At 33.7% G+C, this 52,388-nt stretch overlaps 5 protein-coding genes and 1 long non-coding RNA gene across 11 annotated transcripts; 5 read left to right on the forward strand and 1 right to left on the reverse strand.

The window, feature by feature from the left end:
* Window positions 1-227: 227 nt before the first annotated feature.
* LOC108216580 (uncharacterized) lies at window positions 228-3,777 on the reverse strand. 2 transcript variants are annotated; one of them, XM_017389373.2, is made up of 2 exons: window positions 3,653-3,777; window positions 228-1,389 (listed from the first exon to the last, which is right to left on the reverse strand). In XM_017389373.2, exon 2 carries the CDS (start codon window positions 1,380-1,382, stop codon window positions 423-425), a length of 960 nt encoding a protein of 319 aa, XP_017244862.1. In that variant the 5' UTR covers window positions 1,383-1,389; window positions 3,653-3,777; the 3' UTR covers window positions 228-422. The 2 variants fall into 2 exon arrangements, with proteins under 2 accessions (XP_017244862.1, XP_017244863.1); XM_017389374.2 differs by having other exon boundaries at window positions 228-1,384; window positions 3,653-3,768.
* A 4,722-nt stretch (window positions 3,778-8,499) lies between these two features.
* Window positions 8,500-11,297, forward strand: LOC108216604 (F-box protein At3g07870). Of its 4 annotated transcripts, XR_010291557.1 has the most exons (5): window positions 8,507-8,576; window positions 8,607-8,677; window positions 8,979-10,258; window positions 10,813-10,908; window positions 11,096-11,293. XR_010291557.1 is itself a non-coding variant. In XM_064092709.1 (3 exons), the coding sequence occupies exon 3, from the start codon at window positions 9,003-9,005 to the stop codon at window positions 10,206-10,208; it is 1,206 nt and encodes a 401-aa protein (XP_063948779.1). In that variant the 5' UTR covers window positions 8,507-8,576; window positions 8,607-8,677; window positions 8,979-9,002; the 3' UTR covers window positions 10,209-10,597. The 4 variants fall into 4 exon arrangements, 2 of the variants coding, with proteins under 2 accessions (XP_017244898.1, XP_063948779.1); XR_010291556.1 differs by having other exon boundaries at window positions 10,813-11,297; XM_064092709.1 differs by lacking the exons at window positions 10,813-10,908; window positions 11,096-11,293 and having other exon boundaries at window positions 8,979-10,597.
* Window positions 11,298-16,204: 4,907 nt separating this feature from the next.
* On the forward strand, window positions 16,205-18,960 carry LOC108217620 (UPF0481 protein At3g47200). Of its 2 annotated transcripts, XM_064091324.1 has the most exons (3): window positions 16,212-16,471; window positions 17,362-17,801; window positions 17,889-18,936. In XM_064091324.1, the coding sequence occupies exons 2-3, from the start codon at window positions 17,362-17,364 to the stop codon at window positions 18,886-18,888; spliced, it is 1,440 nt and encodes a 479-aa protein (XP_063947394.1). In that variant the 5' UTR covers window positions 16,212-16,471; the 3' UTR covers window positions 18,889-18,936. The 2 variants fall into 2 exon arrangements, with proteins under 2 accessions (XP_017245948.1, XP_063947394.1); XM_017390459.2 differs by having other exon boundaries at window positions 16,205-16,471; window positions 17,362-18,960.
* A 5,179-nt stretch (window positions 18,961-24,139) lies between these two features.
* On the forward strand, window positions 24,140-26,855 carry LOC108217123 (UPF0481 protein At3g47200). The gene has a single exon (XM_064091253.1). The coding sequence runs from the start codon at window positions 25,318-25,320 to the stop codon at window positions 26,581-26,583; it is 1,266 nt and encodes a 421-aa protein (XP_063947323.1). The 5' UTR covers window positions 24,140-25,317; the 3' UTR covers window positions 26,584-26,855.
* A 7,703-nt stretch (window positions 26,856-34,558) lies between these two features.
* On the forward strand, window positions 34,559-36,883 carry LOC135152149 (uncharacterized). Its single transcript, XR_010291318.1, has 2 exons — window positions 34,559-34,704; window positions 36,483-36,883. It is a non-coding gene; the product is annotated as an uncharacterized LOC135152149 (long non-coding RNA).
* Window positions 36,884-37,911: 1,028 nt separating this feature from the next.
* LOC108215834 (uncharacterized) lies at window positions 37,912-48,094 on the forward strand. Its single transcript, XM_017388423.2, has 5 exons — window positions 37,912-38,527; window positions 39,178-40,630; window positions 43,370-43,435; window positions 44,125-44,921; window positions 47,411-48,094. Exons 2-5 carry the CDS (start codon window positions 39,184-39,186, stop codon window positions 48,077-48,079), a joined length of 2,979 nt encoding a protein of 992 aa, XP_017243912.2. The 5' UTR covers window positions 37,912-38,527; window positions 39,178-39,183; the 3' UTR covers window positions 48,080-48,094.
* The last annotated feature ends 4,294 nt before the right edge of the window (window positions 48,095-52,388 follow it).

Consider the following 52,388-nt stretch of genomic DNA (forward strand, 5'->3'; position numbering starts at 1 on the left):
CTTCGGATCAAGAACTTATCTTATCAGGCCAGTAAATAACCCCCCCCCCCCCCCCCCAACACCAAACCCAAAAAAAAAAAAACACCTAGAGCAAAGCAACAGAAGATAATGTAAAAACCTAACATAAATCATGGAGGATGTGAGAAGCCAGGTAAGTTGACCCGGAGATATAGAATTCAATTGTCAATCACCAATTATGTACCCCAAACATGCACATAGTCATAAACTGATAATTTAAAAGCCACACACAATAAACTCTCTGGTTGCATAATATACTGGTTGTGCAAGAAGTCAGAAACACTAATTGCTCTTACATGTTTTAACACACCTGTTTGCTAATTGTTCTAAGATGTCTTCTATTAGACAATCAAACACCCACTGATCTTTTTCTACTCTGTTGACTTTTTTCTGAGGATAATACATCAGAGTTTCCTTTGAACTTTTAGTTCAGAAAGCTCCTCCGGGAGGTTCAGCACAATTTCTGCATATGCTTCAGGCAAACTCATAGTCCGCAGCGCATCTTCCGCATAGATTAGCCGCATCGGTACATCAGGATTTTCTGAGATTCCATTTCCTTTCCGCATTATTTCAGCACTTGAAGATTTTTTCACAGGCCATGCAAATACGCTTGCTCTAGTTGGTAAAATAGACAACAGATTCTCATATCTCAGACCAACAGTTATCTTACAATCACAATCGTCTAGCATGAATTCCACCATGTCATAGGGAAGACTGTGATAAAGTTCTCTTAGTTGATTACCATATAATTCCTGAATAAGGCGGACCTGCTCTCGTCGGTCAACATAAGCTTGCAACAATTCGCCAACATGATCTATAAATTTTATCGCATTTGAAGAGAGCAAATCATTTTCTGCTTTCTGTATCGGCAGGAAAAACGGAACTGTATGTTCGAGGACAGTCATCTTCTGAAGAAATGATTTGCTTTCAAGCACACAATGGTAATACTCACGAACATATCCACCAAACAATGCCTCATACCGGATGCCGATCCTTGCTCCACCAAGACAGCAAAGCATCTTTGTTCCGACTTTGTAGGTGATCTTTTCAGCAAGAGGAGATCTTGGTGATGACCTTGGATCCCCAGGCAATTGTACTGCCCTACTCTCAACCTCCATGTGAACCCTTTCCCTTATGGTGGCTAATAATCCATCATTCCATTCCTCACCATCTAAACAAATTTCTCGAGTTCTGGAGTAACAAGCAGCTTCGAATTCCCTCTGCAAACGCTCAAAAACAGTCCTGTCAGAGTCCCTGGAGAGACGCTCAGCTAGCTCCCCATGTCTTTTGAGGACACTGTTGAATCTTGCCCTCGTAGTCTCCAAGCTTGTATCATCTTTCTGCATAAATTTTGCGTCTCCCATTTCTGCACTGCAAATGGCCACAATTCAATTAATTAAAGGGTGACTTTTTTTGGTTCCATTATAAGCTCAATAGTCATCCACTTAAGTTAGATGAGATAATTTTAATATTTAGTGACTTTTCAATCCAGTAAAGATTCATCCAAATATATTATAATAAGAAAAAACATCCACATAGTGCTTATTCATTATAGGAACCTCTAAATTGCAGGAAAACTAAATCAATATATCCTCCCTGGTTCCATAATTATATATACACATTTCAAACTGACTGCGACTAACAACATTTAATAATTAACCTGTTTCGAAATTATATATACATTTCAACTGACTGCAACTAATATAACCATAAAACATTTCAAGAAATGCTGAAAAATATAGATACAAAGTTGCACGTCCCTCCATACAGGCCAAAAAAGCCAAAGCCAAAACCCCACCAATAACTATGAACAAGTAGCAAAAACAAGTGCCGCCCCAAAATAATTAATATTTGCTTGTTTGAATTTTAATACATAGGAATGGAGACTCCAAAATTTTATAATACAATTAGCCCAATTAGGTAATAATGGATGTAAGCTCCGTTAAATAGGTATTTAATTTTGAGAAAGAATGGGAAATTGTCAAGTATAGAGTACCCAGTTTGTTTGAGGATAAAAGAGAATCAGTTATTCGAATGGATCAACATGAATTGGCTCAAGTAACAAATGAATGAACCAATAACTTTTATCTTTTAAGCTCGATGCAAAATTAAAAAGATTATTCCCCACGAATAAGAAAGAAGTAAAAAGAATTCACTCCCTCCCGTACCCTGTCACCACGAATAAAAAGAAGTGAAAAAATTTACTCCCCTCCTTCCCTGTTATTACTTGCTTTCAACTTTTGCATTAAATAAATCACCAATGGACCTCCGACAAGTATCCCCAAGTAATTGCTTTCAACTTCTGCATTCATTAAATCACCGACGTACTTCAGACAAGTACCCCAAGCAAGTGCCCTCTCTCACTCTCTAAATATTACACACTCTTTCTATCTCTCTCTCTCAATACCGACAATTTCAAATTATAAGTTTATCCCAAAAATGTTAACATTATTCAAGATGCCAGAACCTAAATACGAAATGATGGTAGTGTGCATATAGAATGACCAATAGGCTATTAACAGAATCAATTCGATTAAAACACAAATACAACAAAAAAGCCATAATAAATGCATAAAAATATGAAAAAAGCTTTTATTTGAAGATTTAATAGACATGAAACAAAATTATATGCCTATGGTTTACTCAAGCCACATATTTTCTTGTTTATCCCTCCACATCTTCCGAGCATTTGAAGCCCGTTGCTTAAATTTAAAATAATGACTTGTGGCTTACAGTGTCTTAAAGTGTTAAGTCCTCCCCTTAAATTTAAATTGTTTGTTCGGGTAATTCTATATCATAGCTGACTTATGAGTTAAAAAAAAATAATAACCAAAAAAATTGATTGGTTATTTATTTTAGTGTTGAAATTAACTTTTACTAAAAAATAATAGATATAAAATAAGTTGATCAAGAAAGTACATCCTACCAACTTCTCAGTTTCCGGCTTATCTTTAATTTTAAGCCAACTTCTAACTTATTACAGAAACAACATAACAATTTTCAGCTTAAAGTCAAAAATAGTTTTTAAGTAAGCTCTATTTAGTGAAATCAAGGCATACACTTGTAAGATAATTACAAAGTAATCAAACTAGAACTAACTAATTAGTTGGCCATCAACAGAAAAAATACATATCTTAAAAACATTTAGGATTTAAGAGCTCCAGATATTGTGTTACATTAACACGCATAACGCTAACACACCAAGGGGCCCTTCGGATCATGGGATTCCAACCCCGTCAATAGGAATGGAAATGAGGTTTCAATACAAATACGCATTAGAATCTCATTCCCAGTCCCGTTATCCATGTTGATATCCCATCATCCAAACGGCACCTAGATAATGCATAATCTAAATAGCATCGGAGCAGGACAATTCGATCATTACTTGGTTTCAATTTCAGGGGTTTTATTACACTTCACAATTAAATTCAAACCCTAGTTCAATAATTGATATCATTTCACACTACAACAGTTAAAAAGGATTGATCAACAATTGCAAATTGGAATTAAACAAGAAATCCGACCCATTCAATAAACCCTACTCGGATCCTAGTAGTCTAGTACCCGACCGCAACGCAACTAATCAAAACAAAAAAAATTGGGTAGAAGAAAAGGGCGTGTTTAATGAACATACCTGGGAGTCGCCGGAAGTTCGCCGTCGGTGATCGTAAAAGCCGGTTACAGTGCAATTCACTTGAGAAGCTTCTAGAGAAATATGCACTGTATATACAAGTTATAACAGCTGGGCTCCACCATCTGTTTTTAATGTACTAGTATATCATTTTTATTTTTTTTTTGAGTAAATAGTATATCATTTAAACGATATTACTAATATTAAAAATGTATTGATATTTTATTTGGAGAACAATTACAATTTTGATTACATTTAAAGAATTTAGTATAATTAGTGATTCTGCAGTTTAAATGAATTTGTAAATTTTTAATCATTAATTGGTGATTATGTATTAGTTATTTAGTGTAGTTAAAATTATCAAGATTTGATAATATTTTATTCTCAAAGAAAAAAAGATGATAATTTTCAGTATCAATTATTTTATAATATACTCATTTTGTAAATGTATTTTAAGAAAGGTAAATTCTGTAAATTAACATACTTGTCATGTTGTCAATATATATTTTTAAAAAATTTAGATGTGAAATTACATTATCAGATAAAAAATTTTGTTTGTTGAATATATAAATAACTAAATAAGATATATTTAATAGTTATCACGTAGAATAACATAGTTATCATGTAGAGATATAAATCATCTTCATCATAATTATATTTTTACTTATAGATTTTTTAAACAAGATAATCGAATCTAAGATATATTTAATTATTTTTATTAAGATAAAAAATAAAAATTAAGTGATATTAATTTCTAATTATTTATATGTAAGGCTAGCTCATAAATAAACAAAGAACTCTATAGTATTGGTTATGATGTTTTGCAACATAATGTTTATGTTCATAGTAGGATTTTGAATCTTGCTAAACACCAACTATTAACAGATTTTATATTAGTTCAACTCTGCTATTGAAAATAAATATTTCATGTCAAGGTGATATTTTCTTCACTTAGTGCTATTAGATAACAATTGAACATCATGATAAAAAATATTAGAACGTTAATTTTGTACACTAACAATTCTAGTACAAAATAATAAATTTGTAGCTCATGCCCAATATTCTAGCCGTTGTTTTACTCTACTTTAATATAATTTTATTGTTCTCTCATTTTTATAACAACCTAAACACAGACACTCCGCTTTAAAACAAGTAATGAACTCGTTGTTCTATTTCATAACATAAGAAAATGTAGTATAGAATATGTTTATAAAGACAAGTTTTGTTCATTGAGATGTATATATGTGTGTGTTTACGCGCACGCCACACACACATATATATTTGTGTGTGTGCAAGCGCGTGTGTAACAGTGGATCCAGGATTTGTATCCATGAAAACTAACTTGTACGAAAAGAATCATAGGCAAGAAATAAAATTTTCAATATACTAACCTCTAGTGGTGGACGCTCTATAAGAATCTTGCCATCTAGCAAGAGAAAAAAAAAAGCGCTAGACATTACACGTCTTCCGCGTTTTAACCACTAGACGACAAAATATTTTTCCCTAATCTCAGCCATTCGCGACATCCAACGGCCGAGAGATCGATTTCTATATAAAAGTTCCCCACCAATCGATAGCTGGGGACCAGGATCCAAGCTGTTGGTTGTTGTATCTAACGGCCGAGAAATTGATTTCTGTTTAAAAGGTCCCACCAATCAATAGCTGGGGATCAGGATCTAGTAGATTAATATTATATTTTGTTAGAGCATCTCCAATAGTCTCCTAGTTGACTTCAAAATATAATATATAATATTATGCTCCTAGCGAGTTAGTACACTATTAGGAGTGTGAGCTCCAACAATGCTCTTTATACTCACTCCTCACATTATATTTTATTTTTATGTGAACTCCACCGTGATGGGCAAGGGTGCATATTTTATTATAAAAATTAAGTTAAGAGTCATGTAGTGGCTCCTAAAATAGAGGAGAGAGAAGAGGCTCCCAGTATTTTTAGAAGCCACTAAGAACAAATTCAACAATGTCCTAGCTCAAGGCTTAAAAATAATATAAAAAATCACGTCCGAGTGATCTGTGACATATTTACTTAAATTCTACTCCAACAATGTGTCTTTTTATCCTAACTATATATTTAATATTTTATTGTTAAGGGTGCTCTTCCATCATTAAAGAAGAGAATGTGTGTCTTATAAAATATAGGATAGAGCAAGGAGAGAGGTGCCTGATTTGTCCTAGTGATATGGGAGCATCTCCCAGAGACTTTTAAATAGACTCCTAACTCAAGACATAAAGAGAATGATCAAAAATTAAGCTTCAAGAGGCTTTTAGTGTTTTTTAAAAAACTTAAGAGCTCTTATCTCCCCTCAATTAAGAGCTCTTAACTTGTTTTAATAATAAAAAAAGCATTCCCTCAACTACATGAATTTGAATCGTTGACATATTGGGTTTAAATATGACTTAAATATACAATAGTGAGAGAATATAGAGAGCATTATTGGAGTTAGGGCTGAGCATTCGGTCGGTTCGGTTCACCGAAACGAACCGAAAGAACCGAAAACCGCATTAGCATTTTTTCCCGGACCAAACCGGACTAAAATTATGTTATGGACCGAATTGGAACCGAACCGAAATAATACGGTTCGGTTCGGTTCTTCATGTAAGAACCGAATTTTTCTACAAAAAGAATGAAACAACAAGTCTTACAAATTTAAAATCCAGTTCACACACCAAACCAACTGCAGGCTACAGTTTGAAATAAGCGTGGAATGATGCCAGTTTGTTGATGTGCAGGCTGCAGACATTTATTCTCCGAGCATCAGTCTCCAAGCATCAGTGAGCATCAGTCTCCGATGGTTGATTACAGATATTTGGATAGATATTATAAATCGTGTATGCTGAATCACTGATTACTCCTTGTGCTTTGTTAATGGTTACTGACTTACTGGGTAGATGTAGGGGTGAGCAAAAATTCGAATAAATCCGAAACCGCTAAAAACTATAAAACCGAACCGAACCCGAAACCGTAAATTTAAAAACCGAACCCGAAACCAATTATGCGGTTCCAGTTATAGCTAGGAACCGATCCGAAAAAACCCGAACCGATCCGATTTTTAAAATATTATATATATAATATTTTATATTTATAATATTTATAGTAAGATTTAAATTTTAACAATACAAAGTTACATATACATTTACTAAAAATATAGAATTACTGGGATATTTTGGACTTGGGCTTGTGCTTAGTCTGATTACTGTTTTCGATTAAGCCAATAGTTTTAGTTCGTGTTACACATTGTCGCATTCTTCAAACTTGCTGATTGCAAAATTTAAGTTTAGACATTTGTTCTGCAAGATTACAGAATACTGATAAAATGTAACCAATCCTAAGTTGAGGTTTAACTAGAAAAACTGCACTGTTTGAATTCACTCATGCACTATACACCTGAGGTTGTCTCTGCAGAGCAGAACTCAGAAATTAGGTTGTCTTGCACTTTAGTATCAGTAGTATTAATATTCATGTAAACTTCGGATGGATGCATAATTTTTACTTAAATTTTAATTATTCATGTATAATTATTCTTTCTTTTTTTTTTCATGCGGTTTTATAACCGAAATCGAACCGATAAAAACCGAATCCGAGGATTTGGAACCGAAACCGAATCCGCGGATGAGGTTGCGGTTGAGGTTTTCGATTTCTAAAACCGAGGGCATGCAGTTCCGGTTGCGGTTTTATCCAAAAACCGCACCGAACCAGGATCCGCTCTACCCTAGGTTGATGTTAGGGTTTAGGCGGGGGCGGCTGAAATGGGTTTGGATGTTTGGCTGTCTGCTAGGCAAAACGTATCCGTATAAGTTATATATATTTTATTAATATAAATTGTTCGGTTCTTTCGGTTCGAAATCGAATTTTTTTCAAAAGGACAGGACCGAACCGTAATTTAATTCGGTCCGGACCGAAAAACCGAGAAAAACCGAATTTCTGGAAAAAAAAAACCGAACCGGACCGAATTTTCACAGTTCGGTTCGGTTCTTCGGTTCTGGTTCCGTTTTGCTCAGCCCTAGTTGGAGTTGACACTCTTAAAATTACACTATATTACTAAGAGCCATATTTTTTATATTATACTCAAGAGCCTATTACGAAACTCTTGGAGATGCTATGAGGCCTCACTAGGACACTATTGAGTTAATCTTTTTTTTTCCTTTTTTATCAAATGTCTTAAATTTTACTCCCTCCGTCCCTATTTATCTGTCCACTTTGGAAGTAAAAATTTGTCCCTATTTATCTGTCCATTTATACTTTCAAAACTAATTTAATGATAATTTTTCAAATATATCTCCATAATTTCAATTTTCAAGACTTGACTTATTTAAAACTTGGTTGAATTCATGTTTTCAAGACATAAAGTAGAGGTATTCCACCATTTTCAAGATATTAATTAGAGGTATTTAATAAAAAAGTTTATACAATCAATTATTCCTTGGTATGTGTTTTTTTTTTCCAAAATGGACAGATAAAAAGGGACGGAGGGAGTAACTTGTTTTTGTTAGGATCTAAACTTTAACTTAAGACGTCATATAAAACATTTCTTGAACTTGCTCTAAAAGCCTCTTAGAGCTCTATTTTTTCTCATACTCCTTATTTTTGGATTTAAGTACCTATTCAGAAGTCCCTAAGAAATGGTCTTATGAAGCAACATATAAAACGATATAAAATGTTTTGTAAGTATCATATTGGATACAAGAGAGGGGATAGATATAGGAGGAAATTATTATATTTTTTTATAATTACAAAACTAACATTTTTAGATAAAATATAGAACAAATCGTTGGAACGGATATGCTATTTTAGAAATAAAAACCATTTATTTTATTCTAAGTCGTGGAGATAGCCACGCTTATGTTATGCTATTATTATATAGCCGCTCTTATGTAATGTTAATTTCGGGCCGGGGACATGTTTCTTTAACTATTTTTGAGCATGGTTTTGAAAAAAATCCTATCTTTGAGCAAAAATCTCACCTCAATATATCTGTATTGTGATCTCTGCAAGTCTCACAGGGCCCTGTGGTAGGTGTTAATTTCTTTTTCACTATATTCTTATTGTTATTTTTGTTATTTTCTCACTTCAAATTAAAAAATCCCCAGTATATGTTTGCTCTTATGTCTAACTGAAGTTCTTTTATCTTATCACTAATCAGATAGTGTTGTTATACAATTGTTGCTGCAGATCTTGAAAACCCATATGGGTTTTTTAATTTGTTGTTTCTTTTGAATTCATTGAATAATTTTTAGGAGTCACAAGTGTTTGTAATCTACCATGTGAGCTTAAAGAGTTGGGCTTTACTAAAATTGGCTATCTTTTTGTTAGTTGATTGCTGAATTCCATATTGAAATGAAGTCGGAGACGTCGATAAATGATTTGCAGAGGGATACTTTAAGTGATATCTTATCAAGACTACCTGCAAGAACCCTTTTGAGTTGTCAATGTGTGTGCAAAAGATTTAATCAACTGATTAGAAACCCCGATTTCATTACTAGCCATCTTAATCGTGCCACTTCCACGACTGATGCTGATATTTGTTCTATATCGGTTCTTAGTTTTGATGAGGAAGATAGGGATAGAAGCTTCACTGATCATATGCTTGTTGAGAGCTCAAAAGATAATGAGTTTGAGCTTTCGTTTTCGTATGTGAAGCATCTTAATCCGATTACGAGTCAGTTTGTTGTGATTGGTAGCTGCAATGGTTTGTTTTGTGTTGACCTGAGAGCCCCTGATGAGAGATGTGCATCTTATATTTTGTTGTGGAATCCTGTTACGAAACAAAATAGGTATCTTCCCAAACCCCAGATCGATGCTTTGGGCAAAGGGGTCAACATTGTTCAAGCTTTTGGTTTCGAACCTGAAACTAATGATTACAAGGTTGTAAGGATTGTATATTACCATAGTGCTGAAAATTCTGGTGCCATGTCAGATGAAGATGACATGTTCGTGATGCAAATGGAGGTGTTTAAAATGAGTGAGGATTGTTGGACCACTTTTCAAGCAAGTACCTTGCTCTGTTCTGCGGACAGCAATATGTCACTGGAGGAAGAGCCCGTGTTGCCACTTGAAATTCGGAAATCTTCTCCTGTGTTTTTGAAAGGAGCATTTCATTGGCTTGCTATAGATCCGAGAAATCACGAAGACAGTCAAAGTGCTATAGTGTCATTTGACCTTAAAGATGAGCAGTTAAGACTAATAACTGTGTTGGATTCTTGCAGACAAGGGGGTAAACTTGTTCTGATAAATGATTTGCTTTCCCATATTGTTTCTCATCAACCAAGGGATGGGGTGGCATATGATATATGGGTAATGAATAGCTATGGGGTCAAGGATTCCTGGACTAAGCAGTTTTCTGTTAAAGAGTCTCTTGGAACTCTATGGCCATTGGGATATTGGAGAAGTGATCTTTTGCTAATGATTGAGATTCTACGTGGGAAGAGGAATGTGTTTTCTTATAATCTTAGCACTGGGGCAAGAAAGAACCTGCCATATCTCGAAAATTTTAGTTTTCTTGGCTTTTGTACATATGTTGAAACTCTGGTTCCTCTGAGCTAGAGATGCTGACATGCTCTCAGCCTGGAAACACTTAACAGAGGATCGATGAGGTACAACTTGAACCCATCTTTCTTGTGACACGTTTATAATGGCGTAGCTATTACCCAAGAGACAGTTTGCTACTTGTCACCAATTCACTGTGAAGTACAAAAGGAGATAGATAAATGAACAAAAGAAGACTGTTTGTTCAAATGTTTTTTTGTTTAAATTATGTATTATGACTTGAGATACCACATCCCATGATCATATTTTTGCTTTAGAATTTGGAAAAAATGATGACATTGGTAAAATAGGGAATCTTAAAAAATGAATCATACATTTCATACTTGTGGGTTTTGTAATGAATTCTGGCGATATTTTAATATTTGTAATGATATAAAGATTGTTTATATAGTTGTCTTGCTCTGATTTAGAAAAAACATGAATGCCTGTTGAACAAAGATTCTTATCTACTTTTTCAATTTTAAGAACATTGGACTTGTAGATTAATCTGATAAAAAATGAATTCTGAGTTTGTGAGCAGTATAGTTTGAGATGAGAAGGAGAGTTTATAATATTTACAATATCAAGCAGTGGAAGCTGATAAACTTGGTGGTTTCTGTAGTGACAGTAAATATGCCAATGATGTTGGACAACTAGGATATCAAAGTAAATTGTGGATCATTCTTTCCATGGTACGACTCTTCGGTTAGATAAACTGGTAAAGTTCAAGCTTAAGACTTTCAATTTGGACAAATATCTATTAGAAGTTCTCTTTCAATCCCTTACCTACCATCAGACTCTGAGTTGTTTCATTGTTGATTAAAAATCCGTTCCATATCTATACACTATGTTAGCAATATGATTTTCTTATCTTAAACAACTTTGTACATTTTCATGCCACTTAGTTGTACAGGTCATATCATGACAAGGAGCAGTATAACAGTGACCGGACAATGGTAAACACTTGTTTTGGAGCTGCTAGGTTAGTCAAAATTAAAATCTTGAATGATTGCAAGTTCTTGCAAATTTGGAGCCCAGCCATCATATGATACCCATCACTCCGCTAATATATAATTATGTATTAGTACAATATCGTAGCTTGGAATTAACTATTTTCTCTAATTTCAATTTTAGTAAATTTATACTGGCTGACTTGTAGATTTTGCTGCTAGCCATATATATGCTAACTAATCCTTCCTTATTTGTGTACATAGGAGATTGGTGTGCAATTCAATCTTGTTCAATTGGACTAGATACTAAATTCTCATGACAAGTTTATAGCCCTTTCATATACAAATCTGTTATGATATCCTTGTTAGAATAGTGAACTCCCGTTTAAGATAATAACCAGCAGCGTGCAATGGTTGGTGGGGTTGGAGTTTGCTAAAATTAACTATCTATGTTAAGTATGAACATTAGTCGAAATGTATTCCTTTGACTGGTAGATGCAAGTATTTAAAGTAATGCCTGCAATCAATTATTTGAAAACAGTAGATTACCAGCTCTCCACATTCTTAAAAGACTTTACAATCTTCTCTTGCTTTGCGCACCCATTGCCTCGAGTTATATATGTATCCTCGTTTCTGGTTTCTTTTCCTCATCAACCATCCTCAGCACTCTAACAAGGGCCTGCAACCTTGAGTGGGAATACCACATTCCGTAATAGAATGTCTCTGGTTATGATAGAATCCTGCAACCTTGAGTGGGAATACCACATTCCGTAATAGAATGTCTCTGGTTATGATAGAGGCCATGTTTGAGAATTAGCGGTTAGCGGTTAGCGGTTAGCTGTTAGCGGATTGAATTAGATGTTTTGACTAGCTGATTAGAGTAGATGTTTTGACTAGCAGATTGAATTAGCTCTTTCTCGTAAAACTGTTTGGTAAATAGCTGATTTATTAGCTTTTTCTGACACAAACCAAAACCTCTAACCCAAAAAGCTCCTCAAAGTAGCTTTTTCAAAATTAGCTCTTTGAGTCCAAACATCTATTCCAATCCGCTAATTACCAAACATTAATATTAGCGGATTCTAGTGGTCAAATCTCTAAAACACTCCAAACCTCTAATTTTGTCTCAAATTAACTTCCAAACAGGATCAGAATATTTATGTTGTTACTGGCTTTCTACCCTGAATTAGTTCAATTTTCTTAGGCGTCGGGGTCCATGACAATCGACTGATCCAACAATTTTTCTACGATTTTTTTATAGCTGAAAAACATAACACTTGAATTTTTATGTGAATGCAGGGATTCACATCGTTTATCCATGCTTTACACCCATTACAGGGTTTCTATATTCTGTGTATCAGGCATCATTAGACTCTAAGATTGCGTTCACTTGGATGGAATGGGACACGGATAAAATGGAATGGAAAAATATAAAGAAATTTTATAGAGAAAGAAGAAATTATAAGAAAATAGTGACTAAATTGAGTGAGTCTAAATTTTTATGATGAAGATTACAGGGAAACACAACGAATGAGCATTCCTTCCGAAACATAACGAATGAGCATTCCTTCCGAAACATGTGGGTTAGATTCTATTTCAAATAGTTGGAATGGAATGATCGAAGTAATAAAAATTATAGTCATTTTCTCTAATCACACCTTCTCTGGAGTACAAATTTCACTTCGTTCTCATTTCATTCTATTACATCCAAATGAACACAGTCTAAGGTTGTTAAGGTGGGATTCATTGGAGGCAGATGACATAGGTGTTCTTTTATACTCCCTCCGTTTCTTTTTACTTTACTCGTTTGAAATATCGGGACTGTTCATAACATGAGACAAATAATTAATTTGCGCGAAATCTATAAGACTAAATATAGTCATGAGTGATCTTATTGGATTCGTATTTATGAGTATTTTAATATGACAAAGTTTTTATATTCAATACTAATATGAAACTAAAGATATTAACGATAGAAAGTGTGCGTTGGCAAACGTGTCTAAGGCAGACATGAAAAGTAATCAGAGACAGAGAGCAACTTGAGTTTGCCTTTACCTTTACCTAAGGCAGACATGAAAAGTAATCACAGTCTAAGGTTGTTAAGGTGGGATTCATTGGAGGCAGATGACATAGTTGTTTTCTTGCAACTCCGAGCGTCTGGCTGCATGGGTTGTCTGGATGAATTTTCTCTTGTGTTATTGTGATCAGTGTTATAAACATGATTGTATTTTATGAAAGCTGGTTAAAGTGAAATACATCAGGATTCAACAAGTTGGCTAGTAATTTTTGTTTGGGGAAAATTCTCTGTTTACAGTACTCCTCTGTTTATTTAAGCTTCTCCTCTTTGATATGTCGGGACTATTCATAACATGACACAAATTACTAATTTACGTCTAATTTATAAGACTAAATATAATCATGAGTGATCTTGTTGGATTCGTATTTATGAGTACTTTAATACAGTGAAGTTTTTATATTTAATACTAATACAAAATTAAAGATATTAATAATCAAAAGTGTATGTTAGCAAACGTGATAAAAGCAAACAGAAAAAGTATTAAGAGACGGAGAGAGTACCATTTAATAGTTGACTTTTTCTACTGGTATCAAAGTAAATTGAAACGGATGGATCTATGCATACTGCTCCTCCGCGGCAACTGTGCTAGATAATAAATGAGCAGTACCTAACAAGTTGTCTAGAAAATAGTACTCCTTCCGTTTCAATTTAAATATCCACTTTCAAGAAAAATTTTTGTTTCAAATTATTTGTCCACTTCAACTTTCAATGCAGAATCATATTTCCAAAATCAATTCTACTCCACATATCTTTTATTTATATTTCCTAGATCAATATCACTCGACATATTTTGATCATTTAATGCAATTAATTTGTGAATATTCACTTTTCTTAAATTGTGTGATTTTTTTATAGTGGATATCTAATTTGAAACAGAGAGAGTACTACAGTAGTAGTAAATGGTGAATGTACCTAAAACAATTTTGTCTTGTATAGCCCTGAAGATACGAAGATTCGGTTCGGTTAATCAACTATCAAAGCGAAACAATCTAAGTAATTGGAAGGGATAAAATTATTATAAATATTTGTATCATATATATACAAAAATCTTAATTTGGTTTATTTTAATAAATTGTGAGTAGTGAATGATGGCCTATTTTATTTAATTTCATATTGCATGTAGTAATTTTTTTATGATTTTTCATATAATTATCTTTTGATCAATGTGATTGGTGTGTATTAATCTAATTGTTAGTGACTTGCATTATGATTTTTTATTTGATCATTAGTATCTTGGTTTGAAATTAGTAACATATATTTTTCAAGTACAGATTTGTCTGATCCAAGCGTATCTTCTCTTTTTTACAATATTATATTCCTACAATATTATTTTTCTGCCCTAACGGTTAGAGGCTCAGAGCCGTAAACGAGCCGAGAAACTTGACTTGACTCAATAAAAAACTCAACTCGGTTCGGTTCATTAATAAGTTCAAGTTTGATCAACCAAACATTTTCAATAAATTTAATGTGTCGACCCAAGCTTGTTAAATGTCCGACTCGACTCAATCTAATTCGACTCGAACTTGAATTCGGCTCGATACATATGAATTCAATTTGATAAACTATATACACAAAATCACTTAATTTAAAAGTTGAAATTAGACGATCACAAAAAATTAAGAAGTTTTTTCATATATACCCATATTAAAAAGATTTTTTTGCAAAAATACTGTTATTTTTTAAACAAATTGCAAATATATTATTTTCCAAAAAAATGCAAAAATACGGTGGTTGCATCTGCAACCATATCCGCAACTCGTAGCAACTTTATATGCAACCACAAATGCAATTTTTAAAAAATCTGCTAAAAATTATTTTTAATTGCAAAATAGGTTGCAAGTATTTGAAAATAGAGTGCCCCTGCGGGGTCATATTAATATAACAAAAGCAACTCTAAAATCAACTCAAAACAAACATTATCTCTAATTTTACATACTTGTATAACATCTTCCTTATGTTTGAAATGCCCAGAGACTAAAGTCAGGGCTAATCAAAACAAATCCTCCATACTTAGTCGCCTCCGGTTTATACTCCCATTTTCGTCAGGGGTTAAAAGTCGGTGGTGATTTTGCCGCTAGGAGAAGAAGTCGCCTTCATGGTGCGTTGTTCGATTGATGACAAGATTAGGGTTGGGTGTTGAAAAAAAGCGAAGAAGAGAGCGGCAATGATTGATGGATTGTGACATGAGAAAATAGAGGTAAGAATGATAGGAGGTGGAGGAAAGGACACTAGAGAGGTGAAGCAGCGATTGGTGATGGTGTATGTACTGAGAAGAGAAGATAGATGACGACTGATCGTGTTCGTATTTATGCAAATATTTTGTGCAAATGTATTAATATAACGTATTTGTGCAATAATTTGAGGCAGCCGACGGTTTTGCAAATTTTATGGCCACATGTGGGCATTTTTGTGAAATTCCCTAAAATTAATTCATAATATACTGAGGAGTGTGATGATTGATTTAACACTACTCCATCAAATAGTTCATAAGTAAAATCCAATATTAGTACTGTGCAACTCGAGGTTACTTGGCTCACAAATTCATAATACAAAATCCAAATTTTAATACCATGTTACTAGCATTTTTTTGAATATGTATAAAATATAATTCCAAATAAGTTTGAACGGGTATATGTGGTAATGACTCGTGGGTACCCTTCATCGAACCGAATGCCATATTATAATCAATCACTAATAAGTTATAATTTCATATTTTTGGTTCTATTCTTTTTATTTTGAAAATTTTAATTATTATTATTATTATTTAAGTGTGTGATGAAGTAAAAGTCTCAAAACGAAAAAATGATAAAATATTTGTAGATCGACTCGATATCGATTCTACTCGAGTCATTAAGAATTAGAACTCGACTCAGTCGGTGAAGAACTCGAGTTGGAAAAAAAAAAGATCGATAAAAAAATCGAGTTTGACTTGATTCGATAAAAAAACGACTCGAACTCAATAAAACTCAATCTGACTCTGTTAATTTATGGCCTTAGTCAAATTGATGGTAATTTTACATGCTATTCGCGGCTCCATACCTGTCCTGCACCGGGATTCGAGATGAGCTGATTTTTCTTCCCCTTGTGATTTCTTGGGGAAAGGACTTTGAGTTGACTTCGAAAACATTAAACATATGCAATTCATAAAGCTCTGCATATGTATTCGCTTTAGTTGACCATCAGGAAGTTTTGGTCAAGATATCGATATATATCAGCTAACCACATATCTTCACTCTCAGTCTTCACTAAGTTATCAGGTACCACTTCGTTCTCGTTCTCAATCTCTGACTCTGAAGCTTCCGAATTGTTGGTACATATATACATTTACCTGCTTTCACTGTTGATCTTCATTATAATGCGGTAATATTATCTTTGTGCACATGTGGCTCTAAATGTTTCTACTCCATTTCTTTTGCTAATTTGTGGCTTGTTGGATAGATATATAAATTATTTGTGTGGTTTGCGTTTTCGTGCCCTGAAATCCCTTACCCTCTTATGATATCTTCAAACTAGCCGACGGTATTGACTAAAATGGTTGGCTAAATTAGTATTGAATATGCAGGACATTGGTGTTATCGTGTTTTGATAAGACTTTATTTATTGGCCAGATGTAGATGCACGTAGTTTTCATTAATTCCTCCATTCCAAATCAAACTAGAGTTTGTTTTTATTATTACTCCCTCCGTCCTTTTACATGTCCTTTTAAAAAAAATTACGCATCTTAAGAAAAAATTAATTAAGTATTTGGTTTTCTTGTTTACCCATGATAAGTACACTAAATTAAATTGATTTATATGTATATGTGTGATAGTCAAACATTAAAACTTGTATTCAAAAGGTATTATTTGGGAAAACATTCAAAAAAATGTTTTGAAAATAGAAATGAGACAAGTATTTTGAGACAAAGTTTTTTCTCAAAAGGAACATGTAAAAGGGGATGGAGGGAGTATTACGGAATACGGATTCAAACTAGAGCTTAATCTTATAAATTTGTAATGAATGCTGATTTTCTTGGCCAGCCTCCGGAAGCCACAAAAGAGGATTTATAAGCTTTTATTAGCAGAGATTTGATCATGAATTTTCATTTCTTTCCTTAGTCTCCAACCAAACAGGATTTTCTTTTAATATGTTCACATCAATGAATTAGATGCAGAAAACAATAGAAATGCAGACAAGAACCAGCAGTTTCAAAGGAAGGATAACAAAGAATTACTCTGAGCATAATGCACAGAAGTATTCTGAATGGGTCCGAGCTGTTAATGGCACACTAGGTCTGCTGCGGAGCAGACCACACGACTCGAGTACTTACAGAGTTCCCACAAAACTCCGAGCAACACAACCTGGAGTATACACTCCTCAAGTGGTATGCATTGGTCCTTTTCATCTAACCACGCCTGCATTACGAGCTACAGAGGAGCTGAAATGGAGATATATGTTAGCTTATATCGATAGAGTAGTAGAAACAGACACAAAAAACATTCGAAACAATGAGTTAGGGGGTGTGCACGATGAAAAATCCGCTCAAATATCGGCCTTGAATAAATGTTGTGAAGTTGTATCAGGACTGGAACAAGATGCTCGAGCATGGTATGCTGAAGATATCAATTTAGACAAGCATCAGTTTGTTGAGATGTTGCTCGTTGATGCTTGTTTTATACTCGAACTCTTTTACAGGTGCAATGTGATGACCATTAAAAAGTTCAAAGAACATCATATCCCATCAACCCATGAGGATCAGGTCCAATTTGAGTCATTAGCAGGTAATTACACGATGGTGACTTCACTGACATTTGATTTAATGCGACTAGAGAACCAAATCCCGTACTTCATTCTGCAGAAGCTTTTTGACATAATGCCAAGTTCCAAGAGATTAATATTCAGTGGAACACAGGAACTATCTCTTCGACAGCACATCCTCTGTTTTTTCCACCATATTCCAATATTGCGTATAAATGTTTTTGAACTTGACAGTAACATCCAGGATGCCACCTACAGTCATATACTCGACGTGTTGTGCAAAGTTTGCAACCTCACCTCATGGGCATTACCCTTACATTTAACCTACGGAACATGGGGATTCAAAAGATGTTCAACAGAATTGATCAAGGCCGGCTTTCAGATTGCTCGTCGTCAGAGATCAGACAGTATGAGCATAGTCGACATACAATTCGACAAGGGATTGATTTTAATCCCGTCAATCATCATAGACAAATCAACTGTCTCATTATTGAGGAATCTCATTGCTTTAGAGCAGACCAGAAGTGGCGGACAAATTATTACCTCATACGTCATACTCATGAGCACGTTGATTCGTACCCGAGAAGATGCAGATATATTTGAACGGTTAGGCATCCTACAGAATCCAACAAAACATCCGGATCTTACAGGCTTCTTTACAAGTTTCTGTCGCGAAGTTCTTTCTGAGCGCTTCTATTTTAGAGATTTGTGCAATGAGGTTGAAAACTATGAAATCCCTTTATGGAGGTGGTACAGAATGAAAGGATACATGAGTATTACATGGTTGAGATGGAAAAAATCTTTGAAGGACTTGAAGCGTGATTACTTCGGAAATACATGGAGTTTTATAGCATTCTTAACTGCTTTTTTTGTCATACTTCTGACTCTCTTGCAGACTTTCTACACTGTGCGAGCTTATTATCCTCCATACCATTAAACGTTGCAAATTCCATGTGATCTGTATTTATAATGATATTCTTTTAGTGATAATTTTAATTATATAAGTTTTTCTCGATTGATTATTTTATCCATTTTCAAGATACCCAAAATTTATAATAGTATATATATATGAGGTATATATATGTATAAATAAATTAATTAATTTTATGGTATTAATAGAAAAATGACTATTGTTATGAGACATGTATTTACATTTTCTTTAAGAATCACGTTGTTTCAGGGTGTTGCACAACACTTTATTACATGTAAATTGTTGTGTTGCTCAATCTCACACAACGGTCCGCACCGTTGTCTGATGTGTGTATCAGACGGCGCCTCGATAGACCACGGTTTTGCAGGGGTTCAGACAACAGGCGAAAACTATCATATGATGCTGTTTTTTTTGTAGTGTAGGTCTTATAAGTGATTAAACTGTTTAGGAAATAAGTAGAAGTCCTAAAACAAAACTAGCATTCTCAGCTTCTTATAAGTACTTCTGGCTTTTTACACAAAAGAGTGTACAAGTTGGCTTAATGGCGGAAAAAGCCAGAAGCCTCGTGATAAGTCCAAATATGTATGACTCCGGTCATGGAAGGAGGGGGGAGTCTAGAGGGGGCCGTGGCCCCTCTGAGATTTTTGGTAATTTTTGCTTATATAGTATTACAAAAATATTTCAATCACAAAATTAGGGACAAAAACAATGATATGTGTTAAGTTTTGATTGTAATGAATGTATATATTATTAATAGCACCAATTTAAATTTTCCACTTTAATTATCATATCATTTTGTACAAAATCTTGTATCCAATTTTGCGAATATAACATTACATATAATATTATATTATATTTATTTATTTAGTTTATAAAATAAAATTATATTATTTGTTATAAATTTTAATAATATAAACTCTGATGTTGGACAATATCTTTTTACTTTGTCTGTCGTGTCTATGAGTCTCCATGTCTGCAACTCGTTCTTTCAAGTCTCCGTCCTCAGCGGCTTGCTAATTAAATAATTAAGTTTCTTAAATGAAACGACTGAGCTTTCTCATGGAAACCTAAAATAAATGTGTTACATAGGAAGATTCATTCATGCATCAGGACATCATCACAATGAAGCGACAAGGAACAATATTGCAGTTGACAGAAACTGATGGCTGCATTAGAAACTGATGAAACCTCGTAGGTATGCGGATATTTGGTCAGTATCAGGTATAATCAGTATATAGAGATCGAGTTTGACAAGGAAAGAAAGAAGATTGACACTAAAAGAGATTATTTCTAGAGAGATATTTTATCACGTATGAATACATAGAAAAGATTGTTTTTGATAGAATATATCTTGTTAGTAATTGTAGTAGCTGTATACTATATAAACACAGAGATTAGGTTTTGCTAAACGCAAGATACACAACACGAGTAATATCAGTGTAACCTAGAAGCTCTTAACAACGGCTGAGTTTCTTGAGAGGTTTTGTAACAGTTCTTATATAATCAATAAGAGCTGAGTTGATTTGAATCTTGTTGCTTGTTTATCCTTATAAATTCGACATTTGATTTAAGAATAGATAAATTTCGCTTAATTCTATTTATTAAATCGTGACCTAACAAAATGGACTTCTATCGCTAATGCTACTATAAAATTTGATATCAATATTTTTAAGTTTAAGTAGCGTTAATATTCCGGCCCCTCTAAAAAATCTTCCTGGCTCCGTCATTGACTCCCGTTCACATCTGCCTGCCTCATCTCCGAGGTTTGACACCATTGTTAGGTGGGGAGCCTGCAAAACAATGCTCGACCGGGGTAGCACCTCCGGTCTAAGAATGAGAATCCGAACAATGCTCGACCGGGGTAGCACCTCCGATCTAAGAATGAAAATCCGTTTATAAAGAAAATGAGAAAAGAGTACATGAGTGTGAGAGTATGTCTCCAGCCCGTGTCCGTTAACAAGCCTCTTAGAGCATCTCTAAGAGTTTCTTCATTTAGGCCCTTAACTTGAGATTTGAGGAGGATGAGGAAAAAAATTGCTCCAAGAGAGCTTAGTGGAATCACTAAGAGTCTCTTATTTCTCTCTCCTCTCTTCTCAAAGTTAAGAGGCACCACATAGCTCTTAACTTCATTTTGCACAATAAAAAATCCATCACTCCAATTTACATCCACCTTTCCCTCTCTTTTTGTTTTATAGTGGAGCCCAATATGAATAAAATATGAAATAAAGAAGAGATATAGAGAGTATTGTTAGAGTTTACACTCTTAAATTTGTATTAAATTGCTAAGAGCCACATTGTTTATATTATATTTAGATGCCAACTAAGAGGCTCTTGGAGATGCTCTTATGTCTATATATATAAGTAGTGTCGATACCTGTCACCTCGTGACACGCACCCCTGATCAAGTTGTAGCTGCCTTTTCCTTCATCGCATGTCCCCGTTATGTGCTGCTACAGTAATAGTTAGCGGGAGTTTGGAGCGGGCCCTATCACCTCGATTGCCAAAGCACATTATCTAGTTTTCTGATTAGTTTGTGAGATTTGATAATGCTCCCTCCGTTCCAAATTAACTGTCTTATTTGACATTTTCAAGGTCAATTTGACTGAAAAATATATATATTAAATAATTGAATAAATTATGAAAAATATATTACTGAAAAGATTATCAAATCTATTTTAAAATCTATTTTTCAGTTTTATAAAATTGTAAAAGAATAATTTTTAATATTTAATCAAAATTGGATCAAATTGACCACCAAACAAAACGGTTAATTTGGGACAGGAGTAACTTTCTGTCAAGACTCACCTTTCCGTTATACTCTACGTTCTTCTGTAGAGCTCACGTGACTATGCTATATTGTAAACGAACGTGAATCTCTATGATTAATCTTTAAACTTACTCTGTGTGAACAAACTCAATCCCATGTTTTGAAACATTTTAATTTGTCATTTTTCATCCTCAGATCCGACGAAGCCGCTGTAAGATATGAGTTTTATTTTCTCTCTTTAAGATAAAATATTACGGCCAAACGAAAGCATATAATTTCAAATTGACTATATTGTGTATTCATATTTAAGGGTGAGCATATATCTTAAACTATCAAAATTTATAAAAATAAATAATTTTAAGAGGCCATATAGTAAAATAACAAATTGGGTGAGTTAGTTTCTCAAAAAAAAAAAAAACAAATTGGGTGAGTTAGAGAGTGTGTTTCTAAAATAGAATGATAAAAGTGACGTGTAAGTAAATAACTCATTGTACCTACAACAACTTTGTCTGTATTTCCCGTAATTTAATACAGCTTCATAAGAGGTGCTTACTAAAACAATTTTGTTTGTGTTTCCCATATTTTACGGCGAATTAAGCTTGATTTATTTGTTGTTTAGGGGAGAGGCACTTTTAAATTGACGTTAGAAAACTAGATGTACACTGCTCAGCTCATGCGCTCGTTTGTTTAAGATAAGCAGAAGCTTTTTCTAATTTCTGTTTTTCTTGACTCATGTAAATAATTAAAAATATTTTTAAAAAGTTGAGAATGATAGTTTTTTTCTCAGAAGTTCTACTTTTTTTTCAAACACTTTATTAATTTATTTACATCACACTTCTAATTTACTTTTTTACTTTAAACAAAAAATCATTTTTTTAAATTTGTCCAAACAGCCTATATATGTGCAGTGTAATCTGCAGCTCTTATATCTGTAGCTCTATACCCAACAGAAGCTAAACCTTCAAGTCGTGTTAGTATAATCAACTGAAAGGTACACTTCTCAAACTTTGACGCTTGTTTGGTAATTGGTTAGTTTCCAGGTTTTTGGTGATTGTGTATGAGCTTTGTTAGGCTACGGAGTTTGGTTAACAAAATTATTCTCGCTGTAGTATAAATTTTATGTACTGTGTTTGTTTCTGTTAATGTTTTTTATGCGGCTTGTAAATCTTAACACTGCGTAGATTCTAAAACTGCCTTCAAGTCACTTGAATGAGAGGTAATTTAACAAAATTTGTATTCCAAGTTGGAGGTAATTGAAGAACATGTATGTAATTTTCATTTTTCTTGAACCAGAAATCTAACAATATATTTTGTAAGGAATACTCATTCTACTTTTTCATCACATTTTCCTTACATACTTTATCTCAAAAAATTAAAATCACTCATATTTAATAAATAATTTCAATATCTCTCTTTCTTCATGATTTTTTTAAAATAATTTTTCATTTAATTCTCAGCTCATTCCATTCTATATAAATCGTTCTATACAAGTGAACAAAACCTAAATGTTATATTAAACATTGCAGAGTAGTAATTTAATTTGAATGACAAGTTTTTCTTTGCAGTGGTACTATCAGGTTCCTCTGTCAATATTTTCCAGTTTTTCTAAAAAATTATTTGAATTACTATATGAGAAAATGCAATGAAACTCTAATGGAAAAAATTTCTTTAAATTAAACATTTCGACTTGAAATTTTTTTATACTTCCCCTTTTGCTCAAAAACTTAAAACTCCTTTTTTTGGTTGGTCGAAAACATAATTTAGACCATATCCGGTTGAAATTAATGTCGGTCGGCGAATTTCAATATATTATCATAGTATGGGCATGTTTGTTTACGAGAAGCAGAAACTGCTTCTCGCTTCTGCTTTTCTTGATCCGTTTGTGTAAAGAAGCAGAAGCACTTTAAAGAAGCTGAGAATCCTAACTTCTCTCTCACAGCTTCTTCTTCTTTTCCAAATACTTTATTCACTTATTTACTTCTCACTTCTGCTCCACTTCTCTGGTTTAAGCAAGAAGTCACTTTTTTAAGCTTGCCCAAACGGCCCCTATATTTGTGACCCTTATTATTATAAAATAAAATTTATAAATTCTTCCTTTTATTCATAAAAACATTTTAATATTTAAATTTTTATTCAAGAACAATTTTTTTAAACATAAATTATAGAACAATAATCATTTTATAAGGTGCCCGAGACAGATGAAATGTGTTTTATTCATGTTTACTGATGCTCATCCAACTTGGATATTACCAAATTCAGAACTTGAATAAAAATTCATGAGTTTTATGCAGTGAGAAATCGAGCCAACACCAATAAACGCCAATCTCCAAACTTTTCACAATTAAAAATTATCAAAAGCCGGACCTCCCATTTCTCGATGTGCGTGAGATGATGGTTAGGCTAGTACTGCCTCCGTCCCCATTTACATGTCCCCATTTGACTTTTAACCAGTCAAATTGACCAAATTTTATCAATTTGACTGGTACTCAAACAGGGACATATAAAAGGGGACGGAGGGAGTATCTCAAACATTCAGATCAATCAAACCCCACACCACCACCACCCCACATTCTGATCATTCAATACCTATTTTCACTGTTCTTTTCTACACTTAAATAGATCCTTGTATCCTTGTGTGTGTATTTCGGAGTGCTGTGATGTGAGTGTTGGCTTGAATTGGGGCTGGGTTTAATTAAGGGTTTGTGAGGATGGATGTTGGGTTTGTTTAAGGCCGTGAAATCGAAGAGAGGGAGCGGAGTTGAGTAGAAGAGGTGAGGTCGGTGTAAGGCTGTGTGGTGGAGGGACTGCCGCCATGAGAGACAGCAAGGGGATGCCTCGTGGAGGGTCGTGGGTAAAGAAAGAGGGAGTGAAGGGGTTGGACGTTTGACGAGAAAAAGAGCGATGGTGGTCTGGTGGTTGTAGCACGGCAACAGCCGCGTCTGTGCGGCCAAGAGGTGACTGTCGCCCAAGGTTGGCTGTGAAGGTGACTCGCGACGGAAGAATAAGGGAAGGGTTGAGGTCGGCTGGTTGAAGTTCGAGCGGGGTTGTCGGATGTTGCAGTGGGTTGGGGTTTCTTGGTGGCTGATGGTGTAAAACAGGTGGTCATCGTACTCTTCGCGGTAGTGGCTGAGGGCTCCGGCGTCGACAGTTCCATGATCAGTATATGATCGGTTTCAAAATAGAAGGCGTAAATTGTGCCTCTTGATTGAGGGCGTTAATTGTGCCTCATGATTGAGGGCGTAAATTGTGCCTCCTCATTGAGGATTTTAATTGTGCCTTGTCTTAATTTAGGGCGTTAATATTTTCTGATTATACTCTAATTAAGAGTTTAATTGTCTCAATTATGAATTATCATAATTTTGTGAATATTTGATTAACACATGCATATACACGTGATTTTATTATTGGATATATTTTTTATATAATATATATAATCTGTTATATATATCAATTAATATTATTCTTGTTTCCTTTGTTTTATTTTCAGGATTCTTAGAAGAAGACGGGTTTTTCTTTTCGGATATTAAAGTTTTATTGTCTAAATTTCCCCGGTCATCTTGCATGTCCGACGGTTAGATAATAAGCTTTTTTGAATGATAGAATTATCACGGTGAATTGCCGATTCTTATTTGTGAGATTTATTCTTATTTTCAAAAAAAAAAAAAATTATGGAGCCAACACCCAATTTACAAGTGAGGATTACAAGCTCATCAAATGATGAAGAGTGGATTCATTTAATTGATAGTAAGCTAAGTCTAGTAAGGAGGAACCAACAGGATTTGGGTATTTGTAGAGTTCCTGATGTACTCAGAGCAGAAGAACCACGAGCCTACACCCCTAAGATGGTATCCATTGGTCCTTATCATCGAAACAAACCTGAGTTGCGAGCTATGGAGGAGTTTAAATGGAGATACACGTCAGATTTTATTGATCAACTAGCAGAAACAGATACGGGGAACATTCAAATCAATGAGTCACATGGTGAGTCTATTGAAAACTCACCTCAAACATTGGCTTTGAAAAAGTGTTGCAAAGTTATATCAGAACTGGAAGTGGAGGCTCGCGCATTCTATGCTGAAGATATCAATCTAGACACGTATCAGCTAGTGCAGATGTTCCTACTTGATGCTTGTTTTATACTTGAATACATGAGAAGAATTCAACTTACAAGAGAAATAAAACGTTCAAGGGCAGTTCCCTGGGTACCAGAATCATCGGAATTGCTAGTTAGTCAGTTGACAAATATTATTGCTTTGACACAAGATTTAATGCTACTGGAGAACCAAATTCCATATAATATTCTGCAACAGCTTTTCGACTTAATACCAATTGCAAGGAGAATAACAGATGCAAGTGGTCAAGTTTTGTCCCTTCAAGAGCTAGCCTTTGCCTTTTTTCATGCGTTTACGGATCATTTGTGTTATAATATTTCACCGCTTAAGATACCCATTCAGGATGCCACCTTTACTCATTTACTAGATATGTTGTACCAAATTTGTAGCTCCGCTTCTGAGATATCATCACCCTTGGAAGAGGAAGATTGGACAAGGCTGAAGTGGGGATCGAAAAGCTGTGCGGCAGAACTTATAAAATCTGGTTTTCGAATTTCTTTACATCCCTCTAGGGCGAGCATGGTGGACATAAAATTTAAGGAAGGGGAAATTTTTCTTCCAAGTTTCGTTAATGATGACTTTACTAGCCCGTTATTTAGAAATCTCATTGCTTTGGAGCAGAGCAGAAATGGCAGACAAGTTATTATTTCATATATATTTTTTATGACAAGTTTGCTCCGTTCTGAAGAAGACCTAAATATACTTGACGGGGCAGGTACAATACTGAATTTTCATAAAGGTACGTTTATCCCAACTTATATCCAAGGATTGCTCATAGGAAATTCACCCGAGGACTTCGTATTTAGAGATTTATGCATGTGAGGAGCTTAATAATTATAAAGTATCTTGGTGGAGGTGGCGCAGAGTGAAGGGATATACCACTGTGACTTGGTTTAGATGGAAAGCGTCTGTCAAGGATTTGAAACGAGATTATTTCAAAAATAGGTGGAGTTATTTAACATTCTTAGCTGCATCTTTTGTCATTCTCCTCACGGTTGCTCAGACTTTTTATACTATTCGTGCTTATTATCCTCCCTACCACTAAAAGTGTTTTAACCTTTTATCTGGGCTATTTTCTTTAGTTAAGTACTTCACTACAAGAAAAGCGGCTAATTTCGACTGGATAATTTCGACCGGGAGCTATTTTCGACCGTATACGGTCGAAAATAGTCATTTTCGACCAGAAATGGACGGTCGAAAATGACCGCTTTTCCTGTAGTGCTTGTACTTTATACTTTTGGTTTCATAAATAATCATTTAAAAGATAAATCTTCTGGTTGTTTCTATCTATTTTAGGTGATACAGTGTTCATGCAAGTTTTGTGATAGTAAGTATACGATGATGAAGTCTTTGAACTTGGACATTTTAAAAACAGAACTTGAGCACTCAAATTTACTTAACTGGAAAAAGTGTTTTTAAGTTAACATAGAAATGATGCAGCACTAACTCTTCCAGGCAGATAAATTTTATTGATTATTGATGTGGAATTTATAAACATAACCATGTTGCCAGAGAGCAACACTACATACACTGAGAAAGAAACTAATCAGATCATGTGTGTTCAGCCAATTAAAACTTTCTATAGAATTAAGATGTTACATCAAGAGGTATGACATAGTTTTTCAAATCAGTTGTTACTTGGTTTTTTCAGTGAGTAAAGTGTTTTCTTTAGTTTCCGATTTTTTCCTTTCTTCCATTAAATCTTAAACCTTTATTTTATCGTTAGAGCATCTCCAATGGGAGGTGTCAAGAGGGGTGCCAATGCCATGTGGCATGACATGGACGGGCACTCTCGTTAGCACCCCCATTGGAGATGTTGGAGTGCTAACAGGGTGCCAACTTCATTTGTCATCCCAATAATACATAAAATATAGATTTGTGGTCCCAATAATACATAAAATATTATTTTCTATTAAGAAAATTGGCATCTTGGAGAGTGTATTTTGAAAGAAGGGTGCTAAAAATAATTTGAAAGAGTGTGAATATAAAAAATAATATTTTGACTTATGTGTCAAAATTGACACCCCTTGAAGGGTGCCAACCATTGGAGATGCTCTTATAACTAATAAGATATACACCTAAATTATATAATATTTAACATTTATCAAATTCATTCATTCATTATTACTATTTTTCATTCCCTCCGCTTTTCACATTTTTTACATTGTCTGGCTCACATTTTAAGACTTTTATTAAATATAGTTTCATAATTTATTATATTTTTTTAATTAATATTTAAACATTAATTTTTTATTCAGAATAAAAAAATTTAAATTTTATTTTGAAACTACATTCTATATAAGTATTATATAAAATGCTTTTGAATAAAAAATATGAGATATATTACACTAATCAGAAGCTTAAGTTAATATACCTAAAAACCTCTGTAGTTGCTTTTTGTCTTCAATTATATCCGGGAACTTATGAATATGTTCAAGAATGTGTGTTTGAGGACAATGCGTTCCTTGTCCTTATTTTCACTTAATTGACAAAGAAACTTGATCAGCTGGCTTGTAAAATTTCTTTGTCATAATTAGCAAAATAAATACTAGTCACCTAACTTACCTGAGCTGGTATTTGGAAATTTTCGTTTCAGCAATGTAAATTCTGTTTGTTTCTTATGGCCCGGTCAGCAGCTGTTCGCTTCACTTCTCTCTGTGATACTTTTGATTCGCCAAACACCGACACATTTGCCTAAATGATTGACCCGACTCGACCCGAGACGCAGAATGGTGGCGACGGTAGCGCGTGTGTACCCGCACACGAGGCTCACGCTAACACCATGCACACCCACATATCTTGTGCACTACTCTTGCACATGGTACTATAAGCTTGTCCAATGTTTGCACTGTTTCATTATATCAATATACTTTTGGAAGCAGTGGCGGAACCAGAGGGGGCTAGAGGATGCTAGAGCCCCCCAACTCGAAAAAACAGTGTTTATTTTTTTCGGCCCGGCGGAATTATTAATGTCAATATAAATTTTTTCCAGCCCCGCTGAATTATTAATTTCAATATAATTTTTTTCTGCCCCCGCTGCATTATAAATATCATAGAGAATGACTCGTTTTCCAAATTTCAAGGTATGATATTTTGATTGATTCTTGGATAAATTGTTATTCTTTATTCTTTTTGTAGCTACTATGATTTTGTATAAAGAGATTATTAATTGGGAGTTCCGGATTTCTCAAGAATTAGAATTTGAACTTTGAACAATTGAGTGGTATATAATTTGATGAACCACAGTTTTATGAACATAATGTGGGGATTCCGTTGTTTGGTGAACATAATTTGATGTTAATGTTTGTGATGGTTAAGCGTAGCACATTGGTTCATTATTTTAGAAGAAAACGAATGATGTATTGCAGTTTAAAATTTTACATTTGTTTTTGTGAATTGTAATGATCACTTGTTTTCAAAAAACTTTGCACATAATTACATTACTCTTCTGATATATTAAAATGTATATGTATCCTCTTGAAGCAACTTGTATAATCTTAAGAAATATTCTTGCAATCTAGATAAAAAGAATCAATCTAAAATGTTCCGAAACACGATTCCTCCTCGACCTGGATCACCAGGGATCACGTTCGAGTTCGCTAATTTTGGCAATCCCCTTTTAACTTAAGCGATATATATAAGAAAGGAAGATAACTTGACACTATAGATTATTTAGTGAAAAATCACTAAAAGAGATCAAGATATCGAACCACGAACCGGATTTACGGATCATCGTACCCGATTCATAAGAACAAACGTTTTATGTACCCAATCCCGTACCTCGTACCCCACGACCCTGAAGAACACTTTTCGAGCCCCCTAAATCTAAATCCTGGTTCCGCCACTATTTGGAAGCAGTGGCGGAACCAGGACTAAGATTTAGAAGAGGCTCAAACAGGTTATATGGTTCACAGGTCCAGGTACGAGTTACGAGATCGGGTAGATAAAACACTAGTTCTTGTGAATCGAGTACGATGACCCGCGAATTCGGTTTGCGGTTGGATATCTTGATCCCTTCTAGTGATTTATTACTAAACAATATATAGTCTACTTATGATTTTCATGATTAAAATATCTATTTTACCCGAAAAAAGAGAAGTAAATTAATCTGAAAATGAATTTTAAGGTTATTTAATATATGGTAATAACCTTCAATACGTATTTATAAGGGGATCTAAATCTATTTTGTAAAAAGGCATGTCTTGTGTGTCTTTTTCTTCATCTGTTTCATCTTCCCAACTCCTTTCTTTTCCTCAGATTGATACTTTTTATCTAGAGTGCAGGAGCATTTCTTAATATTATAAAAGCTGCTAGAAGAGGATACATGCACATTTTAATATATCAGAAGAATAATGTAATAATGTGCAAAGGTTTTTGAAAACAAGTAAGTGACCATCACAATTCACAAAAACAAATATAAAAGTTTAAACAATAATACAAAATTATGTCATCAAACAGCGAAACCCCCCATATTAGGTTCATCAAACAGCGGTTCATCAAATTATTTATTGCTCAATTGTTCAAAGTTCAAACTCTAATTATTTAGAAATCCAAAATCCTCAACTAACAATCTCTTTATACAAAATCACAGCAGATACAAAAAGATTAAAGAATAACAATTTATCCAAGAATCAATCAAAATATCATACCTTGGAATTTGGAAAGTAAGTCCATCTCTATGATATTTATAATTCAGCGGGGGCTAAAAAAATTTAAATTGACATCAATAATTCAGCGGGGACTAAAAAAAATTTATACAATGTTTTTTCGAGTTCAGGAGGGACTCTAGCATCCCCTATAGCTCCCTCTACTTTCGACACTGTTTGGAAGTAGCTCAACTAAAGTCATCTCCAAGTTACCTATAGTTTTAAAAGTAAAGATTCGTAATACTTTTTTTTCAATATTGAAAAAACATGTAGCTCCTTTTATTTCCCTTGAAGAATACATGAGAATTGAGATTCATTACTAAAAGTATATATTCATCAAAAGAGTTTGAAGCAGGATACACTATAAAGGATCCGGTAACCACATTTAAAGCGCGACTAAAAAGTTACTCCCCTGATGGAGTAGAGTATTCCAAAATGATCCCCATAATACCAGATTCCCTGTACTCAAGTATAAGATATATTATTTTTAAGTTGTCCAGATTTGGATCCCGGATTATTCTATTCCATCGGATACAAATTAGTTCCAGGTATTTGGGGTCCGCGATTATTTTATTCCATCGGATATAAACCAATTCTAGGTATTTGGGGTTTAGATCTAAACCTAATATGAGTCAATATCATATATTTTTGTTTTCAAATAGAATAGTTTATAATCCATCCAATATGATCCACTAACATTAAATATCAATTTTATTTTAATTATTCAAATAATCACGATTTATTCCAAATAAACATACGCCCTCCGTCCCAGTCATCTGTATACAAATGGTTGGGACATGGAGACCAAGAAATTGTGTAAGAAATGAGTAAAGTTGGATGAAAAGTGGGTATAGTGGTGGGACCCATTTATATTTAATAATAGATTTGAGATAGTGGAGGAAAGTAGTGGGTGTAATAGTGTTTATATTATTATAAAATGGAGATAGTGGAAGAAAGTAGTTGGTGAATTGATGTTTTATATTATAAAAGTTTACTACTTTTGGAATGTATACAATTGATGGGACGTCCCAAAAAAGAAATTGTATACAATTCATTGGGACGGAGGGAGTAATACTGTAAAAATAAAATAATTATAAATTAAAACTTACAATTATAAATAAGATAGTATGCATTATCATGGTGAATACATCATATTTTATGAAGATTTAAATTTAAATATGATATTAAAATTTTATAAAATGATGATCCTTTACCTATGAATGTAATCGGTTAAAAATATAATCTCTATATGAGTTTGAACAATACATGAATCATATTCGGGGTGGAATCATATTACAAAAAATAATATGAGAACTAATCTGAGTGGGTTTATGAATGCTAATATCTAAGATCATATTTTATTCGGTCTTAATTTTTAAGCGAGTTTTTGATATTTTCATAACAAATATGACATATATCATATTTTTCATGTCGGATATAAGTCAATACACCAGATAGTCCACGTCGGCCTCGGTATCATCAAGTTCTTTTAACTCTGCACCAATGTTACATTATAAATACTTGGAAATTTAACTCATCAAAACACCTTCACTCATTTATTCGATTATGGGTTTGAGTTTCTATTTCTTTTTTGATTATTCTTCCAACAATAGTGACAAGCGGAAATAAATTAAGTAGATATTTGTCCATATCAAAGAATTTTATTAGCACCAATGGAGTCGTTTGGGTGAACTTAAAAGAAGTGACTTCTTGCTTAAAATAAAGAAGTGGAGTGGAAGTGAAAAGTAATTTAAGACTTATAAATTGATTAAACTGTTTGGGAAATAAGCAGAAGTCCTGAAACAAAAACTAGCACTTTTTATAAGGCTTAATGACTTTTTAACCCTCGAAGTATGTGTGGAAGTTCCGATGTGGCCTCGAAGTTTAAAGTCGTTCGATTCAACCCTCCAAGTTTTCCGAATGTACCTTTTAGCCCTTATGGCGTATACCGGTATATAACGGGGTGGACAAAGTTGACATTTCACACGTGAGGGTTAAAAGGGGCATTAAACATCAAGTGTTAAAAGGAACATCTAATGTATCCTTTAGGGGTTAAAAGGAACGAGATGTATACTTTAGGGGTTAAAAGGTATGCCCAAACTAGGGGTGTGCATGGTGCGGTTTGGTGCGGTTCCGGATATTAACCGTTACCAAACCGATGAATGCGGTTCGGTTCGGTTAATCATCATTAACTGTAACCACACCAATTAAAATGGTTTTTCGGTTGCGGTTAACCATTAGTCGGTTGCGGTTTTTTTTTCGGTTTTTCCACTATTATTTGCTACTCTTGTGCATAATGATTTTTTTAAAAAAATATAAAATTTTCATGAACATGTACAATATATTTGGTTACTATTTACTATTGTTTATATATGAGGATATAGGAAACATTACATACTTTCATCTAAAAAACCTTAATACACAATAAAAACTAAAACATACATATTTTGACAAGAAATTAGATGATGTAAAGTCAATAAAATTACCCAAAATCAACTAATCGTGAAATTCAAATAAAATGTTTTCAAAAAGTACATAAATAAAAAAAGTAGAATAGGTTTCATCATAAAATTTGATCAGCAGATTAACAGCAGAAATATTTCTGCTTTGTGGCAAATCACAATAGCCCTAGTTTTCGATCCAGCGCTCCTCCAAATATTTGGGTGCCCGGTTATTTAAGTGACTCAACAAGTATGCAAGTATGGAAGAAGAACTTCCATTTAAAATTAGATGTGAAGTTTAAAAAAGACTAAGGTGCTTTATTACTATTAATATATATATATATATATATATATATATATATATATATATATATATATATATATATATATATATATATATATATATATATATATATATTCCAGTGCGGTTTTAGCATAAAACCGAAAATAAAACCGCACCACTAATTTCGGTTTTTTATCTCGGTTATTTTCGGTTTTATTTGTGGTTTGGTTTTTTCCGGTGTGGTTTTTCAGTTTTTTTACCCAGAATATGAATTATCAACTTTAGCCCCCGTTATATACCGTTATTTTAAAAAGGGCTAAAGGTACAATAGTGAAAATTTAAAGATTGAATCAAACGACTTTAAACATCGAGGCCGCATCGGAACATCCATCCAAACTTGGAGGGCTAAAAGGTCATTAAGCCTTTTTATAATTGCTTCTAACTTTTTTAGACAAACAGTACGAATAAGCTGCCTCTGACTTATAGCCGAGAAGCGGGGCTTTTAAGCTGCAGCCAAACACCCCCAATTAGGGTTGTTTAACGAACCGAACTGTTCGCGAACAAGCTCGAGCTCGGCTCGTTAAGAGCTCGTTCGGCTCGGCTCGTTAAGTTAACGAGCTCGAGCTCGAACACAAAAAATTGTTCGTTAAGTAAACGAGCTCGAGCCGAGCTTTTAGTATGTTCGGCTCGAGCTCGGCTCGAGCTCGACTCGAGCTCGGCTCGAGCTCGACTCGAGCTCGCTCGGCTCGAGCTCGGCTCGTTAAAGCTCGAAAAAATGTAATATTTTCGGGGTTTTTTTTATAATTTATATATGTTATTGAACTCAGAATTCAACATATAATTAATATATATATATATATATATATATATATATATATATATTTTAGTGATGTAACCAAAATTTCGGAAAATAATAATTTTATATGGTTTGCTATTTTAACAGTCAAGTAGAAGGTTAACTAGTACCGCTAACTAGTGTTTAATCCTAGTTTAGTGTTTCAATATTTTAAAAAATATTTCTTATCGATCCAACCGTATGGATGTTAACATATATACATTTTAGTGATATAAACAAAGTTTAAAAAAAATTAAAATTATTTGGTTAGCTATTTTAAGAGTCAACTAGCGGTTTGTCCTTATTTTTTTTCTGGCTCGGCTCGACTCGATTCGACTCGGCTCGGCTTGTATTTGTTCGCGAACAAGCTCGTGTTCGGCTCGTTAGTTAACGAGCCGAGCTTGAACACAATTTTTGTTCGATAAAAAAGCTCGGCCCGGCTCGGCTCGTCAGAAAAAAATTAAAGCTCGGCTCGGTTCGGTCAAAACTCGGCTCGCCTCGGTTCGTGAACAGCCCTACCCCCAATGTTACAATCAAAGTTACCTGAAACATGTGGACAGAAATTTGTTATCTTCTACATTGACTTGAGTGGACTTCACAAATAAACAAAAACAAAATGAGGGTTCTATATTTCAAGCCATAGGCCATAGCATGCTTGCCAAGAGAATGATACACCAGAAACTAGCTTCTATCTGATCTCACACGTTACTCCGCTCACATCGTCTATGAAACTAACAGGTAAAACTTCGAATTTAAACTTTCACACTTGCGTTTATAAGTTTTATGTTTGAAATATGAGCAAGTGCTAACTACATTTAAGCCTTGTTCTTAAGTTGTCCTCAAATTTATACATTTTTGCAGGATCAGTTTTATTAGTATATTGCATATGTGTTTGCTAATGTATGTGATAATTTGCATTTTTTAAAGTTATGGTACACGATCCGTTTTTGAACAGAACTTAGAACGTGCAAAATGCAATTACCTCTTTAAAATCTTACTTATAAATTAAATTTACATGTACTAAATTATAATAGCTAAATGTGGTTATAATTTGTAGTCTAGGTAGATAACTTTGATCATTTCTAAATTATCCTTTTTTTTTTGCTTCATTTGACGTAATAAATAAATTATATGAGCCCCATTAGATAGCCAAGTGATGGTTTATACTCTGTTATCCTAGACATGTAAATAGACAAAACAAAATTCAAATAAAACTTTAATATATAAAATTTTATGCAATGAGAGATGGAGCCAACACCCGATTTACAAGTGACGATTACAAGTTACAACCTCAAATGATGAAGACTGGATTCATTTAATTGATACTAAGCTAAGTCTAGTGAGGAGGAACCCACATGACTTGGGTAGCTGTAGAGTTCCTGCAGATACACTCCGAGCAGTAAAACCAGAAGCCTACACGCCTCAGATGGTATCCATCGGTCCTTATCATCAGGGCGGATTTAGGAAGAGGCACGGGGGACACGTGTCCCCACTATATTTTTTTTTTTTACATTTTTTCATCATTCTAGATTTTGCAAAATTATAAAAGTGCCCCCAAAAAATTTTAAAATATATAAGTGCTTTCCGAAAATTTGCTTCGTGCCCCCCTAACATTTGTGTTCTAGATGATCCGCCCCTGCTTATCATCGAAGCAAACCTGAGTTGCGAGCTATGGAGGAGTTTAAATGGAGATACATGTTAGATTTCATTGATAGAGTAGCAAAAAGGGATATAGGAAACATTCAAATCAATGAGTCACATGAACGATTCCTTTCGAGAATACATGAACGAATTCACTAAGAAGGCACTCAATTGAGTATTAATTATAATATTATTAATTATTTAATAATTAATAATTAATAATATAATTAATTATAATATTATTAAATAATTCACATGTGTGGGGCCCACTTTCGCTGACGTGTACAGTTGTGGGGCCCAATTTCGCTGACGTGTACAATGTGGGGCCCACTTAGCTTTTGGGCTCCCTACCCCAACGTAACAGTTGCTTTGTAACAGAAGGCTAATGTAACACTCTGCTGACGTGTAAAGCTGGTCAGGACCACCACTGTGTCCACGTGGCACTGTGGGTCCCACCTGTGGGGTCCACCTGTCATTGTGGGACCCACTATTCTAGAGAAATTTTCAGTGGGGTCCATATGTGGGACCCACTTTTGCTGACGTGTACAGTTGTGGGGCCCGCTTTTGCTGACGTGTACAGTTGTGGGGCCCAATAAAATAATTTTTAATTAAAATATAGCATTATAGTAATGCGAAGTGTTACAACATGAATGTTCTATCGTAACACTAGGTTACTACTGCAACACAAACACTCTAATGTAACGTTAAGGTAACATGAAATTTAACATTGATTCTTGAGTGTTATGGTAGGAACAGATAGTATGGCTACTGTAACACAAATTTGGCTTTACATTAGAAAAGAGTCTTGTTTGCCCATCTATGGTGTAGTGCAAGGTTCCGAATTTGGACCAAAAATAATGATTATCTCCCTTTAGCAAGGAATGACAGATAATAATTTCCGATGATCGCTAGCTAAGAAGGGCTCTGATAACATGAATGAGATCCGAGAAAGGGCTGGAAAGTATATTAAGACAGATGAAAGCGTGAGCAAATCCCAGCCAGGGACAATCCACAAATTCTAAAAAATGTGGAAACGATACGGAGTACAATGCAAAAAGCAAGTAGTCGAAGACTGGAGATGGTGTGGGATTACCGTCTAAGAAGAAAAACAGGACCGAGGTTCATGGAATATGTGAAGCTGAATGCTCCAAGGAGTCAGATCCTAATGAAATGAGAAAATTGACATAGTTTGACGGCCGAAGCCTATAAGTTTGTTCTAATGTTTGTACAGTTTCATCGTATCAATATACTTTCTGAAACAGCTCAACTCAAGCCATCTCCAAGTTATCTACAACTTTACAAGTAAATATCTATAACACTTTGTTTTCTAATGTCGAAAAAGCATGTGTTCGTATTATTTCCCTGAATACATTAAATTTAGAGTAAATGACACATTGCACCCCTTATCTTAGGTCATTTTTTCTATATGGTCTTAAATTTATAACGTTGGCAGAATGGAACCCTTAGTTTTGAATTTTATTTTGTATTGCAACCCTTTGGTCAAATTCCATCAAAATATTTGTTGTCGTTAGTTTTTATGATGGTAAACTTGGAAAGACATTTTCGAAGTTTCAATTTTCGCATAACACACCCCGTAGTTTTATTATTGTGATGAATTGCAAACTAGCTACAATTTTAAATTTATCTTTTACAGGAATAACTTTAATATGAAAAATTAAATACCTATCAATTATAAATTTGTAAGTTTGTATCTACATAATTAATAGACAAAATTCTTATAGTTACAAAGTGAGTAAAATTTTATAATCCCTCTCATTTCTTTACCGGATTCCCCTATACTCAAGTATGTGATCATATTAATTTTAGGTTTTCCAGATTTGGGTCCATATTAGTTTATTCAGATATAAACCGATTTCAGGTATTTGAGGTCTAGATCTAAACCTCTTATATGCCAGAATAGTATTTTTTTTGTTTTTTAACCGGGTAGTTTATGATCCATGACCGAGAATATGATCCACTAATATTAAATATCATTTTTATTTTATTATTCAAATAATTATGATTTAGTCTATATAAACATAATACTGTAAAAATATAATAATTATAAATTAAAACTTACAATTATATGTGTGTGTGTGTATATATATATATATATATTATTAAATACATTATAAATTAAGATAATATGCGTTATTACAGTGAATAAATCATATTTTATGAAGATTTAAAATTAAATAAGATATTAAAATTTGATAAAATGATGACTACTTACTTACGAATGTAATGGGTTAAATATATGATTTCGAATAGAATATGAATCATGGATCATAATCGGGTATTGGGTTAGGATCACATTACGAAAAATAATATGACAACTAATCTGAGCGGGTATAAGAGTGCTCATATCCGAGATTATATCTTATTTTGATTTAGTTTCAGAGTGAAATTTAGATCATTTACATAACAGATATCGGATATGTATTATATTTTCGAGACAAATTTAACTCAAGACACCATATAGTCCGGAACGATTTACAGCCTAAGTATCATCCAGTTCTTTTAACTTTGCACCAATGTTACATTATAAATACTTAAGAAATTTTAACTCAAATTCATGACGCCTGCACTCATTTATTGGATTATCGGTTGTGTTTCCATTTCTTGTCCAATTATTTTTCCAACAACAGTGACAAGTGGGAATAAATCAAGTAGACTTCTCCACATCAAAGAATTTTCTAGCACCAATGAAAGTATGAAGCAATCAAAGTTACCTGAAACATGTGGGACAGGAACTCGTTATCTCTTACATTGACTAGAGTGGACTTCACAAATAAACAAAACCAAAATGAGGGTTCTATAATTGAAGCCATACCATGCTTGCCAAGAAAATGATACACCAGAAACTAGCTTCTTCTGATCTCACTCGTTACTCCGCTCAAGTCGTCTAGATAACTAACAGGTACAACTCCGATATAAAACTTTCACAGTTACGTTTATAAGTTTTATGTTTGTAGTATGAGTAACTGCTAACTACATTTGAGCCTTGTTATTAAGTTGTACTCAAATTTATACATGTTTGCAGGATCAGTTTTATTAGTATATTGCATATGTGTTTGCTAATGTATGTGATAATTTGCATTTTTTAAAGTTTTGGTACAAGATTCGTTTTTGAACCGAAGGTGTAAAATGCAGTTACCTCTTTAAAAGTTTACTTATAAATTAAATTTATATGTACTAAATTATAATAGCTAAATGTGGTTATAATTTGTAGTTTAGGTAGATAACTTTGATCATTTCTAAATTATCATTTTTTTTGCTTCATTTGACATAATAAATAAATTATATGAGCACAATTGGATAGCCAAGTGATTGTTTATGCTCTGTTGTCCTAGACATGTAAATAGACAAAAAAAAACTCAAATAAAACTTTTAATATATAATCTTTTATTGAGAATTTTTTTTAAAAATATAAATTACACAATTATAATTTTATAATTTAGATAGATGGAGACTTGGAGTATGTTTTATTCACATTTTGTTGCAGCTGCTCCTGCAACAAGGATTTTACCAAATTCAGAACTTGAATAAAAACTGATGAGATTTATGCAGTGAGAAATGGAGCCAACACCCGATTTACAAGTGAAGATTACAACCTCAAATGATGAAGACTGGATTCATTTAATTGATAGTAAGCTAAGTCTAGTGAGGAGGAAACCACAGGACTTGGGTATCTGTAGAGTTCCAGATAGACTCCGAGAAGTAAAACCAGTAGCCTACACGCCTAAGATGGTATCCATTGGTCCTTATCATCGAAACAAACCTGAGTTGCGAGCTATGGAGGAGTTTAAATGGAGATACACGTTGGATTTTATTGATGGAGTAGCAGAAACAGATAGGGGAAACATTCAAATCAATGAGTCACATGAAAACTCACCTCAAACATTGGCTTTGAAAAAGTGTTGCAAAGTTATATCAGAACTGGAAGTGGAGGCTCGCGCATTCTATGCTGAAGATATCAATCTAGACACGTATCAGCTAGTGCAGATGTTCCTACTTGATGCTTGTTTTATACTTGAATACATGAGAAGAATCCAACTTTCAAGGGCAATTCCCTGGGCACCAGAATCATTGGAATTGCTAGTGAGTCAGTTGACGATAATTTATTCTTTGACAGAAGATTTAATTCTACTGGAGAACCAAATTCCATACAATATTCTGCAACAGCTTTTTGACTTAATACCAAGTGCAAGGAGAATAACTGATGCAAGTGGTCAAGTGTTGTCGCTTCAAGAGCTAGCCTTTGCCTTTTTTCATGCCTTTGGGAATATTTTGGGTAACAATATATTACCTCTTAAGAAACCCATTCAGGATGCCACCTTTACTCATTTACTAGATATGTTGTACCAAACTTGCAGCTCCACTTCTGTGATATCACCCTTGAAAATGGATAGTAGGACAAGGATCAAGTGGGGTTCGAAAAGCTGTGCTGCAGAACTTATAAAATCTGGTTTTCGAATTTCTTTACATCCCCGTAGGGTGAGCATAGTTGACATAAAATTTGAGGAAGGGGAAATTTTTCTTCCAAGATACACCCATGATGAGTTTACTAGCTGTTTATTTAGAAATCTCATTGCTTTGGAGCAGAGCAGAAATGGCAGACAAGTTATTACTTCATATATATTTTTTATGAGAAGTTTGCTACGTTCTGAAGAAGACTTCAATATACTTGAGCGGGCAGGTACAATAACAAATTTTCAAAAAAGTAAGTTTATCACTAGTGATTTTGAAAGATTGGGCATGGGAGTTATATCTGCGGACTTCATTTTTAGAGATTTATGTGAGGAGCTTAATAATTATAAAGTATCTTGGTGGAGGTGGCGCAGAGTGAAGGGATATACGACTGTGACTTGGTTTAGATGGAAAGCATCTGTCAAGGATTTGAAACGAGAATATTTCAAAAACAGGTGGAGTTTTTTGACATTCTTAGCTGCATCTTTTGTCATTCTCCTCACGGTGGCTCAGACTTTTTATACTATTCGTGCTTATTATCCTCCCTACCACTGAAAGTGTTGTAACCTTTTATCTGGGCTATTTTCTTTGGTTATGTACTTGTATTTTATAATTTTGGTTTCATAAATAATTATCTAAAAGACAAATCTTCTGTATGGTTATGGTGTTGTTCTATCTATTTTAGCTGATACAGTGTTTATGCAAGTTCTCTGATAGTAAGTATACGATAATGAAGTCTTTGAACTTAGACATTTCAAAAACAGAACTTGAGGACTCAAATTTACTTAACTGGAAAAAGTGTTTTTAAGTTAACATAACAACGATACAGTCATGCAGCATTAACTCATCCCTCAAGTCGATAAATGATATCAACTTCATTACTAATTTCTTCCGAGTCTCAATCGACTCACTAAATTGATTTGATGATATCATTCACATCAGGGCCGTTAAGAAAATTAACGGAATCATTAACAGAGGGCAGCTGGCGGGTGAACTTATGCTGAGATCAGCGTAATGTTCGTATTGAGTGTGTATATATAATTGTACGTATCTTTCTTTCTTTTTTTTGCTAAATATGTATCTTTCTTTTCCAATCAATTTTGTCTAATAAAAAATACACGTGGCTGCTGTATCTGATTTTCCAGTTCATCTGAGTTGTGCAGGTGCGAAATTAAAGTACGAGAAAGTTTTTTTAGTGGAGGAAAAGCTTTAAGTACTTGATGCAAAAGTGGCGAAGAAAGAAGAAAAGTTACATTTTGATATCATTAAATTAGTTTAGTGAGTCAAGTGAGACTACAATGAATTTGATAATTAAGAATACAGTTTTTATGAGTTTTCAACTAATAATTGAAGAAAAAAAAGTGAGAGTGCCTTTAAAAGCACCATCGGAGTCGGAGATGCCCTGTTACTCTCTCATCTCTCTCTCGTCTCTTCTGTCTCTCTTTCTTGTTTAAATCGATTTACACTCACACTAACTTATCTCCTCTGTTCAATTAGTGATTATAAAGGCTTTTGTAGCTTCTTTAGGGTTTAAAGGTAGATGAAGGGTTCGATTCAAGCTGTTGTTTGATGCACAAATTCCTTAATTTTGTGCAGGTTCAAGTGTTGGTCGAAGGTCAAAGCTCTTAGTTCGATCGCATCTGTTGTTTCAAGATTCAGTTAAGGGAGTGCTTTGTTCAATTAAGCTAATTTTGCAGCTCATTAATTTTTGGGTTATATGGATATTGGGAAAATTAAATTACAGGTCGCTGAACTATTGACGTTTTATTGTCTAGGTCTCTGAACTAAAGATTCCGTATTTCAAGTCACTTAACTTTTCTATTTTCTGATCTAAATCCTTCCGTTAAAAAAATTCTAACAATGTTAAGTAGGGTTCTTGAGTTTCATACCGATGAAAGCAAATTTGAAGGTGTTAGTGATATCCAAATTCAACGTTCAAGTAGTCAAATTGAAGCTTGAGTCGCTGGCGACACTCATATGACATCAATTTTCAAAAATTGTGTTTAACCTCTAAACTCCCTAATTTCAAAAACCCCATTAATTAACCTCTAAACTCCCTGATTTCGAAAACCCCATACAAACCCCCCTCCATTGCCTTCTCCGAATCACGGTACCAATCAAAATTCCTGCCCCAACAACAAAAACTGACACACGGAAACCTTATCTCATCCGACCAAATCAAAATTGGCTTCTGGGGTTTCAAGGTAAGCCCAGATAATAAACAAACAAAAAGGTGAAATAAACAAAACAAAGGATCGTAATAGTGTGTTAATTGAGTGATGGGAAGAAATGAAAAGAATGAGTGGACAAACAACAAAGACAGACCATGGAACGCATGCAGATTCGTATAACACTGCTTTTTGTATATACTGTAGATCTGGTTGTAATTTGTTTGAATATTACCCACATGAGCTTCCTATTACCCACTTTTCTATATTAGCATTTGGCTGTTATGCAATAATTCTTTTCTTGCTGACCATGTCATGATCCTCAAAAAGAGCTGCCAACTGGGTGGAGATGATGCTGGACGACTCATTGTTGTGAATTTAAATTTTGATTATATATTTTTATTCAGAAAAAAAATTTAAAAAATAATATTTTTAACTATTCAATCAAATCATTTAAAAGTGTGTTTCAAAAAAAAAAGAGGGAGTAAAATAATATGAAACAAAGATAGTATTTCCCCTCTCTTTGTTAGCTCTGTCAATGATTCCCAATAAAGAATTAATTCGGTCCCAGCTTAGAACATTGGTCTTCTCCTCTTCTTATTTAATTGATCAAGTACCTAACACATCTTTGTCTGTATTAATCATCTGTGCAGACGCCTTGATTTGACTGTTTTTGGGAAAGGAAGACTTTAAACAAGCTTAGTACTGTATGCTAACAAAACTATTCCCCTGTGTGTGCAAGGGAAGCAAGAGCTAATTCTTGCTTCTACTTTTCTTAACCCGTTTGTATAAAGAAATAAGAACTAAGAAGTATGGTGAGAAAGAAGCTGGAAGTAGAAAATTCTGGGTTTTCTATAATTTCTACTTCTTTTCCAAACACTCTAATATAAGTATTATTAATTTACTTCTCACTCTACTCCACTCTTTTATTTTAACCAACAAGTTACTTCCTTTAACATAACCCAAACGGCCCTGTGAACTATAAAACTGTATATTAGGCATCAGTTCATATCATATAGAACATAGTTACAAGGTTTCATATAATTCTACAGTTTCATCAGCTTACCTATATACAACCTTGTTTACCTTGTATATGTTCATATAATTTTGTAAAACCTATATAGCTTCATCAGTTGATTTCATACAGCACATAATTGCTCACTCACCCCAAGACGTCTCCAAACTAGCAGGTATACAATTTTGATCTCATTTTACACATTTTTGTTTCTTATAAGTTGATTTGAATAAGCTGGATTAGACTTTACAAAAACATACACTGTCTGAGTGCATGTTTTGGTCTTAATTATGTAAGAACCGGTTCATCTAAAACCTTTTAAAGGAAGGGCCTAGTGGATCCTATGCTATATTTCAATAAATTAGTCATTGGTAATGGCTATGTTTTGCTTGTGTTGCGATGTTTAGGCTGAAATGTGCAAGTTTGTACTTGTAATGTGTTTTCAAGACTTTCAACTTCACATAATCCTAGTCAAAACACATTCGCTGGGTCATTCTTATGACTAAGTTGTACTGCCAGCTTAAAAACTTCTGCTCCGGCAGATACAGAAGGATATTTTTCTCATTATCTATGTTAAATAACCAGACTCGTATGATTAAATTCTAGATTTTTAAGATTGTGTTCACGTGGGAGAATGGAACGGAATGAAAACTATAAACAAATTATATGAAGAAATAAGAATGTTTGAATGAAAAATTTCAAACATAAATTATAGAACTATAATAAATTATAGAACTATAATAATTTTATAAGGTGCCCGGGAACGATGAAGTATGTTTTATTTATGGTTAGTGATGCTCAAGCAACTTGGATATTACCAAATTCAGAAGTTGAATAAAAAATTCATGAGTTTTATGCAGTGAGAAATGGAGCCAACACCCAGTTTAGATGTGAGGATTACAACCTCAAATGATGAAGAGTGGATTCATTTGATTGACAGTAAGCTAAGTCTAGTAAGGAGGAAACCACAGGACTTGGGTATCTGTAGAGTTCCAGATGAACTCCGAGCAATAAAACCAGAAGCCTACACCCCTCAGATGGTATCCATTGGTCCTTATCATAGAAACAAACCTGAGTTGCGAGCTATGGAGGAGTTTAAATGGAAATACACGTTAGATTTTATTGATGGAGTAGCAGAAACAGATTCGGGAAACATTCAAATCAATGAGTCACATGGTGAGGCTAATGAAAACTCACCTCAAACATTGGCTTTAAAAAAGTGTTGCAAAGTTATATCAGAACTGGAAGTGGAGGCTCGCGCATTCTATGCTGAAGATATCAATCTAGACACGTATCATCTAGTGCAGATGTTCCTCCTTGATGCTTGTTTTATACTCGAATACATGAGAAGAACCCATAGTTTAATGGTAACACAATCTTCAGAGGAACTAGAATCATTGGAATTGCTAGATGGTCAGTTGCCGATAGTCATTGCTCTGGCAAAAGATTTAATGCTACTGGAGAACCAAATTCCATACAATATTTTGCAACTGCTTTTCGACTTAATACCAAGTTCAAGGAGAATAACTGATGCAAGAGGTGATGTATTGTCGCTTCAAGAGCTAGCCTTCATCTTTTTTCATCGTTTGCATATTTTGGGTGATAATATTTCACCGCTTAAAAAACCCATTCAGGATACGACCTTTACTCATTTACTGGATACTAGTTGATAGCCCGTGCCAAGCACGGGTTTAAATAAAATTTTAAAATTTATTAAAAGAATAATGTCTTTTTTAATTACATTATTATATTTTTATTATACCTATTTAAATTATTGTTTTTAAATGATATTTAAATTATTGTTATTTAATATAAGACTTTCTATATATTAAAATTTGATCATACTTTAAATTTATTTCATAATAATATGGGTCCCTGTTCTATGGAATCCACAAAATAAGAGTATTATATTGTTGTCCAAAATTATTTAAAAATACTCTACTCGTTCCAATTTTAATTTTTTTTTTGTCTACAATATTTGTAAACATATGACAATTTGCAGGTTATGGTCTACAATATAATCGTTGCAATCAAAAGATAAAACAATTATATTATAAATCACTAAACATTATATATGTTCTAAAATATAACTCATAAGTAGAATAATGATTTGATATCAAATATCTTGACGTATGTTTGGAATTTCGGTTTTTTTATTATACGTTGCAATATGGATAATGATTTCATTTTCTTTGAGTTTCTATTTGTCAAGTCAGTGTTGCCACCGCCTTATTTGTCTTTATCGCAATCTTCTGAAAAACACTAAATGATAATAATAATTATTATTAAAAAATAAATGACCAAGTTTTTTGGTACTTTGGTATCAATATCGAATCTTGTTTATTTTAATTCTGAAATATGATTGAAATTTTATAGATTTGTTTCGTAAATTAAATTGTATGAGTTTTAAAAATTAAAACGAATATTTGACGTATGTCTAGAGTTTGGGTTCTTTTATTATATGTGGCATATGGACAATAACTTCATTTTTTTTAAGTTTCCATTTGTCAAGTCAGTGTTACCCCACGCCTTATTCGTCTTTATCGCAATCTTCTAAAAAATACTGAATGATAATAATAATTATTATTAAAAAATAAATGACCAAGTTTTTTGGTACTTTGATATCAATATCGAATCTTGTTTATTTTAATTCTGATATATTATAGAACTTTTATAGATTTGTTTCGTAAATTAAAGTGTATGAGTTTTAAAAATTAAAACGAATATTTGACGTATGTCCAGAGTTTCGGTTCTTTTATTATATGTTGCAATATGGACAATGACTTCATTTTTGTAAGTTTCCATTTGTCAAGTCAGTGTTACCACCGCCTTATTCGTCTTTATCGCAATCTTCTGAAAAACATTGAATGATAATAATAATTATTATTAAAAAATACTGTATATGACCAAATTTTTTGGTACTTCAGTATCAATATTGAATCTTGTTTATTTTAATTCTGAAATATGATAGAAGTTTTATAAATTTGTTTCGTAAATTAAAGTGTATGAATTTTAAAAATTAAAACGAATATTTGACGTATGTCTAGAGTTTTGATTCTTTTATTATATGTTGTAATATGAACAGTGACTTATTTTTTTAAGTTTCCATCAAATCAGTGTTACTACCGCCTTATTCGTCTTTATCGCAATCTTCTGAAAAACATTAAATGATAATAATTATTTTTATTAAAAAATATATGACCAATTTTTTTGGTACTTTGGTATCAATATTGAATCTTGTTTATTTTAATCCTGAAATACGATAGAAGTTGTATAAATTTATTTTGTAAATTAAATTGTATGAGTTTTAAAAATTAAAACGAATAATTTCGTTGACATTATTATTCTATTGATAGGATATTATATTAATATCAATATGAACTCCTTATTTATTTGAACTCTGAAGCATGATAAAAGATTAATAGAGTTGTTATGTATATTAAATTATTTGAGTTTTAAAAAATTAAAACAAATAATTTTGCTGGTAACATATTTTTATTAGTAAGATAATTGTTATATTACAAAATCCTGTCAAATATTGAAGTGTTTTTATAATAGTAATAATTGTTAAATAAAAATTAATATGATGATAGCCAATTTTTGATATGAATTTTATAAAACTGTTTCATAAGTTAAATTGTTAGCGATTTAACTGTGCGAATTGGATAAATGTTATATTACAAAATCCTAAACACCATAGAAGTTTTTTTATAGTAGTATAATAATCTTAACCAATATTGAAATTTTTATTAATAAAATTCGAATCAATATAGAAGTCTTTTCATAATTGTATAATAATAATTATAAAATCCTAAAAATGTAAAATAATAAGTATAAAATCCTAATAATATAAAAATCTTTTCATAATTCTATAATGATTGTTGTTATTAAATAAAATATTTATATTACATTGTCTTAATCAATATTGAAGTTTTTAATAATAAAATTCTAATCAATACAGAAGTCTTTCACTTTCCTAATGAATATTGAGGTCTTTAATAATAAAATTCTATTCAATATAAAAGTCTTTGAATTATAATATACCAGTGACTATAAAATCCTAATCAATATATGAAAGTCACCAAATTTTGGTACTTTTGGTACCGATGTTCCACCGAAAAATGGTTTCGCTTATTAATAAAGGGTATTGATGTTGTACCAAATTTGCAGTGCCACTTCTGAGAAATCAACCTTGAAATTGGATGGTCAGACAAGGCTCAAGTGGGGATCGAAATGCTGTGCGGCAGAACTTATAAAATCTGGTTTTCGAATTTCTTTACATCCCTCCAGGGTGAGCATAGTGGACATAAAATTTAGGGAAGGGGAAATTTTTCTTCCAAGCATCGTCGCGGATAGATTTACTTCCCCATTGTTCAGAAATCTCATTGCTTTGGAGCAGAGCAGAAATGACAGACAAGTTATTACTTCATATGTAGTTTTTATGAGAACTTTGCTCCGTTCGCGAGAAGACTTCTATATACTTGAGCAGGCAGGTATAATAATAAATTTTGATAAACTTAAGGACATGGAAACTGCTTTTGAAAGATTCCACATGGGAGTTACATCTGCGGACTTCGTCTTTAGAGATTTATGCGAGGAGATTAATAATTATAAAGTACCTTGGTGGAGCTGTCACAGAGTGACGGGATATACCACTGTGATATGGTTTAGATGGAAAGCGTCTGTCAAGGATTTGAAACGAGATTACTTCAAAACCAGGTGGAGTTTTTTGACATTTATAGCTGCATCTTTTGTCATTCTCCTCACCGTCGCTCAGACTTTTTATACTATTCGCGCTTATTATCCTCCCTACCACTGACAGTTGTGATGTTTTTATCTGGGCTATTTTCTTTGGTTATGTACTTGTACTTTGTACTTTGGTTTCAATAATAATTATTTAAAAGATAAATCTTTTGTATGCTTATGGTGTTCTATCTATTTTAGCTGATACAGTGTTTATGCAAGTTCTGTGATAGTAAGTATACGATAATGAAGTCTTTGAACTTGGACATTTCAAAAACAGAACTGGAGGACTCAAACAGAACTGATATCATTCACATCAGTGCCGATAAGAAAACTAACGGAATCATTAACAGAGGACAGCTGGTGGGTGAACGGCTGAGATCAGTGTAATGTTCATACTGAGTGTGTACGTTGCAAGAAAGTTTTCTGATCAGCAACCACCTCAAATATTGGCCTTTAACAAGTGTACGTTGCAAGAAAATACCCGAGTGTGGTATGCTCAAGATATCAAATTAGATAAGAATCAGATAAAGGAGATGTTGCTTGTTGATTGTTGTTTCATACTCGAGCTTTTTATTAGGTGCAAAGAGAACACACAAACGTCGGAAGAGGCACTTTTATATGTACAAATGCCATTTGAAAAACAAGCAGGCGATTTTACCATGGTGAAGATTCTGAGAAATGACTAGATGCTACTCGAGAACCAAATTCCATGTCATTCTGCAACAGCTTTTTGTCCTTGTTGAGATATTATAAGGGAAATTGAGAGAAAAGAGCCTCCCTCGTAATATCTCAACCGTTCTATTACCAAGTGTAAAGAAAGAATAAGATGAAAAATATCTCGACAAAGTGCTTAAAAACTATGTAAGTGAGTTTTTCAACTCTGTTCTGATAAAACTATGTAAGTGAGTTTTTCAACTCTGTTCTGATGTTGGCTATTGGTTTCTTACACCTTGACCGCATGGATATGGATTGGAATTACAATCATTTGTTGGATGTAGTGTACCATATTTGCAGTGTCGGACTTGATCTATTACCCTCATTAGGTGGCTACGAGCCAGCAAACAAGGTAAAGTACATATACAACAAATGGGGATTCACTACATGTGCAACAGAACTCGTCCAGTCTGGCATTCAAATTGTTTGTGACCTGGGAGAGATTAGATTTAAGGAAGGAAAACTAGCATGAGCATCATATATTTCAAGAATTCGTGGAACTTATATTCATGAGTATGGAGCATATATATTAAAAATGAGGTTTGAATCTAATTTGGAAACCTCTCTTTACTTTCTGTGAATGGCATATTAAATTCAGAAACTGACGTACGCTGAATTTTCTTCTTCGGTCAAAAATCTATGAGCACGAAACAGAAATAGATTCATTACTAAAGCAAGTTACTTACGAACTTAAAAACCCTCATTGAGTTTCATAAAGAAGTTCAGAGTGTTAGAACCAATTAGTAGCAGAGGATGTAATGTGAGCCCGAATCTGAGCGGGTATAGGTGTGCTCGTATCCGAGATCATATATAAAACGGGCTTAATTTTTCCGCCAGATTTGGATCGTTTTCAAAACGGATATGAGACATGTATCATATTTTCGATCCGGATATGAGCCGAGACACCGGATAGTCTGTATCGATTTACAGCCCTAGATGTATTAAAAAGAAGATAGCAAGAAGAAGAAAACTAAACAAAGAGAAATAAACATTCCATTACAATGACTTGATTATATAGTAAAATGATAACATATCTTCTTCTAACACAGAACATATACGTGCACAGATTTCCCTGTAATTCTAACATACTTTTAACTTTTGTAACTAAATTTGGCTAGCACACAACACGGCACAGCTAAATGTGTTTTCCTTGTGCTTGACCCGCTATTTCCTGCTTGGTTCTAACTTACTTCCTGATGTGTGAGGTCCCAACTTGGGAGAAAGAAACTTCAAACGTGCACAAGCTAGAGCCTCGTTAAAACATTGAGGCCACATCGGTACACACTCCCAAACATTGAGTGTTAAAAAGGCATTTAGCGCATGTTATGTACATATAGATATATCTTTAATATATAGTATTTAAAACTAGAGTTGAGACTTAAGTTAGTTTACATATGATAAGTATCCTCTTTGTTAATCTGCTAGAAGCTTTAGTATAGATAAAACAAGGGAATTTTACTCCATGCCATCATACTTGAGTAGCTGCCATTAAATCAAATTTGACAGATGTACACACATTACATAATTCCGGAAATACAACACAAAATATTCTATAAGAAGGCCAAATACAGGCATGTTTTGTAATTAAGTTTAGGCATCTAGATATTTAGTTGTTACCTTTCAATAATATAGCAGAAGCATTGTCCTCAGTAAAACAAACTACAATCTGATGAAAAACAGGATTCAATTGCAATGTGATGAGCGACTCTGTTTGCTTCGGTCTTAGACATCCTTGTCGGACGAACTAACCAAATAGATGATTACAACTTTCAATGGAACGGAGGATAATAAGCACGGATGGTATAGAAAGTCTGGGCAAAAGTTAAAAGGATAACAAAAGATGCAGCTAAGAAAGCTATTAGACTCCATCTATTTTTGAAATAGTCTCGTCGCAAGTCCTTCATAGAATTCTTCCATCTAAACCATGTGATACTAAAATATCCTTTCACTCTGCGCCACCTCCACACAGGTATCTCATAATTATTAACCTCGTGGCATATATCTACAAAACAGTGGCCTACAATGATAATTTCATCAAATAAACTTTTGAAGAAAACTGAAACATCATCTATCTCATTTGACTTTGTGATGATACCTCTCTGCTCAAGTAGATAAGCGTCTTTAGCAGAATGAATTAAAGTCGTCATAACTTGCACATATGCCGTAATCTTCTTCTAGTTCTGCCCCGACATTGGTACACTTGATTAAGGCCAATATCTCAGGGGAGTTTTCACTAAAATAATATATATGTAACTTAAAAACGCGGTTTCATACTGAAATAAGATTAAAAATATATTCCTTTCTTAAAAATTTATTAATTATGTTATAAATTAAAAGAATATATCATACTCCCTCTGTCCCTAATTACATGCCTGTTTTGATTTCCAGGGAGTAAAATTAAACAATTTTTTTCGTTGCGAGAAAAAGAGGGGTGAGGTTAGGGTTTAATTGGATAAAACGGAATCGATCAAAGGATGACGAAGAGATCGAATGAGACGGAGGAGACGAACATGATGAAGAGATCGAAAGATTTGAAGCTCAGCATCTTTATCCATCTAGTGGATCATTTTCCAAACGAAACTAAAGTAGTTTCGACTCTGTATAAAGTTGTGATTAATCCTACTAATTTTCATATCCAAAACCCCTCCCCCACCAGTGTGATTGAACCTGTTTTTACATTCAGATGTAAAGACAATGTGTATCCCTCGGCATGTCTTTTATTAATCTAGGCTACAAATTATATTTTATGGGTGGCTCCCTATCTTATTCACCCTATCTCTTAGGCACTTATGGGTATTCTCCTCTATTAATGCATGATTGGAATGATTACGATTTACTTTGTTACCCTCGTGATGTTTGTCTTTGATTGTGTTTCATCTACGTTATTGGATTATTCTTCTCCTTATTGGGTTCCACCTATGATATCTGGAAAATGCGAAAACCTTATTCTTTTTGCCTTGACAGCGAAATATTCGTACTTTTGTCGAAAAGCGGCCCAGATATGATCCACTTTGAGACCTTTCATCCGTCCTCGAAAAAGTGGCAACAATTGTCACTTCCTCGCGCTGATTTTTTTTCTGAACTCGTGATTGCAAAGGGGTCTCTAGTAATGGGGAGGAAATTGTATGTCTGTTATCAATCAGTAGACCACTTTCATCTGTTTTGGTATGATATCAATCACGCGTCATGGACCGGCTGTTTATCTTCTTATCTTCCTAGTATCTATTCAGATTCCGTGTTGGTCGACGACTCTGTTTATTCATTTCATCATAACATGATACTCTATCTTAGTGCTTCTGTTGCTGCTGCTGTTGGTATTATACCACCACCTACTACTACCGATGGCATTCCCGATTATGGTATGTTTCGTGAATTGGAGAAGTATGCATGTGTTTACCCATTTAACATTCAAGGCTGGCCCGATTATGACAGTCCACTCGTCATTGCACTGTCCGTCTATTCCACATTGGAGGTTCTTATCTGGGTTTTGTGCAGTTTGCCGCACCCAGTGATGGACAATATAATGACATAGATGAGGCTATACCTCAGTGTGAGTTGCGTCTTGTTGTTGTGGACGTTGTTAAAGGTAAGCCATCTAAGGTCATCCATGCATGTCACTTCTCATCTCGCCAATCCCCTTACTGTCTTCTTAGTGCCGCTTGTGTCTA

Source organism: Daucus carota, chromosome 4 (assembly GCF_001625215.2).
Source record: "Daucus carota subsp. sativus chromosome 4, DH1 v3.0, whole genome shotgun sequence".
NCBI lineage: Eukaryota > Viridiplantae > Streptophyta > Magnoliopsida > Apiales > Apiaceae > Daucus > Daucus carota.

Coding starts and splice junctions, on each gene's coding strand:
- LOC108217123 (XM_064091253.1), top strand. CDS start 25,318: ATGGAGCCAACACCCAATTTACAAGTGAGGATTACAAGCTCATCAAAT.
- LOC108216604 (XM_017389409.2), top strand. CDS start 9,003: ATGAAGTCGGAGACGTCGATAAATGATTTGCAGAGGGATACTTTAAGT.
- LOC108216580 (XM_017389373.2), bottom strand. CDS start 1,382: ATGGGAGACGCAAAATTTATGCAGAAAGATGATACAAGCTTGGAGACT.
- LOC108215834 (XM_017388423.2), top strand. CDS start 39,184: ATGGAGCCAACACCCGATTTACAAGTGAAGATTACAACCTCAAATGAT. Junction 43,436..44,124: donor AGACGTCTCCAAACTAGCAG/GTATACAATTTT, acceptor TTATGCAGTGAG/AAATGGAGCCAACACCCAGT. Junction 44,922..47,410: donor CCTTTACTCATTTACTGGAT/ACTAGTTGATAG, acceptor TAAAGGGTATTG/ATGTTGTACCAAATTTGCAG.
- LOC108217620 (XM_017390459.2), top strand. CDS start 17,362: ATGCAGAAAACAATAGAAATGCAGACAAGAACCAGCAGTTTCAAAGGA.